The 72,089-nt window shown below is 41.9% G+C and overlaps 3 protein-coding genes, 1 long non-coding RNA gene and 1 other non-coding gene across 8 annotated transcripts; 2 read left to right on the forward strand and 3 right to left on the reverse strand.

The window, feature by feature from the left end:
- Window positions 1-26,789: 26,789 nt before the first annotated feature.
- Window positions 26,790-29,829, reverse strand: LOC139556563 (uncharacterized). Its single transcript, XR_011671144.1, has 2 exons — window positions 29,740-29,829; window positions 26,790-29,025 (listed from the first exon to the last, which is right to left on the reverse strand). It is a non-coding gene; the product is annotated as an uncharacterized lncRNA (long non-coding RNA).
- LOC139556761 (small Cajal body-specific RNA 13) lies at window positions 29,162-29,448 on the reverse strand. Its single transcript, XR_011671237.1, has one exon. It is a non-coding gene; the product is annotated as a small Cajal body-specific RNA 13 (non-coding RNA).
- Window positions 29,830-29,887: 58 nt separating the features above from the next.
- LOC139556562 (glutaredoxin-related protein 5, mitochondrial-like) lies at window positions 29,888-39,540 on the forward strand. Its single transcript, XM_071370660.1, has 2 exons — window positions 29,888-30,505; window positions 36,987-39,540. Exons 1-2 carry the CDS (start codon window positions 30,196-30,198, stop codon window positions 37,157-37,159), a joined length of 483 nt encoding a protein of 160 aa, XP_071226761.1. The 5' UTR covers window positions 29,888-30,195; the 3' UTR covers window positions 37,160-39,540.
- A 4,236-nt stretch (window positions 39,541-43,776) lies between these two features.
- ints9 (integrator complex subunit 9) lies at window positions 43,777-51,101 on the reverse strand. 4 transcript variants are annotated; one of them, XM_071370657.1, is made up of 16 exons: window positions 50,988-51,101; window positions 50,006-50,133; window positions 49,506-49,566; window positions 49,346-49,408; window positions 49,063-49,202; window positions 48,667-48,753; window positions 47,651-47,771; window positions 47,315-47,561; window positions 46,942-47,122; window positions 46,646-46,706; window positions 46,275-46,446; window positions 45,913-46,037; window positions 45,545-45,712; window positions 45,231-45,335; window positions 44,963-45,100; window positions 43,777-44,232 (listed from the first exon to the last, which is right to left on the reverse strand). In XM_071370657.1, exons 2-16 carry the CDS (start codon window positions 50,068-50,070, stop codon window positions 44,056-44,058), a joined length of 1,911 nt encoding a protein of 636 aa, XP_071226758.1. In that variant the 5' UTR covers window positions 50,071-50,133; window positions 50,988-51,101; the 3' UTR covers window positions 43,777-44,055. The 4 variants fall into 4 exon arrangements, with proteins under 4 accessions (XP_071226758.1, XP_071226759.1, XP_071226757.1 ...); XM_071370658.1 differs by having other exon boundaries at window positions 50,992-51,086; XM_071370656.1 differs by lacking the exon at window positions 50,988-51,101 and adding an exon at window positions 50,481-50,631 and having other exon boundaries at window positions 45,237-45,335.
- Window positions 51,102-51,483: 382 nt separating this feature from the next.
- LOC139556561 (platelet-activating factor acetylhydrolase-like) lies at window positions 51,484-60,442 on the forward strand. The gene is made up of 11 exons (XM_071370659.1): window positions 51,484-51,632; window positions 51,814-51,947; window positions 52,498-52,648; window positions 52,857-52,950; window positions 53,970-54,038; window positions 54,551-54,731; window positions 54,962-55,075; window positions 55,527-55,618; window positions 57,705-57,884; window positions 58,385-58,533; window positions 59,291-60,442. The coding sequence occupies exons 1-11, from the start codon at window positions 51,509-51,511 to the stop codon at window positions 59,380-59,382; spliced, it is 1,380 nt and encodes a 459-aa protein (XP_071226760.1). The 5' UTR covers window positions 51,484-51,508; the 3' UTR covers window positions 59,383-60,442.
- Window positions 60,443-72,089: the final 11,647 nt, after the last annotated feature.

The following is a 72,089-nucleotide window of genomic DNA, read 5'->3' on the forward strand; positions in this document are numbered from 1 at the left end:
GTGTACTGTTGATTGTAGATATAGGACCAGGCCCAGCATGCACAAATTCCTCAGTAAGTAATCAATGCTTTGTGACAGTAGCCTATCCGGAAACACACTTGATGTCGATTTGGCAACATAGTGATCTGCAGAGGATTCATCTCATTAGTAGGAGACATAATAGATGATGCATTGATCCACTCTCTGAAGACACAGCAGAGTCTTCCTCCGTAGTCTTAGTGTGGGGCCCAAGCATTCATCTTGATTATGGTCCACTCTAACCCACAGGAACAAGCTAGGTAATCCCATTTGTCATGTCATAGTCTTTGTATGTCATACTTGTATGTCATACCTGCTTTAGTTGGTCCCAAGTATGCCTGTCGTCTTCATCTTCTGTATACTGTATCTAATAATGTTAAAATGGGATTTTGAATCAAACAATTGATTCACTTATTCACTCATGTCCAATAACCAGATTCAGCACTGGGATGCCTGTTGTTATGTTTTAATATTGTTACACACAACACCTAGCGACCGCGTCAAGAGGTTGGGATCAAAGTTGCGGGTTGACAGTTGCTGGACTTGTAAATGTATGGTAACTGTTTTTTCTTTAATGTTACTGTAGATATGTCCAGAGGTCTTACCAGCACACAGCCCGGTGGTTACTCAACAGTGATAGATGATAGATTATCAAACTGTCACAAACCGTAGACCGAGGTGCAAGAAATCAAGTGTACAGTATATTGGAAATTGTGGTTCGTAGTTTGACTTTTCGGGGCATATGACACGTTCCTGACCTGTTTTCTTTTGTCTGGTATTTATTTTAGTTGGTCAGGGCGTGAGTTGGGTGGGTTTGTCTATGGTTGATTTTCTATGTTGGGATTTTTGTGTTCGGCCTGGTATGATTCTCAATCAGAGGCAGCTGTCAATCGTTGTCCCTGATTGAGAATCATACTTAGGCAGCCTGGGTTTCACGTGTGTTTTGTGGGTGTTTGTTTCCGTGTTTGTATTCGTGCCACACGGGACTGTTGTCGGTTGTATTCATTTTGTTATTTTGTTTCATGTTAGTGTTCAGTTTTGATTTAATAAATTATCATGAGCACTACCCACTCTGCGTATTGGTCCGATCCGTCTCGCCTCTCCTCGTCCGAGGAGGAGGAAGATTATGACGATAGCCGTTACAGCATATGAATTGATGGGAGAAATATGATGACGCACGCCATCACTGTCTTATAGGAAGAGGAACTAGGAACCTGGGACAAATCATTTTTGTATGTTTCCAAGGGAGTGAGGCAGTCTATTCTGTAACACAATGGTGTGTCTGTCCAAACAGATTATGTCTAATCCCTTTTGTCAACAGCAGCATCGACAGCAAACAGATTTATTTTGGGGTCATAGCATCGCCTCAACCTGATTAACAACACATCTACACGGAGATGCTTCTTAGAATAACATCCGCAGATTTACTCTTCCTCATATTAGTTATGGACTCCAGCTATGCAAATACAAAATTATTGTGTAACAACATTGCTACTAGAGTAATTAGACTAGCTGCAATGTTACTACACAGGTAGAATGAATAGCATGTCGCTGAGTAGAATAGGGAGGCAAATCCGGGACCCCGACTGGGACTCGAACCCAGGTCCCAGCGTCTGTCAACCCAACACTTTAGTCGTTATGCCAAGAGATCTCAACCTGTTGACGTCAATAGGTTAATGAGAGGTGGCAGGTAACCTAGTGGTTAAGAGTGTTGGACCAGTAACCGAAAGGTCACTGGTTCAAATCCTCAAGCTGACTAGATGGAAAATCCGTCTGTGCCCTTGAGCAAGGCACTTAATCCTAATTGATCCTGTAAGTCGCTCTGGATAAGAGTGTCTGCTAAATGACTGACATGTAAACGAGGGCATGACTTGAAGCAACATAGCGCCTCTAGTAACAGATTTAGAGTGTTACATTTCTAAAAGGAAGGAGGTGAAGGTCATTTGGAATATGACATCACTGTGACAGTGCTGGATGCCATGACAATAATAGACCCCTGTCATTCTTCCTCCGGTGTTGTACTTGTCGCCCACAGCAGTGTACCACCAGCGCCAAATCAAATAACATCCTATTGATACTTTCCCATTCAGAGGATGCTAAGCTACGTACTACTCTACATAGCCAGAAGGAGAACGACTACCCTGGGGCAAACGGTATGTCACAGCACACACAGTGCCAAGAGGGATATCAAGAATGTGACACACTGTTGTGTTTTGACATTTGCTGCCTGCTGAGCCTTGTTTAGCATGAAAGGGTTTTTGATATGTTCATGTGAGCATTGCGCTTCAGTTATGTAGTTCGTTTTTCATATTCTTGGTTTCTCTTTCAGTCAGTCACTTACGTTGTGTTTTCCGCTTTGTTGCCCTTTATTACATACCAACGCAGTTCATCCACGCTGTAACTACATACTGTATACCTATATAATTATATATGATACATAGATAGCTGCGTATATGATTTCTACCATCTACTCCACAAATATCTGATTTATCCTGACCATGCACAGCGCTCAGCACAGGTAATCAGAAACCATTCTGTTTAATTTAAATATTCCACATCCCTCTTCAGGGCTCAAGGGCCAATGGACCTGATTGCAATGCCAATACCACTGAAGAGGATAGTTATTTAGCAGTAGCTTTCTAGCTTTCTCCAGAGAAGACTTTCTAATGTGTTTTTCCTGACTGGGTGGTGAAAGTGACACAATAGTAGATGATGAGAAAGAACAATTCCATGACCTTTCACACGTTCAACTAATTCAAGACTTACATGTTTAAAATAGCTAGCCTGATAAATTAGGTGGATGGGGCTTCATTTGGCTCTATATTGTCAACTCACATGCATAGAGATTTACAGTAACTGAACACACCACACGCTGTGGTGCAGTCTGAGTCAACAGAAGACACAACACTGCCATCTGGATGAGGAACAGCGACATGACTGTGTGTGTGTGTGTGTGCGTGCGTGCGTGCGTGCGTGCGTGCGTGCGTGCGTGCGTGCGTGCGTGCGTGCGAAAGAAAGAAAGAAAGAAAGAAAGAAAGAAAGAAAGAAAGAAAGAAAGAAAGAAAGAAAGAAAGAAAGAAAGAAAGAAAGAAAGAAAGAAAGAAAGAAAGTGTGAACCCAGTAGAAACTCTTGTTTACAACTGTTGGACTAAAGATTACACCTTAGATCAGTTAGATGCAGGTAAGAGTGTCCAATGCGGTATTGAATGTGTCACTGTCTGTCACCTTGATTACTCAAATTTGTCTGTAGACCTGTGCACCTACTTCGTAAAATTTAATTCATAGACTAGGTTGTAGCAATGATTGGTATAGGCAAAATTCGAGTATCATGTAGTAGCCTAAATCTATCAATGTTACATTGAACTGGGTGAATGGAATATGAATGCCAGTCATCCAATATGCTGTAATAGAAATAAGCCAATGCTAATTTTCTTGTAAACGCCGTCCTCCCTCATCTCAAACGGCTCAGGCCGCCACTGAGGCCGACATAGACTAAAATCACTTCTAATGCCTTGTAACTATCCCATTCACTTCAACAACATCTACAGAAAGGCTTGAATTATGTTTCCAGAAATGACTCATTTGAAGAACAATCTCATCACACCTAGTCATCATGATGTGGCAGACAAATCTGTGAATCTGTTCTGTTTTTCATAACATCTCCTAATCAGGCCCATTAAATGCAGAACATGTCTACCATTTAAAACAGGGATGGGCAACTCCAGTCCTCGCGGGCCTGATTGGTGTCACATTTTTCTCCCATCCCAAGCAAACACAGCTGATTAAACCAATTGCATTCTAAACTGAATACCATGATTAGTTGATTATTGGAGTCAGGTGTGTTAGCTGGAGCTGGGGCAAAAGTGCTACACCACTCAGGCCCCCGAGGACTGGAGTTGCCCATCCCTGATTTAAAACATTTAACATGATTTAAGCATAATTTAAAACATTGCTCTCTGGGAACTCTGACATGGACTGCTTTCTAAAACGCATGAAAAAACATTGCATTTGATCCTGACTCGGAATGTCTGTGTAATTTAGCCCCCCCAAAATATTTTGTTTTTGTGGTTCACACCTGAAATACCATCTGTGAGGACTTGGCTTTCTCAGGCTTCTGCTATTCTACCACTAGAAAAATGAACTTTTGACTTACACCAGAGGACTGGAAAGTTCTGGAAAATATGTAGAAAGCCTCTCACAAATGCTCCATATACAGTGCCTTCAGAAAGTATTCATACCCCTTGACTTATTCCACATTTTGTTGTGTTACAGCCTGAATTCAAAATGGATTAAATAAAAATAATAATATCACCCATCTACACACAATACTCCATAATGATAAAGTGAAAACATGTTTTCAGAAATGTTTGCAAATGTATTGAAAATGAAATACAGAAATATTTCATTTACATAAGTATTCACACCCCTGAGTCAATACTTTGTAGAAGCACCTTTGGCAGTGAATACAGCTGTGAGTCTTTCTGGTTAAGTCTCTAAGAGCTTTCCACACCTGGATTGTGCAACATATGCCAATTATAATTTTCAAAATTCTTACATTTCTGTCAAATTGTTGTTGATCATTGTTAGACAACCATTTTGAGGTCTTGTCATAGATTTTTAACAAAATGTAAGCCAAAACTGTAACTCAGCCACTCAGGAACATTCACTGTCTTCTTGGTAAGCAACTCCAGTATAGATTTGGCCTTGTGTTTTAGGTTGTTGTCCTGCTGAAAGGTGAATTCATCTTCCAGTGTCTGGTGGAAAGCAGACTGAACCAGGTTTTCCTCTAGGATTTTGCCTGTGCTTAGCTCCATTCCATGTATTTTTTATCCTTAAAAACTCCCCAGTCTTTAACGATTACAAGCATACCCATAACATGATGCTGTCACCACTATGCTTGAAAATATGGAAAGTGGTACTCAGTAATATGGTGTACTGGATTTGCCACAAACACAACACTTTGTATTCAGGACAAAAAGTGAATTGCTTTGCCACATTTTTTGCAGTATTACATTAGTTTCTTGTTGCAAACAGGATTCATGTTTAGAATATTTTTTCTTTTCCCTCTGTCAATTAGGTTAATATTGTGCAGTGGTGTAAAGTACCTAAGTAAAAATAATTTAAAGTACAACTTAAGTCATTTTGGGAGGTATCTGTACTTTGCTATTTATGTTTTGACAACTTTTACTTGTACTCCACTGCATTTCTAAATAAAATAATTAACTTTTTACTCCATACATTTTCCCTGACAACCAAAAGTACTCGTTACATTTTGAATGCTTAGCAGGACAGGAAAATGGTCCAATTCACGTACTGATCAAGAGAACATCCTTGGTCATCCCTACTGCTCTCTGATATGTGAAACTCACGAAACACAAATGCTTCATTTGTAAATTATGTCTGAGTGTTGGAGTGTTGGCTATTCGTAAATAAAATAAAAACAAGAAAATCATGCTGTCTGATTTGCTTAATATAAGGAATTTGAAATTATTTATACTTTTACTTTTGATACTTAAGTATATTTTAGCAATTACATTTACTTTTGATACTTAAGTATATCTAAAACCAAATACTTTTAGACTTTTAGTAATATTCTTTTTTTAGTATCTTGACTTTAACTCAAGTATGACATTTGGGTACTTTTTCCACCATTGTTATTGTGGAGTAACTACAATGTTGTTGAGCCATTCTCAGTTTTCTCCTATCACAGCCATTAAACTTGGTAACTGTTTTAAAGTCACCATTGGCATCATGGTGAAATTGCTGAGTGGTTTCTTTCCTCTCGGGCAACTGAGTTGGGAAGGACGACTGTATCTTTGTAGTGGCCGGGAGAATTGATACCCCATCCAAAGTCTAATTAATAACTTTACCATGCTCAAAGTGTCACGATCGTCGTAATGAGGTAGAGTGGACCAAGGCGCAGCGTGATACAAATACATCTTCTTTAATTATAACGAAGATGAAACAAACACTCTTACAAACTAATACAAAACAACCGTGAAGCTACAAACCTACATGCACACATGCAACATAGACATAGACAATTACCCACAAAAGCCTACTGCCTATGGCTGCCTTAAATATGGCTCCCAATCAGAGACAATGAATGACAGCTGTCTCTGATTGAGAACCATTCAGGCAACCATAGACTTACCTAGACACCTACACTCAACACAAACCCATACACTCTACCAAAACCCCCTATACCATACAACCACCCCAGACGAGACAACTATACACAAACATCACCCCTGTCACACCCTGACCTAACCAAAATATTACAGAAAACAAAGATAACTAAGGCCAGGGCGTGACACAAAGGGATATTTGTATTTTTTACCCCTCTACCAATAGGTGCCCTTCTTTGTAAGGCATTGGAAAACCTCCCTGGTCTTTGTGGTTGAATCTGTGTTTGAAATTCACTGTTCGACTGAGGGACCTTACAGATAATTGTACGTGTGGGGTACAGAGATGAGGTAGTCATTAAAAAATCATGTTAAACACTATTACTGCACACAGAGTGAGTCCATGCAACGTATTATGTTTATTTTAATTTTTATTTAACCTTTATTTAACCAGGTAGGCAAATTGAGAACACGTTCTCATTTACAATTGCGACCTGGCCAAGATAAAGCAAAGCAGTTCGACACATACAACAACACATAGTTACACATGGAGTAAAACAAACATATAGTCAATGATACAGTGAAAAAAAATAAGTCTATATACAATGTGAGCAAGTGAGGTGAGATAAGGGAGGTGAAGGCAAACAAATATATGTATAAATAAATAAAAATATAAAAAGGCCATGGTGGCGAAGTAAATACAACACAGCAAGTAAAATAAAAACTAAAAACACTGGAATGGTTGGTTTGCAGTGGAAGAAAGCGCAAAGTAGAGACAGAAATAATGGGGTGCAAAGGAGCAAAATAAATAAATAAATACAGTAGGTAAAGAGGTAGTTGTTTGGGCTAAATTATAGATGGGCTATGTACAGGTGCAGTAATCTATGAGCTGCTCTGACAGCTGGTGCTTAAAGCTAGTGAGGGAGATAAGTGTTTCCAGTTTCAGAGATTTTTGTAGTTCGTTCCAGTCATTGGCAGCAGAGAACTGGAAGGAGAGGCGGCCAAAGGAAGAATTGGTTTTGGGGGTGACCAGAGAGATAAACCTGCTGGAGCGCGTGCTACAGGTAGGTGTTGCTATGGTGACCAGCGAGCTGAGATAAGGGGGGACTTTACCTAGCAGGGTCTTGTAGATGACCTGGAACCAGTGGGTTTGGCGACGAGTATGAAGCGAGGGCCAGCCAACGAGAGTGTACAGGTCGCAGTGGTGGGTAGTATATGGGGCTTTGGTGACAAAACGGATGGCACTGTGATAGACTGCATCCAATTTATTGAGTAGGGTTTTGGAGGCTATTTTGTAAATGACATCACCGAAGTCGAGGATTGGTAGGATGGTCAGTTTTACAAGGGTATGTTTGGCAGCATGAGTGAAGGATGCTTTGTTGCGGAATAGGAAGCCAATTCTAGATTTAACTTTGGATTGTTATGTGACTTGTTTCGCAATTTTGCTAGAACAGCAGGCAGTCTCAGGGTCAGAGCAGGCAGATGTAAATAATCCTGTATGGTGTGGCAAGATACAGAACGGCAGGCAGGCTCAGGGTCAGGGCAGGTAGAATGGTCAAAACTGGGAGAAACTAGAAAACAGGAACTAGAACAGACAGGAGCAAGGGGAAAACCGCTCGTAGGTTTCGAACTGGCAACAGACAAACAGAGAACACAGGTATAACTACACTGGGGATAATGAGGAAAATTGGCGACACCTGGAGGGGGGTGGAGACAAGCACAAAGACAGGTGAAACAGATCAGGGTGTGACAATTTAAGCTTGACATTCAGCTTTTCATTTTTAATACATTTTGAAACATTTTGAAACATTTTGAAAAGCATAATTCCACCTTGACATTATGGGGTATTGTGTGTATGCCAGTGACACAAAATATTAATGTAACCCATTATAAATTCAGGCTGTAACACAACAAAATGTGGAAAAAGTCAAGGGGTGTGAATACTTTCTGAAGGCACTGTAACCTATACTGCTGTCCTTTTATTTAATGACTGCTCCTTTGTCATATTTTTTACTGTATTTTTACTTAATTCCCTGTACGCTGTCTGTATGATGCACTTTGTTTTGTTGTCTGTGTAAACGTTGATAAAGAAAAAAAAGCACATTTGACTAAAAAGATCATTACAAAAATAAAACGGATTAAAATGCTGCGTAAAAAGAGGTTAGAGACATAATGGTAGGACGGTAAAACTTCAAAGCATAGTTTTAGTGATATGGTCAACAGCTGAGCTGATCTGTGATACACTAACTGAAGAAAACATCAAACAAAAAGCTCAGGCAGAAAATAATTGATGGAATAAAAGCACCATAATAGGCTTATATTGAACAAACTTTCAGGTAGACTAGAGCGAGTCATCATTCATTCAATGTGGGCCCCCACCATAATATCTCTATCTTCTAGACGTTCAAATGACTGCTGCGGCCTTCAAGAAGAAGACGGTACACGGAGAACAAAGTTCTCTTCAGTCAACTTTCTTCTTTACCTTTTTTTCCCCTCTCTCTCTCTTCACAATTCTGCCCTGAATGATCTGTTTCTGTTTCTCCAGTCTCTCTGATCCAGCGGTAATACGAGGTAGGTCTTACGCAACCATGCATGAGCCGCAGATTAAAACTACAGGCTTGATGTGATGAGCTCCTGTCCTTACTATGCATTATAGATGGCCATTTCACACAATCCATCTCCTTGCCTGACTTTGTGCATATCATGCTCTTTGATCTCTTTAAGATTCAATATATGGAGGAGCAGATAAGAGATGACTGGGGTTGGGGTTGAGAAGAAGAGGGGGTTTGAAGAAGCTAATGAACAAAGCCGTTTTTTTTGTGGTCAAAATGTTATGTTTCACCACTAGCATGAGAGACAAAGACCTTCCTTCAATCTCCTCAGATGTTCCTCCCACTCATTATCTCTCCCTCCATCCCTCTCCGTCTTTCACTCGGCTGTGGGGTTGGTGATCTTGTCCATGAAGATGATGCTCTTGGTAGTTCTCCAGGATGAAGAGCAGCAAGGGCCTGTTGAGTATGATGGTGTCTGAGAGGGACATGGGCATGATCTCTATCGTAGTGACAGTGGCCGCCTCAGTCCCTTTCTCATCTAGACTCAGCACAGTCTTGTGGGTCACCTGGGGTGGGAACAGGAATGGGTTCATTTGATGTCAGACACCATTGTCCTCTAAGTGGCCAGAATATAATATAATAAAATAGAATGGAATAGAGCCTTAATATTCCATCAGAGACTCTTCTTATACTTTGCTCCCAATTCCCTCAGGCAAACAAGAGAAAAGAGACCTGAGATGGATGGTACCTATCATCAGAACCTAATCAAATCAAATTATATTTGTTACATGCGCCGAATGCAACAGGTGTAGTCCTTACAGTGAAATGCTTGCTTACAAGCCCTTAACCAATAATGCAGTTAAGAAGTTTTTTTTTAAATAAATAAAAAATAGAAAAAAGTAACAAATAATTAAACAGCAGCAGTAAAATAACAATAGCGAGTCTATATACAGGGGGTAACGGTACAGAGTCAATGTGCGGGGGCACTGGTTAGTCGAGGTAATATGTACATGTAGGTAGAGTTAAAGTGACTATGCATAGATAATAAACAGAGAGTAGCAGCAGCGTAAAAGAGGGGTCTGGGTAGCCCTTTGATTAGCCTTTCCGGAGTCTTATGGCTTGGGGGTAGAAGCAGTTAAGCCTTTTGGACCTAGACTTGGCGCTCCTGTACCACTTGCTGTGAGGTAGCAGAGACAACAGTCCATGACTAGGGTGGCTGGAGTCTTTGACAATTTTTAGGGCCTTCCTCTGACATTGGCAAAACTTGATGATAGTGTTGGAGTCGTGCCTGGCCACGCAGTCATGAGTGAACAGGGAGTACAGGAAGGGACTGAGCACACACCCCTGAGGGGCCCCAGTGTTGAGGATCAGCATGTCGGATGTGTTGTTACCTACCCTTACCACCTGGGGGCGGTCCGTCAGGATGTCCAGGATCTAGTTGCAGAGGGTGGTGTTTAGTCCCAGAGTCCTTAGCTTAGGAAACCACACCTTCAGTTTGGTTTCCTCGGAGATGGCAGAAAAGTCCGCTTTGTTATCGAAGGCACTGACCATACCTATCTCTTTCAGATAGTATCCCAGGGAGATCTCTATATATGATGCAATCAAATGTTCATTACAATCTTTAATTGTCAGCTCATACACAAACCACCCTGACCATACGTTAAGAATAGATCATGTTATAATGAAAAGGTGCCCTATCCTCTCACCTCCTGAAGAGGCTTTAGTTCCAAGTGCTACACAGACCACATGCCATGAACGAATAGAGAATGTTAAACTACAAAAGTGTCTATAAAATCAAGTGTTCTCACCTGAACAGGTTCTCGTGCACATGCTTCAGGTATTCCTTGTTAATGAAGGCCTCCACATGCGCTATCGTGCTCTTGTCGGGCAGGACTACCATCATGGAGGAGTTTCCTTTGTAAGGCAGCATGACCACAGTGGTGAAGTTATGCTGGTACAACTCATAAAGACCCATCCTCTTCATGTCCACATTGACCTTGGGGGTCTGCTTGGCATCAAAGGGCTTATCCCAGTTCCTTGGAGAAGTAGAGGAAATTGCTACTAAGGGGTAATAAACACGGGGAAGCCGAAATAGACTAAATGTTACAAGCCTAAATAGTTTTTTGTTCTGCGCATACGTTTTCTTTTCATTATTAATTGACACATTAATTTCCACGTGTGGAAACAAACAATAAGTCAGTCAGTCAAGTGTATTCTATCATTGTTCTAAAAGCAAACAATAAGTGCACGCCCGTTCTGTCCTACTACAGTGTCCTCCTACATCTGAAGAAGACGTAGTTGATGAGCACCATGGCCGTATCAGGGTCCAGATCCTTCACCAGGTCTGTGATCTTGTCCTGGGTTGTCATGGCGATGAACTTGTTGATCTCGGCGACAGACTCTGCGGGGTTCTTGAAGTCAATGGTGAAGCCCTCGCTGGCGTAGAAGTGCTTGGCATCCTCCAGGAACTTGGCCAGGGGCTTGATGCCATCCCTCAGTGCCACGACGCTGCTCATGTCCAGCTGCATGGCCTCCCCAGTGTGGCCCAACATGTGGTTCAGGTGCTCGTAGGCCTCGTTCACCTGCTCCGGTGTAAAGGTGTAAAGGCACCATAGCCTAGAGCAGAGTGCAGGTGGCTGTGGGTGTCTCCCTTAGCACCAAGGGACAGCATAGCCAGGCTACAGATCCCAGGCGATGCTGTCGACAAAATCCAACTCAAACATGTATACCGTTTAGGACAGAGATATGAGCGCCGAATCTTTGCCATATTTGCATTTTGGAAAGACAAAATAATGGGTAAAAGCCTGGGTGAAAGACTGGCTGGCACAAAAATAGGCTTGAAATTATCAGTTCCAGAAGGAAATTGCAGAACTGCGCAAAGTTCTGTACCCACTCTTCAAGGAGAATAGGTTAAAGGGGAAACTTAGCTCTCGTAGTCGATTATCTCTATATTGATAACCAGATGTTCCGAGACACCAAGACTACTCCATGGCTGTTCTAAATATTACAAAGTTCCCATAGAGGAGTCGAATAATGGAACACCCAATACTATCCATGGTAGGGATTGTAATAACAAAATATATAGGAAAACAATAAAATACAACAATTGAGAAATAAACTACAATTACACTATAGCACTCAAGATAGGTAATGTTGTAAAATAATTGGTATTCGACTTTCTATTTATGGTATTTATTAAATAGATAATACAGCATTAGAAGAAAGGATAACTGGACCACAAAAGTACTCAGAATCAACATGGTAGGGATAAAAACACAGCGAACAGCGAACAGAGGACATGAAGGCGTGGTATGTGGGTATGTGCGGGTGTATTGTGATGGAAGGTGGGGTGTGTGTTTTTGTGTTTGGAAAAGTGTGCAGTTAAGCGACTGAAAAAGGAAAATGGTTGCAAATCCCAGAGCCCATGTGTGTCTGTTCGCAGGACTTGTGAGATAGAGCTTTCAATTTTGTGCAGATATGGGATATACATTTTAAAATATATTATAAATATAGTTAATTGATTGTCCTATCATGATGGAACAGTCTCCAACCCTATACCCTAGACACCCACCTGAGCGACCCATACACTAAGGAGAAGTCCTTATCTGTTTTATGGGCCTACTGTAAGTAGCCTATACACAGCCAAAACAGGAAGATAAATGCAGTCAGAGACCTTCTAGAGCAGCACCACCCCCTCAAGATTCTGAGCCTGCATGGCAGGGTCGGTCCTACAAAGCCAAAGCCCCCTGATGTGTGAGCATAATATACAAGGACTTTCTCAAAGCTGCTAATGAGAACCTTGACGACCTCGTACCTAGCCAGTGGGGATTCTGGTGGGGTGCCCCCACGCAGGTAGTGGCAGTGCTGGCAACACTAGCTGCAGTAACCTATGGGGAGGGGGTCACACTAGGACAATCAGAGAGAGGGGCAAATTATTGTGGCCCTGGTGGCACAAAATAATCAAAGGTCTGACTTCACAGAGATGCTTGGGGGAAAAAGGAGGACCAGCGTGAGTATGTGTGTGTGTTTCAGAGGAAGAGGGTGTATCTGATCTCCATCAGCAAGGACTTGACATTTGTTAATTAAATCTCCCAATTTTTGCACATTTTTGCTCAATTTTGCATGCCTTCTAAAACAGCTGCAACTTTACATGCATTCGCACATCAAGTCCTTTCTTGAGTTGGGCTCAGGGATGGAACAACTGTTGAACATCTGAGCTTGTGGTTGTTTGTGGGCGAAAGGGGTCGAGTGTGTATGAGTATGTATATCCCATATCTGTTGGATGGTTTAATGATGTTAGGGACAATATAAGATGAATCACAATAATTGTTTACTAAAATAATAACTGCTTGCCCAAAATGTAGTTTTTGCAATGGCAATCCTGGTTATAGGTAACAATCCTTCGCATGAACTGCCTACATTATTATGCATTTTATTAGTGAATTGTGGAAATTAAGATACGTAAGATTTTTTATTTTTAAGTAACTACAGTGCATTCTGAAAGTATTCAGACCCCTTGACTTTTTCCACATTTTGTTACTTTACAGCCTTATACTAAAATTGATTAAATTGTTTCCTCATCAATCTACACACAATGCCCAACATAATGACAAAAACAGGTTTTTATACATTTTAGCAAATTTCCAAAAGATACAAAACTGAAATATCACATTTACATAAGTATTCAGACCCTTTACTCAGTACTTTGTTGAAGCACCTTTGGCAGCAAGTACAGCCTCGAGTCTTCTTGGTTATGATACTACAAGCTTGGCACACCTGTATTTGGGGAGTTTCTCCCATTCTTCTCTGCAGATCCTCTCAGTCTCTGTCAGGTTGGATGGGAAGCATCACTGCACAGCAATTTTCTGGTCTCTCCAGAGATGTTAGATCAGGTTCAAGTCCGGCCTCTGGCTGGGCCACTCAAGGACATTCAGAGACTTGTCCCAAAGCCACTCCTGCGTTGTCTTGGCTGTGTGCATAGGGTCGTTGTCTAGTTGGAAGGTGAACCTTCATCTTTCATCTTTCCCTCGATCCTGACCAGTCTCCCAGTCCCTGCCGCTGAAAAACAACCCCACAACAGGATGCTAACACCACCATGCTTCACCGTAGAGATGGTGCCAGGTTTCCTCCAGACGTGACGCTTTGCATTCAGGCCAATCTTGGTCAAATAAAATCCAATAATATTGGTCACATACACATGGTTAGCAGATGTTAAGGACAACAAAGTCAAGGTATTGGAGTGGCCATCGCAAAGCCCTGACCTCAATCCTATAGAAAATTTGTGGGCAGAACTGAAAAAGCGTGTGCGAGCAAGGAGGCCTACAAACCTAACTCAGTTACACCAGCTTTGTCAGGAGGAATGGGCCAAAATTCACCCAACTTATTGTGGGAAGCTTGTGGAAGGCTACCCGAAACGTTAAACAATTTAAAGGCAATGCTACCAAATACTAATTGAGTGTATGTAAACTTCTGACCCACTGGGAATGTGATGAAAGAAATAAAAGCTGAAATAAATCATTCTCTCTACCATTATGCTGAAATGTCACATTCTTAAAATAAAGTGGTGATCCTAACTGACCTAAAACAGGGCATTTTTACTTGGATTAAATGTCAGGAATTGTGAAAAACTGAGTTTAAATGTATTTTGCTAAGGTGTATGTAAACTTCCGACTTCAACTGTATATACACAGGATAGATCATACATCGATTACTAATCATGTCAAGGAAAGCACCTAGTGGACTAACTCGATATCATGGCTGGTTACACAAAGGAAGGGAGTTGGGTTTGAATGAAATAGCGGGAAGACTGAGGGACAAAGGAATTGGGCCTCTATCAGACCTTGAGAAGCTATGCTACTGTAAATACATAATCTTATGCATTCTAATAACCCATTCAGCCCATTCAGAAAAGGAAAATGCAAGATATATTATTACTCTGAGCTGCCCTTCAATTGATGGATCGAAGATGGAAGACTGGTTTGCCCAGCAGAGATCACCTTTGAAGAATCTTTCTGGTCGTAATGTTGTAGAACGGTTACGTTGAAGTACCCTGCCGTTCTTAGGAGATTGTATGTCCTTTCCAAGACCACGTACGTTTACAGTTGCAGCTGATAACTCGACGTCTAGGATGTATCACTTCTTCTTTAGTGAATAATAGTTCAAAGTTCATACCAAGTTGTCATAATCAGCTCGTGCTGTATTCTGGCTGGTCTAGTCAAAATCCACCATTCCAACATGGTGATCGTCACCTCCACGTTCAAATTCGCCCTTCTAAACGGTTGGACAGCAGTCCTCACATTTCTGGAACTAAGGTTGACATCCGTAAACAGGCTTTTGTACTGTGGGAGAGAAGAGCGTGTTTCATATTTCTCAACCAATGTCTGTTCACTTGGGTGTGGCCACTGACTGGGTCTAAGTTTTACTATGAAACAATTCTCTTATTTAGGAGGCTAAAGTTACATTTAATCTTTTCACAAATAGTTTCATATTTAAACATTTAAATTGCACAACAATTCCATGTGAATCTGATAACTAGAATGTGTAGACTTTCCAAAATACAATTTGTCGTCCTATCATCAGATATAATGTCCCAGACAACAACTGATCTGACATCATATTCTTTAAGTACCAACGGACACTTTCAACTGGTTGAGAAAGGGAAATATTGTTCCATTCCCCAGCCTTTTGATGTTACCATACTTTCTCTGTGGTGACAAAGGGCTTTCCAAGAGTCCATTCTGCAGAGTGGAGAGAGAAGGGGGAAAGGTATTTATGGGGAGGGGGTCATAAACCTCACTCAATAGGGCAACGTCATGACAACACAGTGACCTTCTAGACGATTCTGTGCTTCCAACTTTGTTGCAACAGTTTGGGGAAAGCCCTTTCCTGTTTCAGCATGACAATGCCCCGTTCACAAAGCAAGGTCCATACAGAAAAGGTTTGTTGTGATCGGTGTGGAAGAACTTGACTGGCCTGCACAGAGCCCTGACCTCAACCCCATCGAACACCTTTGGGATGTATTGGAACACCAACTGCGAGCCAGGCCTTATCGCCCGACCTCACCAATGCTCTTATGGCGGAATGGAAGCAAGTCCCCGCAGCAAACATCTAGTGGAAATCCTTCCCAGAAGAGTGGAGGCTGTTATAACAGCAAAGGGAGGACCAACTCCATATTAATGACCATGATTTTGGAATGAGATGTTCGATGAGCAGGTGTCCACATACTTTTGGTCATGTAATGTACTTTAAAGGGCAATTCTGCCACTACTTAATCCTATATTCATTATCTCTAGCACCATCTTTCTACATATGTGAAAACGGTGCGTTTCTATTAAAGGTCCTAAAAATGCTTCTGTGACATCACAGGGTAGGATTAAAGGATTAAAAAACGGATTTTCAAAAACCTGCAACGAGGGATGTTATTTTCTTGGTCCCCACATCACCACGAATCTCAGTGTTTGAAGATCACTGTTTTTAAAATGTTTCAACTTTTGATGATGTCATTGGGTAAAACTTTGTAACTTTACATTTTTTCTACTAAACTTGGAAATGCGCTGATTTCACATATATGAACACTGGTATTACGCTGGAGGTAATGAGGTTGAAAAGGGGCGTCATTGCCCTTTGAGTAAAGCGTTACCATACTCTAGTACCTGTCCAGAAATAATTCAAATACATAAAATATACAATGTGTACATTTTGGGTATTTTATCATCTCAGTCATTTTGAAACCCTGTTTAACAACTAACAAACCTCATGGCATGGCTAAAAGAGTGAAGGAACTCAGCACTGATAAGATATACATATGTTCATTTTAGCCTAACATAGGAACATTTCCTGGGCATAGAATTAGATACACTTGTATTACCATTTCACCTTGCAAACACCTACTCATTCTCACAGATTTAGCAGTGAATGCCTATTATAACTAGGTACTGCTAACTATCATAACTAAACTATGATATAATCAAACACTTTCAAAACGTTAAAAAAAATGCAGTGACAAAAACAGTGCTTACCTTCAATGTCCTCTTTGCCAGAGACAGTTTGGCAGCAACTCTGTCAATTTATGGTCCTGAGAGGATCAGCCGATCACATTTAATAAATTATTTACCAGACCCACTCACTGACCTGGCTGAACAGGAGATTCATCTGGCCAGGCTGACTAGCTTACATCATGATGCAACATGGCTCAGCACTCTTGAGAAAAGCACTGCAGGGTTATAAGGACGTTCCAGTATTCTTGGTGCCTTCAAAATAACTCAAAACAATTGAAGAGGTGCAACATCAAGAAGTCTGTCATTCTTTCCCCGCATCACACAAAAAAATCTGACTTACTTAATTATTCTAGGTCGTTCTTAGTTTGTAGAAGTCCTGTCATTTCAGAAAGCAGAACTACCATAAATACTTTCCAATCTCCACAATGTTTTATGACATTCCACCCCTGTAGACCTGTAGCTGTACAACTAAACTCCATATTGGAACCACCGATTGGCTTATGATGGTGATCTGTCACTGTTGAAAGCTGGGAACAGATTATTGAGCCAACATATTCCTGCCACTCATGAGGGATCTGCTGTCTAATTCATCTCGCTCTATTCTATTCATCATTTTCATCTCCCCGAGTTTGAAATATCACAATGTAATCTGTGGGACTTCAGCATGGAAAAATTGAATCTCATTCTAACTCAGAGCTTTGTCTCAGTGTGTCTTCGTGAAATGTTTGATTCTAAAACTGACCTCCATCTTGTAATGTACACTCTTTGAAAAAAGGGTTCCAAAAGGGTTCTTCGCCTGTCCCCATAGGAAAACCCTATTTTGTTCCAGGTAGAATCATTTTTGGTTTGAGCTAGAACCATTTTGGGTTCTGTAGAACCCTCTGTAGAAAGGGTTCTACATGGAACCAATCAAGGTTCTTCAAACGGTTCTCCTACAGGGACAACAGAAGAACACTTTTAGGGTATACAATCGGGGCCAAAAGCTTTGAGAATGACACAAATATAAATTTTCACAAAGTCCGCTGCCTCAGTTTGTATGATGGCAATTTGCATATACTCCAGAATGTTATGAAGAGTGGTCAGATGAATTGCAATTAATTGCAAAGTCCCTCTTTGCCATGCAAATGAACTGAATCCCCCCCAAAAAAATTCCACTGCATTTCAGCCGTGCTACAAAAGGACCAGCTGACACCATGTCAGTGATTCTCTCGTGTGAGTGTTGACGAGGACAAGGCTGGAGATCACTCTGTCATGCTGACTGAGTTCGAATAACAGACTGGAAGCTTCAAAAGGAGGGTGGAGCTTGGAATTATTGTTCTTCCTCTGCCAACCATGGTTACCTGCAAGGAAACACGTGCCGTCATCATTGCTTTGCACAAAAAGGGCTTCACAGGCAAGGATATTGCTGCCAGTAAGATTGCACCTAAATCAACCATTTATCGGATCATCAAGAACTTCAAGGAGAGCGGTTCAATTGTTGTGAAGAAGGCTGCAGGGTGCCCAAGAAAGTCCAGCAAGCGCCAGGACCGTCTCCTAAAGTTAATTCAGCTGCGGGATCGGGGCACCATCAATACAGAGCTTGCTCAGGAATGGCAGCAGGCAGGTGTGAGTGCATCTGCACACACAGTGAGGTGAAGACTTTTGGAGGATGGCCTGGTGTCGAGGATGGCCTGGTGTCAAGAAGGGCAGCAAAAAATCCACTTCTCTCCAGGAAAAACATCAGGGACAGACTGATATTCTGCAAAAGGTACAGGGATTGGACTGCTGAGGACTGGAGTAAAGTCATTTTCTCTGATGAATCCCCTTTCTGATTGTTTGGGGCATCCGGAAAAAAAGCTTGTCCGGAGAAGACAAGGTGAGCGCTACCATCAGTCCTGTGTCATGCCAACAGTAAAGCATCCTGAGACCATTCATGTGTGGGGTTGCTTCTCAGCCAAGGGAGTGGGCTCACTCACAATTTTGCCTAAGAACACAGCCATGAATAAAGAATGGTACCAACACATCTTCCGAGAGCAACTTCTCCCAACCATCCAGGAACAGTTTGGTGACGAACAATGCCTTTTCCAGCATGATGGAGCACCTTGCCATAAGGCAAAATTGATAACTAAGTGGCTCGGGGAACAAAGCATCGATATTTTGGGTCCATGGCCAGGAAATGCCCCAGACCTTAATCCCATTGAGAACTTGTGGTCAATCCTCAAGAGGCGGGTGGACAAACAAAAAGCCACAAATTCTGACAAACTCCAAGCATTGATTATGCAAGAATGGGCTGCCATCAGTCAGGATGTGGCCCATAAGTTAATTGACAGCGTGCCAGTGCGGATTGAAGAGGTCTTGAAAAAGAAGGGTCAACACTGCAAATATTGCCTCTTTGCATCAACTTCATGTAATTGTCAATAAAAGCCTTTGACACTTATGAAATGCTTGTAATTATACTTCAGTATTCCATAGTAACATCTGACAAAAATATCTAAAGATGCTGAAGCAGCAAACTTTGTGGAAATTAATATTTGTGTCACTCTCAAAACGTTTGGCCACGACTGTACACTGAGCATGCAAAACATTAGGAACAACTTCCATGAATGATTTTCACTGTTCCCCCATCCTCAGCACTGCCTCAGTTCGTCGCGGCACGGACTCTACAAGCTGTCGAAAGCGTTCCACAGAGATGCTGACCCTGAGGTGGATTTAACAAGTGACGTCAGTAAGGGATCAGAGCTTTCACCCGGATTCACCTGGTCAGTCTGTCATGGAAAGAGCAGGTGTTCTTAATGTTTTGTGCACTGTGAACATAACACCTTTATATTCTAAACGCGTTGCCTAAGGACAGGATGACGTTCAATGCTATGCCATCAATATCTCTGTCATTGAAATGATTCTCAATCAATGAAATGATTGAATCTGATATTGACTGATGATTTAGTTTGTATAGTGTTCTTTCATCCTAATTGTAAAACAATTTAATTGTGAAATTGTAACGTAATAAAAGTCAACCCTAACCTGTATATAACATGAAACTATTTTATTAACAGAAGTGTTTTATCTAAAATATTAAAGTAAAACCAAAACTAGAGCAGAACAAGTACATTCTTAGCAGTTTTCTTTAACAAATGCCCTTTCATCCCATCATTATGGAAATCTACAAAACGCAAACAAGCAGGTGGTTTCTGAATCTGGTTTTAATGATCAAAACATGCACTTCAAAGTATCCATTTCAAAGGCACAGACAATCCACAAATACAGTTTCCGATGCAACATTTCCCAAGTTTATATCACAGGGTACATATTAAAAAGCAAAAAGACAATTTTCCATTATCTGAAAACAATTCTTCATCTTATGATCACCAAAGGGACACAAACAGTGGTATGAGTGACAAAACAAAAAAAAGTCTGAGGATGTTATATTTCTGTCGGGTCCATGATTGTCCCTATGAGCAGGATGAGGCCTGTGAGCTCATCATACACTATAAGCATAAATGGTCTGTCGAAAGTAATCCTGGAAGGGACAGAGAAGTCCAGGGCGATGTCCAAACTCCCCCCTCCCCCTCTGACTCAGTCTCATCCACCTCTAGAGCCCACAGAGAGAGGGGGGGGGGGAGAGAGATGTGTTGAGAAGATTTGGTGCAAGAGGTCAACACATAGGCACAGGTTCCCAACCAGGTACCTAGTAACGGATGTGAAATGGCTAGCTAGTTAGCGGGTACGCGCTACTAGCGTTTCAATCAGTTACGTCACTTGCTCTGAAACCTAGAAGTAGTGTTGCCCCTTGCTCTGCAAGGGCCGCGGCCTTTGTGGCACGATGCTTCGTGGGTGACCGTTGTTGATGTGTGCAGAAGGTCCCTGGTTCGCGCCCGTGTCGGGGCGAGGGGACGGTTTAAAGTTATACTGTTACACAAGCAATGCAGGTGTAGAAGCACCTGCATTGCAATCTTGTATTAAGTAGCACTTTGTTGGTTGTAAGAATTCCTTATCCTGATTAAATAGCAAATAAGCTATGGTTTTTCCAACTATAACAATCTTTATGTATTGTCACGTCAAAGCTTTCCAGTTATCCTCCTAGCTGAATGAGTTTCAGGGTATTCTTTAAAGAAACCCCAGAGAAGTCGGCTGATACCCCAGACGCTTTCAGTAGACTTCACAAACTGCAGCATTTCTTCATGAGGAACTTTGGGAAGCGGATTTATGACTGCCTGTGTAGAAATACCAATCAATGTGTTAATGGATTGTGTTTAGAAAGCTGTCTTGTTATTGCATGAGCCCATGTGGTAGGCGACTTGACGCTTACTGAAGCAGAAATAAGTCATTATTGCTGACTCGGGATCAGCTCAGCACAATTCATCATTCTGCTAAACAACACGCACCTCGTGACACGAGTGGGTCTGTAGAAAAGGTCCCTCAACACAGCACACCATCAATCAATATACACCCACCCACCAACAAACACACACCCACAATTCAAACCCACGCATTCACGTATGCACGTGCACATTCACACACAGAAACACATCCACCAATCCATCCACCTGCCCACACAAACACAGACACCCATTCACCCACACACTCGAACAAACATACACCCACTTGCTCCCTCCTTTGAGTAGAGTCGAGGCCAGTGTACCCAGGATTCAGGTTGGAGCCAAAAGTCCATCCTGGCTGCAGAGACACTCCTCCAGGAGCTGAACCTCTTCCTTGGGCAGCAGGAGGGAGGCCAGCCTGGGGGAGGGGATCAGGGGAGGAAGGAGGAGTAGGGTAGCCACAGCACTGTGGTGGAACAGTTAGTATCATACAGCTTCCTCAGCTCTGTAGACTTCACGGAACATCATGGGAGCTTCCACACTCGACGACCCGTTCACGTTGATGGTGTGACGTCTACAGACGGTGTGACGCCTGTCGAATGGATGCTCCCACTTACCTGTAAGGGTTTGCAAATATCAAATGCACTATAGATGACACTTTCCTACCCTGTCATTCAATTACAAACATAGTACTTTCATAATATAATGATAGGTTTATGTTGTATACTGTAGGCCACACCAGTGGTTCCCAACCAGGGGTACTAGGACCCCTGGGGGTACATGGGCCTATCCACAGTGGATACTTGTCCATAAGGTTACTGGTAAAATGCACAAGAGGGTATTTCAGGGAAACTCTGGGCAGAGCAAAATTCAGTTGGTGGTACGGTAACCAAAAAAGGTTGGGAACCACTGGTCTACACTAAAGATAAAGATTACATGATATACTGTGCTCAGAACTAATTTGACAAAGAGAATAATTAACTACTGAGTTAAACAACTATATTCCTTTAATTTGCATCAGAGAACTAGTAATTATATATTTTTCTAAAAAGAGAACATTGTACCTTTAAAATGTATAAGGTTCATCAGAATGAGTTTGTCCGAGCCACCGTGACTGAGCTTCAGGTCTCTGACCAGTGTCTCCAGTGCTGTGTTGTTGTTTACGCTGGCCATGGCCTTCTGGGGTTGGGCAATAAGATTCTTGAGTAACTTCTGGTAGTCTGGCTTTGGCTTCCCGTCCACGTGCAGGCCACTCCACACCGTCAGCTGAGACCCACCCCACCCACCTTCCTCCAGCGGTGTGAGGGAAGACAGCATAGCCTCTCCCCGCTCGCATGCCCCAACCCCAAGGTTGTGAGCAGCTCGGTCCAGGTGAAAGTGCCAGGGCCAGAGACCCTGGAGAGAAGACCCAGGGCCGAGACCAGGCCCAGGGGGGGAAATAGGAGGCCTGTGGCCCAGCCGGCTGCTGGCAAGGTCATGGTCGGGGCTGAAGGCCAGGGCAACATTGTGTCCAGCTGCTGCTGCTGGGGGCCCTGGCCCTCCTCTCCTCCCCTGGCGGTCCTCTGGGTGGGTTCTCTAGCAGTGCTGCCAAGGCACTGAATAGTATGCCTAAGAGCCCAGATAGCACTGTAAGCCATGTTATGCCGTTCATTATTAACACTTAACATTAACACATGGTGAGTGGGTAGCAGAGAGACACTCAGTCCCCAGATGGCCCCTGGCCCCTTCTCATCGCTGCCTGCTGTGTGTTTGCTGTTTACACTCAGAGATGAGCTGAGAAACTTTTTTTAAACTTTGTTTTATGTAACATTCCCTTCAGTGGTAGACCCTCTGCTGCACTGACTTCATACACAAACTCCCAGCCAAATAAATGTGTTTATCCAAAGTATGAACAACATCTGTCATTAACCATTTACTGTATTTTGACTGTGGACAATGGAGCACACACCCATTCTTTTTCAAATATATTTATATATATGCACACACATACACACATTCAAGGTATGCTTATGTCCACAGAAGATAAGAGTAATGTAATAATCAAAATTACACATCAAATATGATCAAAGTTTTCTTTTTAATTAACCCCTAATGTTCAGCTCATTATTTGAATGTGTTTGCAGCTTGTTAATACTTGTACGTCTGTTGAAATGTCAATGTGCTTATTAATCACTGCTTGCTTGAACTCACAATGAGACCCATGCTAATTAACTACCTGGCAGTCAGTTTGTTACCAGTCTTACAGCACTGGAACTAATCTGAGAGACACGACTTACCTGGCCTTATGTTGCCATCTTGTGGCTGAGAATACACTAGTGTAATTAACTTAGTTCGGTTGGACTGCGGTTGCTTTGTTGAACTCATTTTATTAAGAGGTCTAGATTAGAGAAAGACAACCCAGACATCCTGCATCCCTAAACGAGGTCCTGAACTGACAGCGCTCTCAATTTGTTGAGTTCATAGGCATGTACCTTAAACTGGTAACTTTGTCAAAATTATATTCACAAGTGTAACCATGATTTAATTGAGTCTGAGGTGTCTGTTGAACAGAAGTACAGATGGCGAGGATGAAGAGACAGTAAAGAATCCACAGAACCAGCAGCAGCTCCAGCTCTGACATCACACCACAAGGGGGCGCTACATTCCTAGAAATAACACCATCACTGAAAGACCAGAGAAACAGCCAACATAAATGATTGAAACCTGGTGACAACCAGAGCATTGAATTTACCTCGAGTTAACTGAAGGCAATTCCTTGAGACAATTGCAGTGTCGGTGTAATGTTCAGAGTAGAGAATATTCACTGTATGAATGAACATAAGGCACTGCATCTCAGTGCAAGAGGCTGTCCCTGGTCCCTGGTTCAAATCCAGGCTGAATGACATCCGGCCGTGATTTGGAGTCCCATAGGGCGGCCCAGCGTCGTCCGGGTTTAGCCGGGGTAGGCAGTCATTGTAAATAAGAATTTGTTCTTAACAGACTTGCCTGGTTCAATAAAAGTAAAATAATCTTCCTTCACAACCTCTCCTTTCTCCATCTATTCTCCAAAGCCATCCTCTGCATTCACATCTTCCTCCAACCTCTGCCATCTTATCTATGTCTAGCCATTTCTCCTCTGTCTTTTGTGACATCTAGCCTCTCCTGCTTAGGGACTGTGTGCTTTCCCTCCCGCTGCTCCTTGTTACTGCCCTGTCCAGCCTCCTCCCATTCCGATTCCAATCCCACCTCTTCAGAGCTCTTCTCTACCCCCTCTAAGTTCTTTATTTTCCTCCTCTTTTACACTCATTTCTTATTTTACACAGTCATGCAACTTGTCACTGTCCTGTACAATTTCTTCCCTGAGATAATCATCCTCTTCACTCCACTTCTTCTTTCTCCTCTTCACTGTTTTCGTGCTCCTCCTTTTCCTCGCCAAAGTCACCCTCCTCCCTCAAAGCTGTATCCTCTTCTTTCTCCTCCTTCAGCACTCACCTCTTCCTCCACAACCACTCTCCAACCTCTGCCATCGCTCTGTCGTCCATCTATTTCTCTGTCTCTTTCCTGTTGCTCAGGGACTGTGTTTCCTGCTGTTTGTCACCATCTTCTCCAATATCCTCCTCCTTCACAACATTCTCCTCCTCCTTTACCACCTCTTCAAAAGGTCTCTTCTCCACTCACTTCTTCCTTTAAATATTCCTGTTTGCCACTTCATTGTTAATGCTCTCCTGAATACAGCACAGTGTTCTGGTCTTTAGACTGGGCTCCCTCTCCTTTCTCAACAGCACCATTCCTCAGGGTGACTGACATCTCTATACGCTGTGGCTCACATTCAGCTTCACTGTCTATCACCTCTGTTACATTCAGATCTAATACCAACCGGGGGTTTGACTCCAAGCCACTCGCTGTCGGCTCTAACCCCGATATTACTCCATAGAGCTTCCTTGTTCAGGTCCAGAACATAGCTATTACGCGTCCTCGCCTGAGACAGTGTGTCGACACCTTTCTCTGGGAGAAGTTGTCCTCGTCCACACAGAGCTCGCTGTACGTCTGCTCCTCAGCGGTCTTCTCCATCCAGATCCACACGTCCTTGTCAGCAGAGTGTAGATTGAGATTGAGCAAGCCATTTGACTCAGTGTCACTCACAGAGCTCCAAGTATCTTTACTCGGACCCAATGGGGCATTTGACCCCCTGGGAATCATAGTACTCCTGATACACTGATTCCAATCTCCCCTATGGTGCTTTGAGGGCCATGTTGTGAGAGAGTCATAATGGATACTGGATTGGGCAGACAAAATGTGTTCAGCCAGGGGAGAGGGGGTTATCTGGGTCTCCACTACAGGGCTGGAGGTCATCATCATCCATGGCAGTTGCTCCCTGGTCCTCTCCCAAACCAGAGACAGAATCCAGGTCTGGGCATCTGGTGGAATCAGAGGTCTGGTCAGGGTTGGGGACAGTGCTCTCTGCTGGGTTGAAGGTCTCTGGTGTTGGTTAGTATTGTCTCTGAACAGGATTAAGCTCATGTCAAAGTCAGATGCACTGTCCTATTGAAAAACAAATATAATAATTGAAAGAAGCCCTTATTATTGTATTTTATTAAGAGCCACTGTCTTGTCAAAGGCTTGTAAAGAATATTGCCCTATACATGTAAATGTTGGTGGTTGTTGGTAAAGCAACATTTGAAAGAATAGCGTAGTGTGGAACAATTAGACATGACATTCATCCAGTCCAGGGTTGTGTTCTAGGAACTGGGACAGGTTATGGACTGCTCATCTGGAGTAGTGTGTGTGACTACTCTATTAGCAAAAGGAAACAAGATATTACTAAGCAGATACTTGTGTCTACTGATGATATACAGTACATTGTTGTGCAGCAAGAGCCACTGGGTTCATCTAGATGCTTGGTTTCCATCGTGTATTAACAAGAAGGGAGTTCACTCTGTAGGGTGTCAGTCTTATCGTCAGGCTCCAGTAGTGGTGGGATCCCCCAGGCCATGCCGTGCTATCCTGAAGGCTTCCTCTACATTCTCCCTGGACAGTGTGTCTCTCATGTCCACTAGGCCTGGATCTATCGACTTAACCAGAGCCAGGAAGGACAGGCCACTGCACCACAATAAATAAGGGATAGACCATTTGTTTACTGTGGGGAATGCACAACAACATAGGCTACTGTAACAACAAAACAATGTACAGTAGGCCTATATCAGAACACCTCCAGTGAAACATGGCCAATATTAGACCACCAACACAGTAGGGCTGATGGATCCTTACCAGTTTACACCCTGTCAGTTCCTCCAGTAAAGCCATGAGGACCCTGAATGTCTGTGAACAGGTCCTCCATTTCCAGATAAAGGGCACACCGGGAGAAAAAATATATATAAATGTTTTTTTGATCCACGTCTGATATCAATTTTTTCCCACTACAGTGGTCCTGAGTGACACACTCCTCAGCTCATCAATGTCAAATATAAAATGTCAGGACTACAACTGAAGAGGACTAGACAGTTGGTTAGTGTAGTTTCAGAGGGTGTGCCTCAACTTCAACCCTGTCCAAGTGCATATTTAGCTGCCTGGTGAAAGTCTTCTGGATAGCTTCCCCGTCACCTGAGAGATATGTTTGATGATGTGCCATTCTGCTGGCATTATCGCAGAGAAAGTTCACACTGAAATAAAAACGTGCATTGTTTTCATATGTGATGTTTTGAACACGACCGTGCCGTAAAGGGTGCAGAGTAGGAAAGGACAGGCAAGCCCCACAGGTGATGGTGCAACACAGAAAAATATGAAATAAGGACAAATGTGAATGCATATCCATAACACAGTATATTAAAATACAATCTCAATTGAGAAAGTTAGATTTTATTGAATGCGATTGTTTCTCTTTCAACAGCATCTGATAAAAAAAATATCTGATAGATTTCATCAAGCCAAGGACTGATAGGAAACTGATTGTTTGAGGAAAAAGATTTGGGAATCAACAAGGAGAGGTCTATTAAATTATTCAAATTAGCTTGAAGCACATTCAGTCGTGGATCACTTATTTCTCCAATAGATTCTTTGGTTTCAAAGAGATGTGCATTCGTCTGCCTTGCCATCAGGACGCTTGGAGATGTCAGACCCTAACGTGAAGAATATCCACATTTTACATTGCCATTATATATGTTCAGGCTGGACAGAACTAACAATGTCTAACAAAGTGGTGAAATAACGTGTTATTTAGTTCCACACCAGTTAAAAAAAACAAGTTGTGTCGTGTCAAACAGAGAATCTAACCTGAACACACTAGAACTCCTCTACGTTATAACCCCTCCTAGGGCGTAATCACAATTAACCTGAACCTGGTAATGTAGGCCTGTCATATACAATATCTATCTACACACACAAAAGTATGTGGACACCCATTCAAATTTGTGGATACGGCTATTTCAGCCACACCCATTGCTGTCAGGTATATAAAAAAAATTAATTATAAGAATCGAGCACACAGCCAGGCAATCTCCGTAGACAAATATTGGCAATAGAATAGCCTCACTGAAGAGCTCAGTTACTTTCAACGTGGCACCGTCATAGGATGCCACTTATCCAACAAGTCAGTTCATAAAATGTCTGCCCTGCAAGAGCTGCCCCAGTCAACTGTAAGTGCTGTTATTGTGAAGTGGAAATGTCTAGGAGCAACAACAGCTCAAGCGCGTAAAATGATATAGTCTGTCTTCGGTTGCAACACTCACTACCAAACTGCCTATGGACACATCTGCAGAAGAACTGTTAGTCGGGAGCTTCATGAAATGGGTTTCCATGGCCGAGCAGCCGCACACAAGCCCAAGATCACCATGCACAATGCCAAGCGTCGGCTGGAGTGGTGTAAAGCTCGCCACCATTGGACTCTGGAGCAGGGGAAACGCGTTTTCTGGAGTGCTGATTCACGCTTCACCATGTCAGTCCAACAGACAAACCTGCATTTGGCGGATGCCGGGAAAACACCACATGCCCCAATGCGCAATGCCAACGTAAAAATTGGCGGAGGAGGAATAATGGTTTGCGGTTGTTTTACATGTTTGGGCTAGACCCGTTAGTTCTAGTGAAGGGAAATCGTAACGCTACTGCATACAATGTTGACATTCTAGACGATTCTGTGTTTCCAACTTTCTGGTAAGTAAGGCCTTTTCCTATTTCAGAATGACAATGCCCCTGTGCACAAGGCGAGGTCCATACAGAAATTGTTTGTCAAGATCGGTGTGGAAGAACTTGACTGGCCTCCACAGAGCCCTTACCGTAACCCCGTCGAACACCTTTGGTATGAATTGGAACGCTGACGGCAAGCCAGGCCTAATCGCCCAACAGAGCCTGACCTCACGAATGCTCGTGGCTAAATGGAAGCAAGTCCCTGTAGAAATGTTTCTACATCTAGTGGAAAGCCTTCCTAGAAGAGTGGAGGCTGTTAAAGCAGCGAGGGGACTAATAAGCTGTTTGACGAGCATGTGTCCACATACTTTTGGTCATGCATTCAAACTTGTAGTAGACTATGTCTATACAAGAAACAAATGGTGGAGTTTACATGCAGATATATAGACCCTGCCTCTTGTTTGTTGAAAATCTCAAAAATGTTAATCAGAAACACAATGCAGAAGGCTGAAGGGAAATTAGCAAATGTTTATCTGAACAGAAACAGTTCTGATCTGGATTAACAGCTGAGGAACCTAAAACCACAGTATGTGGCTGCACAAATTATGCATATAAAATTAGACACTTGACGATTTCAGATGGCCTCAGAAAATGTACACAAAAAAAGTAAACTGAAGTCAATTCTGGAGGTAACTATTGAAAAATAAAAGGTTCCACGCCTACAGAGACATAGTCTGGTAGCAGCTTCAGAGGGTGGTTTGGGTCTTTATCCAGATTACAGAAGTATGGGAAAACTTTTCCATAGATGTGTGAACGTGTTCTCTGTTGACTGGGTAGGAGAAAGAGACTTCCACAGTCCAGCTGTACTCTGATCCTCATGCTTCACTGTGAGGGATCCCTAAAGGAGGACAGGAGAAATCGCTCTGAAACCCACCATGATCTACACACACAGAGAAAAAGAGAGAGCAGGGTTTTTAAAAAGTAGGACAAAGAAGGTAATTGAATTCCAAAGCTGGGTCAGCCAACAGCTGGTGAGGGCCAAAGACTGGATCCCAACTTCACAGATACTAGTGATAGGATGTGGCAACTCGACAGTGCATGACAGGAAAATCTTCCCCTTGCATACAATGTCTGGTTACCGCACATGGCTTTTTCTTCCTGCTTCAAGAAAGGTGAGGGTACATGTGGTTCCGTCACCGCCGTGGAAAGCAGGGTTCTCCGTAGAGAATCTGTCCAAGGAACATCGCACGTGAAACTCCTGAACCTCCAGAAGTCACGCCTTAGCTTCCTTATTTTACTTTATGCAACCTTGTTTCGCCACAAGCAATTGTCCTTGCAAGAGTATATCACAAGGTTGCAAATGGCTGTGCATCTTTAGCATGTTACACGACCAGCAAGACACAGCCACAGGCCCTGGGGTAAGTATTAGTCCTAACTAATATTCAGGTAGGTAGTTCGCTCCCCGTTCCGTTTACTTCGGATTATGACATTTTATGCAACAGAATCGGCGCCCCAATACTTACATATAACTAGTTACCTACTCACACACAAACAAACCCCAACATTTCCCATCAACTTGTGTTGTGAAAATATATAAAACACCGTTTTCATAGCAATACAATTAGTATAGCGCTACTCATACAATTGTACAAACCTGTGTCGAATGTATGCATGGTTTCCCTCTACAATCTTCGTTTAAACTATTCTGTTCTTACCGGAAGCGGAAGCCACTAATGACGTCGTATAACCGGAAGCTTATTTTCACATATTACGTTAAAACCTTTAAGAATTACAAATTGTCAGACGATCCTGTTAAATATATATATTATCTAGAACTATAATTATTATTAAATAAAATGTTTTCGTAAGTTATTTCTTCACCCACGCTTGTGTAACGATTGTTATTGCCGTTTACGTGAACCAATGGCAAACGTGCCGGAATTTATGCTGTCCAATCAACCTTCAGATGTAGTTGCTTCCATCTTGACATTTCGAGGTTGATATTTGCGTCTGAACTGAACTAAAAAAAACAGACTTTGTACTGTCTTTGGCTAAACTGTGTTGCTGTCTGTATTTTAACACAATATTTTGCTAAAGTCTTACGAAAACCATGAACAACCTAATTCGGTCAACTGTTCGCTGTTTTCGGTTGAGTTCTTCGGTCTATCCACCGAGGCAAGTTTATGGACAAAATGTGTTGTTGCCAACATTGAAGTCTTCGGCCCGGCTCATGTGTTCGGCGCCCTTACAGAAAGATCTTGGCGATATGGTGAAAAAAGACAAGGTGGTGGTGTTTATGAAAGGGACGCCTGCCCAGCCGTTGTGTGGCTTCAGTAATGCCGTGGTTCAGATCTTGAGGATGCATGGTGTGAATGAATATGCTGCATATAACGTGTTGGATGACCAGGATCTCAGACAAGGTCAGTATAGCTAGCTACCGTTACAGCTATAACGTAAGCTATAGCTACTGTCACTTTTTACTTCCTATACTAGAGTATTAGCCTACTTTTTTTTTTTTTTATCTCGCCTTGATATATTTGACATTTTTAATAGAAATGGTTTCAGTAAAATTACTAATCTCAATGTGGCTGGCTGTATGTATGGTACATCAATCACCCTGTCCAAAAGTAGTTGTGCGCCTTTTAAAATGGTATAGTAGGTTCAAAGTTTTATCTGTGTTCTGCAGCAGGACAAAGAGGGCGTGGTTCATGTCAACGTTAAGACTACTTATGCGCTGACATTTATTAGGCTTGTATTAGCCTTTTCTGTGACTAGGTAGTATCCTTCATTTTTACCATGGCTGTTGCTATGCAATGGGCCTAGGAGAGACATTGTGTAGCAGCCTGAACATAGGGAAATGCCTACTTCCAACATAAGTGTGTCAGTTGTGGTAGATTCATCTTGCAACACCCGGCACACTGCTGAAATTGGGACATAATACTAATAGGCTGACCACACTGCTCGCGTTGCAAAATAAATGTAGAAATCTATGTTATTCTATTATTGCACCCACACTGCATGCGCGTCAACGAGTGTCTGCGTTGCCAAGTGCTAAAATAGAAGTCCTTTCTATTTCTGACGCAGATCGCACTGCAAGTCCTGCCTCTCCCATCTCCTCATTGGTTTATAGAAGCAGGTACCCATGTGCCATCTCCTCATTGGTTATACCCACGTGGGTGATTGAAAGACGAACTCTGTTGCTGGTCGGTGTAGTAATACTATGAAAGTTTAGATGCCAATTACCATATAAGTTCAAAGATGAAAAAGCATGGAAGGAGGAGAGATGACTGGAAACGATTCGGTTGACCGTTTTTATGTGTGGATTAATTGTCGGAGTAGAGGACCTTGTGCATTTCAGGTAAAATAACAACTCAATGTTTATATCCCAGGACAAATTAGCTAGCAACAGCAAGCTAGCTAAATAGAACAAATTAGCTAGCAAGTGCAAGCTAACTAGCTAAATTGCCATAAATGTTTAATGCTTTTCAACCTGTTCCCAAATTAATGTAATTGGTTCAGAGTTTGTTTTGATATTTTAACCTGCATGTTGTGATTGCGTTTGGTGTAGGGGGACAAAATAAATGAATGCACGATGGCGCACACGCGCAGCCGGTTTGGGTTCCGTGTTAAGATGGTGCCGTACTGTAAAGCAGCCGTTTTGCGAGCTCCGACCCAACTTTGCTATTTTGTGATTATTTTGCCATTTATTGATACTTTATTTTCACGCAATGTATCTGCTATCATTTCTTATAACCGACAATAACTTTTGAACATCAGATCGGCTGTTACTTAACTCAAGTCTTACTTCGACTCTTTCTGTAATTCCGACCCAATTTTCAGGGTATCCAAGAGGAAACGCCGGGGTTAGAGGCAAGAGAGGAGGAGTCCCTTCGAGGTTAAGGCAAAACCGGCCACCTCCTCCCTCCATTTTATTGGCCAATCACTTGATAATAAGATGGATGACCTCCGATCGCGGATTTGCCACCAAAAGGACTCTCGTAACTGCAATATTCTCTGCTTTTCTGAAACAACATAACCCCCTTGGGGAAGGGTTTGCCGTTTCATCAACAACAAATGGTGTGTTGACTCGAGAGCAGTGTAAGTCTTGACCCATTGTTCACCCATCTTGGTGTACCTGATGGTCAAATGCCGACCCTTCTACCTACCGAGGGAGTTTTCAGCTGTTATCATGACAGTTATATACATTCCACCTCAGGACATGACAAATAACAAGCTGGGACAAAACTTACAAGGCTAATAATAAGTAGCAAAACTTGCACCCGGAGGCTAACTACTTTCTTTAAACTTTTATGCCAGACTACACCTATTGGTGTATTGCCTCCACCTATTGTATGGGATATTGAAACAACAAAAAATAATATACTCCATTGCGGGAAGGGGGGTTGAATACAAAAATCTAACAACCACCCCACTCCTTCAGTCACATTCAAATCACATCCTTACTCAAGCTGCCTGTGAGGACCGAGCATTCATCGACAGGATTCCTTGTAATGCCTCTGCAGCAAAGTCCCTGAGTCCCAAAAAACGCTCAGCCGCACTCACAATGATGTCTATTTTCTCTGTTTCCCCCTCCGTTTGCGCTGTGCAGTTGATAACCAAAGTAATAAACGCAAACAAAGTCCACTGTAACATGCAGCATGTCAGGAACCATCTTGTTTCTATTCTTACTACCATTGCTTCTTCAACTTCACGCCTTTCTTCTACTCTTCTCAATGCCTCCGGATAGGAGACATTCTGGACAGACCTTATTCTTGTCTCCTTCACCCTAACAGGACACTTCAGAAATGCAGGTGCATGTTCACCACCACAATTGCAGCATTTAGGCTCAGCTGGCATATAATTTTCCTCCTGTCTACATACACATGACCAAATAATTTACATTTGTCACTGCATGGGTTTGGGCACGAAGGCACTCAAAGGGAATCTCATATAACCCAAATACACATAAGGAAGAAACAATGGAATGGATGGAGTGGGCTTCCGCACTCCGTCTACCATGTGGGTCAGTCATTGTGCACCAACCACTTGATCCCACTCTTCACGTATATACTTTGCATTTACTTCTAGCGCCACCCCAGACATAACACCTTTGATAGGCGCCCTGATTCGAAGAGCCACACAGGATACATTCCAATCCGACGTCTTCTTGATGCACAAAGCGCGCTCCTTCTGTTCCATTGAAATGCAAAAAAAAGTAAATAAGCCCACTTCTTGTTATTCTCATCGAGGCCACCTTATCCAACACATCTACAATTTTAATAGTGACTTCAAATGGATCTCCCATGTAACAATATCAATCAAAAACCCTTATTCCAACCAAAAAGACTTAGAACTAGGTTTGGATTTACTAGTTTCCACTACCATCTCCTTTTGCATTCACCACTGTAATCCAATTCTTCTCACTGTCATCTACGCTCGACACGTCATCTAATTCAAACAGAACATCCACTTCCGCCAGGCTGCCTTCCTTGTTGCTAGTAATTTTAATTATGCATCATTAAGACGCTTGATTCCCAATTTCCATTAACAGGTCTCCTTTGCCAATAGGGTCGATAAAGTCCACTGTTACTCTAGCCACAAGTAAGCATACAAGGTCCTCCATATCGGCAAATCAGATCATGACTCTGTACTCCTGCTTCCTTTTTTACAAGCAGACCCTCAAACAGGAAGTACCCGTGATTCGCTTTGTCGAGAAATGGTCATCAGAATTAGACATTACGCTAGCGCTGATTGGAATATGTTCAGAGACTCTGCCGATAACATCGACGAACTAACCACCTTGTCCCTAGCTTTGTTAGGAAATGCATCCGCGACGTCCCCACAGTGAAGGTTCGCTGCTTCCCCAATCAAAAGCCCTGGATTAACACAGGTTGTCGCTAAGATAAAGGACAGAGCTACCACACACAGGACTATCGCAGACAACGTCCCGCTAGACGTCCCGCTATGACCTCCGCAGAGTCATCAAACAAGGTAAAGGACAATCTAGGAATAAAGGCTCTGATACCTGACGCATGTGGCAGATCTACAGTCTATTACGGATTACAAAGAAAGACCCAGCTGTGATCTGCCCAGCGATACCTCTACCAGACGAACTGAATGCATTTTATTCATGCTTCGACAATAACACCGTGAAGTGCGTGAAGGCCACCACCAACCTAGAGGCTGATCTCACTCTGAGGCCGTCGTGAGTAGGGTCTTAAATCATGTCAACACTCAAGGCCGTGGGGCCGGACGGTATTCCAGGGTGTGTTTTCAGAGCATGTGCAGAATAGCTGGCAGGCATATTTCCGGTCATTTTCAACCTCTCCTTATCTCTGTAATCCCCACGTCTTAAGCTGACCACAATCATTCCTGTTCCCAAGAACACTAAGGCTTCATGCCACAATGACTACCACCCTATAGCACGGACATCTGTAATCATTAAGTACTTTAAAAGGCTGATTATGGCACACGTCAACCACAACCTCTCCCTCAATGTCAGTAAGACCAAGGAGTCCATACACGTGCACAGTCATGAATAAGGCATGAAAGGTTTGGCATGGGCCCTCAAATCCTCAAAGTTCTGCAGCTGCACCATTGAGAGCATCTTGACTGGCTGCATCACAGCTTCGCATGGCAACAGCACCACTCTCGATCGCATGGCCCTACAAAGGGTGGTGTGGACAGCCCAGTACATCACTGGGGCCAATCCCCCTGCCATCCAGAACCTCTAAATCAGGCGGTGTCAAAGGAAAGCCCGGGAAATCGTTAGACTCCAGCCACCCAATAGACAATTCTCTGCTTCCGCACAGCAAGAGGTACCGGTACATCAAGTCTGACATCAATTGGCTCCTGAACAGCTTCTATTCCCAAGTCACAAGACTGCTAAATAGCTATCAAAATGGCTACACAGACTCTCAGTTGACACTTTTTTTGCACTGTCTCTATGCATACACAGAACTCTACACACTCGCGCACACTGACACAACGACACACACACTCCATTTGCTCAAACACAACATGCACACACATTTATACTTACTCTACACACGCTCACACACACACTCACATACAATCATCATATATGCGGCTGCTACTCTGTTTATCTCATATCCTGATGCCTAGTCACCTTACCCCTATAAATATCTACCTCCATTGCTCCAGTATCCCTGCACATTGTAAATATTGTATTAGAACTGACCCTGTATATAGCTTACTTGGTTCTTGTGTTCTTATTTTTATTTCTCGTGTGTTCTTGTTCTACCTTTTTTTTATGTTATTTTTAGTATTATTGATTATGGCATTGTTGGGTTTAGAAAGAAAGGGATTTCGGTGTACTTGTGCACGTGACATTTAAAACTTTAAACTAGAGGTTGACCGATTCTGATTTTTCAGAGCCGATACCGATTATTGGAGGACCAAAAAAAGCCGATACCGATTAATCGGACAAATTTTTATTTTTTAATATATATGTATTTGTAATAATGACAATTACAACAATACTGAATGAACACTTTTATTTTAACTTAATATAATACATAAATAAAAATGTATTTAGTCTCAAATAAATAATGAAACATGTTCAATTTGGTTTAAATATTGCAAAAACACAGTGTTGGAGAAGAAAGTAGAAGTGCAATATGTGCCATGTAAAAAAGCATGAGAACATATGAAAGCTGGTGGTTCCTTTTAACATGACTCTTCCATATTCCCAGTTAAGAAGTTTTAGGTTGTAGTTATTATAGGACTATTTCTCTTTATACCATTTGTATTAAATATACCTTTGACTATTGGATGTTCTTATAGGCACTATAGTATTGCCAGCCTAATCTCGGGAGTTGATAGGCATGAAGTCATAAACAGCGCTGTGCTTAAAACATTGCGAAGAGCTGCTGGCAAACGCAGGAAAGTGCTGTTTGAATGAATGCTTACGACCCTGCTGCTGCTTACCCTGCTCAGTCAGACTGCTCTATCAAATATCTAATCATAGACTTAATTATAATATAATAAACACACATATGAGCCTTAGTTTCCAGATTTTACCATATTAATGACCTATCATTTCGAAAACAAAACATTTATTCTTTCAGTGAAATACGGAACTGTTCCGTATTTTATCGAACGGGTGGCATCCATAAGTCTAAATATTGCTGTTACATTGCACAACTTTCAATGTTATGTCATAATTATGTAAAATTCTGGCAAATTAATTACGGTCTTTGTCATGAAGAAATGGTCTTCACACAGTTCGCAACGAGCTGCCAAACTGCTGCATATACCCTGACTCTGCTTGCACAGAACGCAAAAGTGACACAATTTCCATAGTTAATATTGCCTGCTAACATGAATTTCTTTTAACTAAATATGCAGGTTTAAAAGAATATACTTGTGTATTGATTTTAAGAAAGGCATTGATGTTTATGGTTAGGTACATTGGTCCAAAGACGGTGATTTTTTGCACGTGTTAAATCATCACCCGTTTGGCGAAGTAGGCTGTGATTCGATAATAAATTAACAGGCACCGCATTGATAATTGCAACGCAGGACAAGCTAGTTAAACTAGTAATATCATCAACCATGTGTAGTTAACTAGTGATTATGTTAAGATTGATTGTTTTGAATAAGATACGTTTAATGCTAGCTAGCAACTTACCTTGGCTCCTTGCTGCACTCGTGTAACAGGTGGTCAGCCTGCCACGCAGTCTCCTCGTGGAGTGCAATGTAATCGGCCATAATTGGTGTCCAAAAATACCGATTTGTTCTGAAAACTTGAAATCGGCCCTAATTAATAGGCCATGCCGATTTAATCGGTCGACCTCTACTTTAAACATAATGGAAGTGTTGGATGGATATTGGTAATAGTTACACATGTGAACTCTGTTTTATGTGTCTTTCTTACAGGAGTGAAGGACTTCTCCAACTGGCCCACAATCCCGCAGATCTTCTTAAACGGCGAGTTTGTGGGCGGCTGTGACATCTTCCTACAGATGCACCAGAACGGAGACCTGGTAGAGGAGCTCCAGAAGCTGGGGATCCGCTCTGCACTGCTGGATGCCGAAAAGGAATCCAAGTAGACAAACCCGTCGGTCGGTGTCGAGTCCAGAGAAAGCTAGAGGTTGACTGTATTCGTTTAGGCCCGTTAACCCTGCACTTGTGTAGATCTGAGAAAATTGGTTAGATATACTTGTAAGCCATATAGGGGACGCTCCACCTTGTAAGTTCTCCAAAGACACTGGCAAGGTGGAGCTACTAGAATGTTGTTACATACATTTGAGTCATTTAGCAGACACTCTTATCCACAGCGACTTACAGGAGAAAATAGAGTGAAGTGCCTTGCTCAAAGGCATATTGACAGATTTTTCACCTAGTTGAATCGGGGATTCAAACAAGCGGCCTTTCGGTTACTGGCCCAACGCTCTTAAACGCTAAGCTACATGTCCAGTAATTTCAGATCTACACAAGAGCCTAGGGGGATAGGGGCTAAGGGTTGATTTGGGATCTGGCATTTGAAGTGGTGGCTGAGCCACAGTGTCCCTTCCACAAGCCCTATAAGAAGGTGTGTGTGATACTATAGAACCTGCTGAAGACCAAACTGCACTCAGGTGACTAGGATATAAGATGCCAAACCAACACCCATATGATATCTCCAAAACCCACTGCCTGTACAGTGCCTTCAGAAAGTATCCACACCCCTTGACTTTTTCTACATTTTGTTGTTACAGCCTGAATTTTAAATTGATTAAATTGAGATTTTGTGTCACTGGATTACACACCATACCCCATAATGTCAGTGGAATTATGTTTTTAGACATTTTTACAAAATAATTAAAGCTGAAATGTCTTGAGTCAAGTATTCAACCCCTTTGTTATGGTAAGCCTAAATACATTCAGGAGTAAAACATTTCTTCAGTTGCATTGACTCACTGTGTGTAATAATAGTGTTTAACATGATCTTTGAATGACTACCTCATCTCTGTACTTCTAACACACAATTATCTGTAAGGTCTCTCAGTCCAGCAGTGAATTTCAAACACAGATTCAACCACAATGGCCAGGAAGGTTTTCCAATGCCTTGCAAAGAATGGTACCTATGATGGGTAAACAAATGTCAACACAGACATTGAATATTCCTTTGAGTATGGTGAAGTTATTAATTACACGTTGGATGGTATATCAATACACCCAGTCACTACAAAGATACAGGGTCCTTCTTCTTCAGCTACTGAGGATGGATCAACAACATTGTCGTTACTCCACAATACTAACCTAAATGCCATGGTGAAAAGGAAGCCTGTACAGAACACAAATATTCCAAAACATGCATCCTGTTTGCAATTAGGCACTAAAGTAAAACTGCAAAAACTGGCCAGGAAATATCCTGAATACAAAATGTTGTGTTTCGGGCACGCACAACAAATCACTGAGTACCACTCTTCATATTTTCAAGCATGGTGGTCTCTGCATCATGTTATGGGTATGCTTGTCATCATCAAGGACTAGGGAGTTTTAAGGTAACAAATAAACAGAGTAGAGCTAAGCACATGCAAAATTCGAGAGTAAAATCTGGTTTAGTCTGCTTTCCAACAGACACTAGGAGGCAAATTCACCTTTCAGCAGGACAGTAACCTAAAACACGAGGCCAAATATACACTGGATTTGCTTACCAAGACCACATTGAATGTTCCTGTGTAGCCTATTTACAGTTTTGACTTAAATCGGCTTGAAAATCTATGGCAAGACTTGAAAATGGCTGTCTAGTAATGATCAACAACCAACTTGACAGAGCTGGAAGAATTTTAAAAAGATTAATGTGCAATTATTGACCAATCCAGGTGTGCAAAGATGATACTAAGATGTAGTGATTCAGGGGTGTGAATACTTGTGTAAATGAGATTTCTGTATTTCATATTCAATGCATTTGCAATTTCTAAAAACATGTTTTCACTTTGTCATTATGGGGTATTGTGTGTAGATGGTTAAGGGGGAAAAAACAAATACATTTTTAATTCGGGCTGTAACAAAATTTGGAATATGTCGAGGTATGAATTCTTTCTGAAGGCACTGTATACGTTTCGTTTTCAAATGCAGTATTTCACACTTATTTTCACTGAAGCATTTGTAGGTCCGCTCAAACGCAATAATCCACTTCCTCTTTTCTTTCTTCCTCAAGATGTTCACTTACCGGTATCCAGTTTAATTAGATAAGGGGAAAGTAATGTGATGGGTACCTTGCTTTTGTCTTGTTTAATTTGTCAACTCAGTAGTCATGTCAAAGAAGTAAGGGAGGTTACACTTTAAAGTATTCGAACAGGGTCCTACTTCCTGACAATCAATACATTTCCACCTGCTGCTTACATACATGTATTATCTAATGCTCATGTAGTACACTGTATATTTAATATATTTTACATTTAAAGGATATGTATTTGATCAATTAAATATTTTACAACACAAATGGGCAGTGTCCTGGAAATTCCTGATTTGGATTATGTTGCACTCTCGGATGCCTTTAAGGCTATGGGTAAAGTATTTTGTAGTTGGTTTACATCAGTCTACTGTTCTTGTAACAATTGCTTATCATTTTGTTGCCAGAGGAGCTGGTTGTTGCTTTAGGGATCTCTGCCCTGCCTGTAACATGATCTAGCCTAAGGGAAATACTTGAGACTATATGGCCTATCCCTCCACCTGCTCTCTCAGTATACAGTTGAAGTCAGAAGTTTACATACACTTAGGTTGGAGTCATTACAACTCATTTTTCAACCACTCCACAAATTTCTTGTCAACAAACTATAGTTTTGGCAAGTCGGTTAGGACATCTACTTTGTAAAATGACAAGTCATTTTTCCAACACTTGTTTACAGACAGATTATTTCACTTATAATTCACTGTATCACAATCCCAGTGGGTCAGAAGTTTACATACACTAAGTTGACTGACTTTAAACAGCTTGAAAATTCCAGAAAATTATGTCATGGCTTTAGAAGCTTCTGATAGGCTAATTGACATCATTTGAGTCAATTGGAGGTTTACCTGTGGATGTATTTCAAGACCTACCTTCAAACTCAGTGCCTCATTGCTTGACATCATGGGAAAATCAAAACAAATCAGCCAAGACCTCAGAATTTTTTTTTATAGACCTCCAGAAGTCTGGTTCATCCTTGGGAGCAATTTCCAAACTCCTGAAGGTACCACGTTCATCTGTACAAACAATAGTACGCAAGTATAAACACCATGGGAAAACGCAGCCGTCATACCGCTCAGGAATGAGACGCGTTCTGTCTCCTAGAGATGAACGTACTTTGGTCCAAAAAGTGCAAATCAATCCCAGAACAACAGCAAAGGACCTTGTGAAGATGCTGGAGGAAACAGGTACAAAAGTATATCCACAGTAAAACGAGTCCCATATTGACATACCCTGAAAGGCCGCTCAGCAAGGAAGAAACCACTGCTCCAAAACCGCCATTAAAAAAGCCAGACTATTTGGTTTGGAACTGCACATGGGAACAAAGATCGTACTTTTTGGAGAAATGTCCTCTGGTCTGATGAAACAAAAATATAACTGTTTGGCCATAATCACCATCGTTATGTTTGGAGGAAAAAGGGGGAGGCTTGCAAGCCGAAGAACACCATCCCAACCATGAAGCACGGGGGTGGCAGCATCATGTGGGGGTGCTTTGTTGCAAGAGGGACTGGTGCACTTCACAAAATAGATGGCATCATGAGGCAGGAAAATTGTGGATATATTGAAGCAACATCTCAAGACATCAGTCAGGAAGTTAAAGCTTGGTCGCAAATGGGTCTTCCAAATGGACAATGACCCCAAGCATACTTCCAAAGTTGTGGCAAAATGGCTTAAGGACAACAAAGTCAAGGTATTGGAGTGGCCATCAAAGCCCTGACCTCAATCCCATAGAAAATTTGTGGGCAAAACTGAAAAAGCGTGTACAAGCAAGGAGGCCTAACAATCCTGACTCAGTTACACCAGCTCTGTCAGTAGGAATGGGCCAAAATTCACCCAACTTATTGTGGGAAGCTTGTGGAAGGCTACCTGAAGTTAATGACCCAAGTTAAACAATTTAAAGGCAATGCTACCAAATACTAATTGAGTGTATGTAAACTTCTGACCCACTGGGAATGTGATGAAAGAAATAAAAGCTGAAATGAATCAAATCAAATTTTATTTGTCACATACACATGGTTAGCAGATGTTAATGCGAGTGTAGCGAAATGCTTGTGCTTCTAGTTCCGACAATGCAGTAATAACCAACAAGTAATCTAACAATTCCACAACTACTACCTTATACACACAAGTGTAAAGGGATAAAGACTATGTACATAAAGATATATGAATGAGTGATGGTACAGAACGGCATAGGCAAGATGCAGTAGATGGTATAGAGTACAGTATATACATATGAGATGAGTAATGTAGGGTATATAAACATAAAGTGGCATAGTTTAAAGTGGCTAGTAATACATGTATTACATAAAGATGGCAAGATGCAGTAGATGATATAGAGTACAGTATATACATATACATATGAGATGAGTAATGTAGGGTATGTAAACATATTAAGTGTCATTGTTTAAAGTGGCTAGTGATACATTTTTACACATATTTCCATCAATTCCCATTATTAAAGTGGCTGGAGTTATGTTGGCAGCGGCCACTAAATGTTAGTGGTGGCTGTTTAACAGTCTGATGGCCTTGAGATAGAAGCTGTTTTTCAGTCTCTCGGTCCCTGCTTTGATGCACCTGTACTGACCTCGCCTTCTGGATGATAGCGGGGTGAACAGGCAGTGGCTCGGGTGGTTGTTGTCCTTGATGATCTTTATGGCCTTCCTGTGACATCGGGTGGTGTAGGTGTCCTGGAGGGCAGGTAGTTTGCCCCCAGTGATGCATTGTGCAGACCTCACTACCCTCTGGAGAGCCTTACGGTTGTGGGCGGAGCAGTTGCCGTACCAGGCGGTGATACAGCCCGACAGGATGCTCTCGATTGTGCATCTGTAGAAGTTTGTGAGTGCTTTTGGTGACAAGCCAAATTTCTTCAGCCTCCTGAGGTTGAAGAGGCGCTGCTGCGCCTTCTTCACAACGCTGTCTGTGTGGGTGGACCAATTCAGTTTGTCCGTGATGTGTACACCGAGGAACTTTCCACCTTCTCCACTACTGTCCCGTCGATGTGGATAGGGGGGGTGCTCCCTCTGCTGTTTCCTGAAGTCCACAATCATCTCCTTTGTTTTGTTTATTTTCCTGACACCACACTCCGAGGGCCCTCACCCTCCTCCCTGTAGGCCGTCTCGTCGTTGTTGGTAATCAAGCCTACCACTGTAGTGTCGTCCGCAAACTTGATGATTGAGTTGGAGGCGTGCATGGCCACGCAGTCGTGGGTGAACAGGGAGTACAGGAGAGGGCTCAGAATGCACCCTTGTGGGGCCCCAGTGTTGAGGATGAGCGGGGTGGAGATGTTGTTACCTACCCTCACCACCTGGGGGCGGCCCGTCAGGAAGTCCAGGACCCAGTTGCACTGGGCGGGGTCGAGACCCAGGGTCTCGAGCTTGATGACGAGTTTGGAGGGTACTATGGTGTTAAATGCTGAGCTGTAGTCGATGAACAGCATTCTCACATAGGTATTCCTCTTGTCCAGATGGGTTAGGGCAGTGTGCAGTGTGGTTGCGTCGTCTGTGGACCTATTGGGTCGGTAAGCAAATTGGAGTGGGTCTAGGGTGTCAGGTAGGGTGGAGGTGATATGGTCCTTAACTAGTCTCTCAAAGCACTTCATGATGACGGAAGTGAGTGCTACGGGGCGGTAGTCGTTTAGCTCAGTTACCTTAGCTTTCTTGGGAACAGGAACAATGGTGGCCCTCTTGAAGCATGTCACAAATAAATCACTATTATTCTGACATTTCACATTAAAATAAAGTGGTGATCCTAACTGACCTAAAACAGGGAATTTGTACTAGGATTAAATGTCAGGAATTGTGAAAAACTGAGTTTAAATGTATTTGGCTAAGGTGTATGTAAACGTCTGACTTCAACTGTATTTTGTAACCTAAAAGCTGGTTCTATAGTTTGTTTCCACACTGAGGTTTATCAGCTCAGTCCTGTTAGGGGAACATCAAAATCCTGACAACTAAAATAAACAAACTCTTCTTTTCTAATTGGCCTTACTCCAGTCCCGAGCCAAAACCTGACTACAGATCTCTTCACTGAAAAAATGTGGACTTGGTCATGTCACGAGAGTTTAAGCTATAACAATTATTTTCCCTGTAAATTGTGAAATCTAATCATGCATAATGGAGGGTTGAGCTGTCCTGTCTTAAAGTATTTGGCAGTGATGTACTTTGACTAAATGGAGCCTATCTTAGTATTGTACTCTATCAGCATGATCAACCTGTTTTTCATGACCTCCAAGTGACAGTATTGAGGAATTGCAGTTTATGAAATAAGGAATTCTACCAAATGGCGTCTGTAAAGCACTGTCACACCCTCCTGTGGAATCTGGAGGAATTTTCACTTCCTCCTTGGTGGAGAGAGGACAATTGACTTCTCACTGTTTGTTACTTTACCCTGAAAAGACTTAAATTAAAATGTATTTGCTAGTGAAAACAGGACCCTTCAGAACTGATTCTAATATTGGTCCTGGACATTTGTGTGTGGGATGATTATTTTGAATCAATAAAAGTTACTAACTTTATCCTTAATGTATTTTATAAAAGTACACCCTGCTTACATACAAAACAAACAACAATGACATCACCAGCTGAACAGAGGAGACAAGCCGAGAAAGCGCATGTTTGAGATTGACTACATAGCAGTTGGTGACTAGACGGACTGATCTACCAATTATAATAAGTAGCCATTTAGAATGCCAGATTTGTAGAACAGTCCGTCTGCAGCTGCCAACTGCAATGTAACACTCAAACGCGCACATTGAGGAAAATCGGTGAGGTTGAAGTTAGGGGGTAAAGGTCAGAGTTTCATGAGGAAGCGCAGCACCAGGTCCCTGAGAGCGGTGCGGAGTGGCTCGTTGTCGTCACACACAATGTGTGTCCCGTCCTCCTCCAGCTGGATCAGGGTGTCCTCGGCCTGCAGGTGCAGAATGTGGCCGTCTGCTGTCTCCTCTACCTTGACCTCTGTGATACCGTGCTGGGAAGGAAGAGAAAGGAAGAAGACCGCTGAGCCTAAATGGGTGCATATATGAAGACACCGAAGTGTAAGGCAGAAGCTCTCCTGAGCTAATTGGTAGCTTGGAGGGAGAGCTATCACCATACTGTTTACATGAACCCTGTCTCTTAAGATATGCCGATGCCAAAGGAATAGGGGAAAAGCCATACACATATGTAATCAGTGTCCAACGCTTTGAAGGTGTCCCTCTCACCCAATGAGAGATAAATATATATATATAAATAAATGGACACATCCACTGATCACGTGACATTATTTATTCTTATGTTTAGACTCAATAGCGCATTGGAGCCAAATTAAGTCGGTTAAGATGGCATCTCATGGCAGAAATAATATGCGCAGTTTGCGCTATTCCAGGAAGTGATGTTGCAGGCTAGCTCAGAGCTGCCCCCTCTCATTGAGTAACTCAAGTTGAAGTCCGACCAGGTTACTGCAGGCTGCCATTAGCAACTAAATTATCCTTATAACCTCTGTGTTCGATTCTAAAATAGTCAGTTCAACGACATACATCTGGTGTATTAGAAGCAACTACTGGTACCGTGATTGTCTTTATTTACATGAAGATTGCCATTTTTCCATTCACTATAATGGGGGGGCCCTGTTTTCTGCAACCAATGACTGCAGTACTGCGGTCGGCCTTTAACCTCCATGGCTTCAATAAGAGGGGGCAGTCGTTCTCCCCTGTTCTCACCTTGTGTAGCATGGCTAAGAAGGCTTCCAGGGGTACAGCTCCACTGAGCAGGGGTTTGGGGGCCAGCACTTCTGGGGGTTCCTCTACTACACGCTTCCTCTTCTTACTGGGGGGCAGCGGAGGGGGCTTGGGGACTGGCTGGTAGCACACAGACAAGATAGTTAGTGGTGTAAACATCATAGCTTTGCTGCTGACACTAATGAATTTTCCTTTCTGGGCAATTTACTTATTCAACACATAATTACGCACACACAAAACCTACACTCACACTGACCTGCAGCGTATGCTTGTTATCCTTGGACTGCAGAACTGCGGACACAGTTGCTACAGAGATGCCAGGTTTGATCTCAGAGGGCACTAGGGATTTGGCCAGCTACAGAGGGACGAGAGGTAGGGGTTTAGAGACTGTTAGGGAAAAAAACTAAACGACACCCTAATGTTCCATTTAGTGCACACTACTTTTGGCCAGAAGGGGTTTATATATTGCTAGCCCCGATTTCCAGGCTTCTTCAAAACAGCAGAGTGATGAACGAGACTTAGGAGTATAGAAACGCCAGACAAGTGTGTTGCAACAGGCCCTACCTCTGGCAGCAGCTGGATGCGTTCCCAGCGGCGTCTGAAGGGCAGGCCCAGCACAGAGCAGCGGCGATAGGGCATGGGAGGGGGCTGCAGCTCCAGCATCAAGTCTGAGCGGTGGGACTGGGCTGGTGGGGGCTGGGTGTACTGCTCTGGACACACCACATGGAGAGGCTGGGAGGAGAGGTTATGTGCAAAAAGGTAGAGGAAGAACGTGTCCAAGGTGAAAAAAAGGAACATTGCATTACATTATACATGTATAATTGTGGTTGATTTGAACAAACTCAGTATCTCCTCACTTTCATTTTGAACTCAACATAGATTCATTCACTTAAAAAAAAAAAAGAGTTCCAGATATTGGGTGAATTGAGTACCTGGACCTCCTTGAGCAGCTTGGAGACCTGGTGGAAGTTGAGGCGAGTGTCAATGGGACAGTACACACACTTCATGGCTAGGGGCTGATACGGGGCTAACGCATCCAGGTAGGAGAAGTCTGGTTCTATGGGAGTAAGAGAACCATTTCAACAGTTAATTTATTAGACCACATATTTTAGGCACCTTGGGACCACGGAATCTGGCGTTTTTGTTTTATATAGTCTACTAATTATATTTCTTATGGACCACAAAGCTTTAGGGGCAGGTCAAGTCTCTTGTGACAGACTAGCTAGCTAGCACAGGATTAGGGACATGGTACCATGGCTGGCAACTTGCCATGTTCTGGTACAGTTGTACTCACCAGTGAAGATTATAGTGTTGAGGCTGGATTTGCCCCACAGTTCCATGAAGTGTACCACGTCCCCGAAGCGAAGAGACGGGTGTCCGGTGAACACCACACACGGTTGCCGGAACTCACTGCTGAAGTCGCCATGGATACTGGGGTAGTGCTTCAACTTGTTCGTCTGAATCAGCTGAAACATATATAGACACAAGTGTCAGAGATAGGCCAACATATAGCTATAGCTAAATTGTAAAGAACATTTTGGTTCAAATGTATAAAGTTATGATAGATTGAGTAAGTCAAAGATGCAAATGAAATGCATGGTGCAATGTAATTTCATATGGCAGCAACTCTCTTTAAAACGAATGAATTTAAAGACAGAGCCTTACCTCAGCGTGAGGGAAAGGAGGTTCTGGAAGGTAGACCTTGGACTGCTTATTGTGACAAAGCCTGTTGGATGTGTAGGGAGAGGGGAAAATACTTATCTCCAGGGGCAAGTTTGCTACCAACAGTCATTTTCTATTTAACCCAGGTTAACCTGTTTTACAGGTTTGTCTTATTGAGATTTATTTTTTTATTTTTTATTACAAGAAAGAAATGGCAAAGTGAAATCTACAGACAGCTCAAAAAGCACTGGTCATAGAATGTGCTAGAAAAATTTGAATTCTATGGCTCTGGAACTCACCACTCTGCGAAGATCTGTGAGAACTCCAGAGAGCTGTTGGCGACGGGAGAGATGAAGTAGAAGGGGGTGGAGCCAAGATTGGCATTCTCTATGAACTGGTAAAGACACTCCAGGAGATCATAGATCACCCCCGAGGAATAGCATGGCACCAGCACGTTGCCACCCGCACGGATCGTCATGGCTACAAGCACAACAGACAGTTTGGTCCGACACAACGTCATAGGTCAACCTGTAGCTAGCTTTCTGTGTACCTGTCTAAAATCAAAGATTAGCTAATTGTACTGTTGATGGAGCAATGGGCACTGATGAAAGCCAATGACCATAGGAGTTGGCAAGACAGTACAAACAGACCTGGGAACAGGACACCACATACCTAGGTTACTGCAGAAGTCCCCTAGCATGCCATCTGGGTTGGCGGTTGGCATCTGTGTGAGGCCCGTCAGAATCAGAACGTCACTGTTCTTTAGGGAGCTCTGATCCATGGGCTGTGGATGTGTGGTGAGGAGGGAGGAGCCAGAGACGTATGAAACCTTCTCATAATGTGATTGGATGATCCAGTTAGAGCTACCCAATGAGTAACCAGAGCTCAGGGGAGTGACCTGCACGGCGCCAAACAGCTCCTGGAGAGAGAAATTATAAAAGTTAGCTTAAGTTATTACGTGAATTAGTGTGTGTGTTTGAATTATAGTGCACAAGACGGATCTCTTACCACTTTCTGCGAGTAGCCCACGAGCTGCACCTTGCTGAGAGCAGAGTTGACATCCTGCATACTGTAGCATCTCTTCCAAGTCGACACTTCAACAGCATCCTTCAGCGGGCCAGGGAGCAGCCTAAACAGACATTCAGTCTCTATATCAAGGGTCTTTAATCTTTTCTTGCCCAGGGACCCCCATCATCTTAGCAAATAAGGGCAAGTAATCAACATTTTAAAATGAATAGATTTGGTAGATAGTTTCATTATTTTGACCTCCCCACATTATAATTAGAAGAAATGTAAACTCTAACATACCTTTCTAGCTAACAGGCTAACTCCAAACTAGAGAAGTACATTTCCTGAAGAAAATTTGTTTTTGCTAGGTTTTTAAAAAAGTATTTATGATATTGAAATAAGTTGTGTAGTGGTAGTGACTGCTTAAGTAATGGTAGGGACTGGTTATTCCTGGAAAAGTTGTTAGATGGAGAAATGTATTGACTGACTGACTGGCTAATTGATTGGATAGGATAGCCTGAACATGTGAAAGCTGGTTTGGTGTCTCTAGCTTGAACGGTTTAAAATGTAATGGCTAAACTCGTCAAATGTGAGCATGTCATTTATTTTAGAATGCATTGTTTTGAATTATAATGATAATGACAACACTGGCGCGTTGTCCGCTTTGACACCTCGCTCATTTAGAACGCTTCTCTATTTTTGCGTTCTATCGATGGCGCTGTATCACACAAAACAAAAAAGGTCATTATTCACCCCTTTCAAGCTCATTTGAATTGGAAGAGGTAGCTATGGGTTGAGGCTTTACCATGCATGCTAAATTAGACCAATTCATCCACTTAAGGAAACACAACATTGCTATCAGCAAAGATGATTGAAGAATTGGCCTATCCTGCTAGTGTAACCGGTGTCATGAAAAGAGTGTGCTCTCAGTTTATGAATTACATGTATATCATAAATTGACATATCCTAAACTAATACATGGAGGGCATTGGTCAGGCCTGTCACCAAGCCCATACCTTTGTATTTCCTTATACTTCCAGCAGGTAGCAGACTGGGCCTTGGGAACTCTCTCCATGAAGTTTACCAGCTCCTCCATCAGAAGTCTGAGGGCAGATAGGTAGAATCAGCTGGTGATATCCAAGATCCCCTTGACATTTTTTCTGGAATGTTGCCATTCTAATGATTCTAGAATGTGATTCTAAAAAGTGAATTGCTAGAATCACATTCTAGAATCACTCAATTTTTCTGCAATGTTGCCAACAAGTCTTTACATTCCCTGTGTTGCCAATCCTAGTGATTCTAGAATGTGATTCTAGAATGTGATTTGCCATTTTTCTGAAATTGTTGCCAATTCTAGAATGTGATTCTAGAATGTGACAGATGAATCTAGTCACGGCAGTCACCCTCCCTACCTGCCGATCTGCAGCGTTGGTTCTGTGGCGTACACAGTCCCAGTGAAGCCTGTGTGCTCGGTGATGTAAGGCAGGGCCATCATACAGTGGTAGTTGGAGATCAGGATGACATCTATGGTGGACAGGTCCAACAGCTCTTTCTGAGTGAGGGAGATGGACAAAGACACGATAAGTAAGACTACCACATTAACATGGGATGATGTTACCCACAGTGAATTATGAAGTGCCCAGGATAATTTTATTTACAGGTTGAAGGTCTGAATTATATCCAGGTTTACATTACCTCAGGGAGACAGAACTCTGGCTGTGAGTCTACAAAGACACGACCTGCACACTCTTTCAGCTCCTGAAGGTAAACATGTGTGGAGAAATGTTGGTCAACTCAAATTATGAATAAATCCATAGTAGATGAAATAGGCATGAAACAAAATGTGACCTCATACCTTCTCAAGGTTTATTGTGCCATCTTTAGACACCCATCCAGGGAGCTTGGAAAGCCTTGGGCTGGAAAAGAGAGAGGGTACTCTATCATCACGGCATGGCAGATGTAGGGGCAAATATGGCTTAATGGTAAATGTCCTTGTAATGTTAACCTAAGGGATTATTTTGGAGGGGAAGATGTAGCCTCGTTGAGAACCAGGCTTCCATAAATGGGAGTCGTGACAACAACGTGGTTTTCGAGGTATGCAACGCAAGACCACCCCAATGCTAACTGCTTTGTGGCCGATGTACAGCAGCACTGTTGTGAACCGCAGGCGGCTGCTGAGAGGACGGTTCATAATAATGTCCGGAACGTAGAGAATAGACATGAACATAAACCATATGTTTGATGTATGTATTTGATACCATTCCACTAACTCCGCTCCAGCTATTAGCACAAGCCCATTCTCCCAAATGAAGGTGCCACCAGCCTCCTGTGTTGTGAACATCACTTTAGTCTCACCTGTGCACCAGAGGCAGTGGTAGAAACTGCAGGACAGAGGTAGTGTCCAGCCCACAGTCCAACATGATGGTGGTGGATTTGAATTTGAGGACATTGCAAGGCAGGGTGGGGTGACCTGACAGACAGTACTGAAAGAAAGAGATGCTACGCACATGTTATCTCTGAACAGGCATGATAGCTAAGTTAGCTAGAACAACAACAATAGCAACTTGCATAGCAAATGCAAAATAAAAACGGTCTTGTCAATAATTGGTTGCTGGCTTGTCAGTGTTCAAAAACGTGCAAATGTGTGATAACTAATTGCAGAACGTTAACTGTTAGCAAGGTAACGTTAACATGCTAGTCATGGCAAACAAAAAGAGCTACCGGTAATTGGCTAACCAGCTAGCCTAGCCAAGTAGCCATATCAACTGCATTAGCATACAAAATATAGTGCATGTTAATGGTAAATTCTCCTCATGTTGGATCAACTCACCAACTTCATCTTTATCGATTATAATATAGACAAATGAAGTCTATCTAAAGCATTGTGGACAATTCTTACTTTTGGACTACCGCTTTGTTGAAAACACAAATTGTTGAATTTACCACCCCCTACAGTTGTGGAGTACCAAGTGTCCTTGCATGAAAGAGTTCCTCATTGACCTGTACACTATTTGGAGATAGTGGCTATGCATATTCATGCCATGAGGCTAGTAGCGTAGCATCTCTCTCCATTGAATACAGACGATTGACGTCTACAACCCTCATTCAATATTCAAAAATTGATTACAATAATGAGATGTATCCACCAATCCAAAGAAATAACAGGCGGAAGCTAAACAGCCCGCCGTGCCGCTTTGTAGTCAATGACTCCCATTGTTAGGGGAGAGACATGTATTTTGACAGTATATCCATAATCTTTGGATAAACGCGAAATTAGTTAGCTAACGTTACATTAATTCCATGATGGAACGCAAATAATCTCAAACAGATTGCCTACCTACACACACATATTACTACATAGAAGCCATGCAGAGAGAGACGCCAAGACCGTGCCCTGTAGCTGTCAGTCTGTAGATAGCAAATGCTAACACTAAACAACTATCTACGTCAGTCGGTGGACCACTTTTAATAACAGATAGAACAAAGAGACAGATATTTCGCTGGATGTAAAATGTGAAGCATCCGCTTGGCGTTTCCACTCACTACTAAATATGGTAGGGTAATGGCGTGCAGTTGGAAAATATGGAACGAGATGTATTTTGACCGAAATTCGGCAAATTTTCTCATCGATGAAACATTTGATCTCAATACAGTTTTCTGTTTCCAAAACTAAAATCTGTTACGAAAAGAATGGACTAGGATTTGTAGACTTTAGCCTTTGCAAAAAGAAAATTGTAATCGCGTTACCGAGTTATTGCGCACGCGCACTTCAGAGTAGGCGTTACCTAACGGACATATGCAGATCTTTGCTAGAAACGCCAATAGGATCTCGCAGGCTCGTGCTTGGCTCTGCCCACTATGACTCATTTGTTCACATTGGAAACGACACGCGGTGGCCTGTCTTGGTTTACTTATAAAATATTTGACTTCATTGTCCCAACCAATGTTCCCGATTTGTTCCCAACGAAAAACTGCTGCAACGGTAGCTATATCTAACTAACTTTATCAGCTACTAGCCAACCTAGCAACTGAGGTCGATTTAGCTAATGATGGACTCTTATAGCTTCGATGCAACCAATAGTTTTTACATTGTACTAACTCTCTTGGTTGCAACAAAGCTAACTGACTCGGTGACATTCTAATGTGTTTACTTCCTTTGACAGATCTGAGGTGCAAGTTGAGTCTATTCGCAGGAATGGGAAATTCAAACTCCTGTAGTAACAACCTAGGGATCCCCCCAGCAAAAGGGCCCAATGCCGTGGGATGTTCAGATTTCATGATGGATCACTCTGTAAAGGTAATCAGTGTTGTTTTCATTTTCCTAAATGCAAAACTAACTGGTAACAACAACTGAAGCTGTCAGTCTGGTCTCATAGACTAGACGTAACATAGTAAACGTAAATCCGTGAGACTGAAATTAGTATGACCTGTTCACTTTGGTATGGTTACATAAGATACAAGGTTACTTAATAAGGCATTAAGGTAAAAACGAAAGGGGGGTGGATGGTTTCTTGTTTGATTCTTATCATGGACAACTTTAGCATTTTAGCTAATTAGCAACTTTTCTACTTTTTTGGGGAATTGGAATTCGTAACATATCATACGTTTGTACAGTCGTAACTTATTGTACATTTTGGAAATTCCTAACATTGTATTAATTTAATTTGGAACTTTGTACAAATTGCAATTCATAACATATACGAAATGGATGATGGAAATCTACAAATTAATACAGACTATATGAAACATCATACCAAATGAGTGATCATACTAAATGGAGTGTCTCGGATTCACCTACAGAATAATAGGAAATGTTCTGAGACCATGCTGAAACTGTCTGTCACTAGGGTACCTTCTTGCGGCTATACTATCCATGTGTAGCACACGAGGATGCTGAAAAACCAGACTGGATCCCAAGCAAAGAATATTTCTATGGGCTTGCAGACTTCATGAATATCAACAGAGGCCTGAGTGAACTGATTTTTAATTACTTCTTTGGTAAATATATTTACCAAAATATATGATAAATTACCATTTAGTTTATTTTAGCTATAGTGATCCTGGAACATATCGTACAACTCATGTAGGCTAGATGTACCATGTTTTATGCAGTACCATGTTTTATGCAGTGTAAAGTATGTTATTCGATCACTCACAAACTGTATTTGAGTTGTTATAACATGTTTGTTTTTTGTTTTTTGTAAAGGATCTTTTAAGATACCTGCTGCCATGAATGCCCCATATAAACAGAATGGGAAGTGTCCAGTAGTTGTCTTCTCTCATGGACTTGGAGCTTTCAGGTACAGAGAGAAGTTACCATTTAATTGTTCACATTACATGTACAGTGCCTTCAGAAAGTATTCTCACCCCTTGACTGTATCCACATTTTATTGTGTTACACAGTGGTGTAAAGTACTGAAGTAAAAATACTTTAAGGTACTACTTCAGTAGTTTTTTGGGGTATCTGTACTTTACTATATATATTTTTGACAACTTTTACTTACACTTCCTAAAGAAAATATTGTACTTTTTACTCCATACATTTTCCCTGACAACCCAAAGTACTTGTTTATATTTTGAATGCTTAGCAGGACAGGGAAATTGCGATATTGACACACTATTCAAGAGAACACGTGGTCATCCCCACTGCCTCTGATCTGGCAGACTCACTAAACACAAATGCATATTTTGTAAATAATGTCTGAGTGGTGGAGTGTGCCCCTGGCTATCTGTACATTTTAAAAACAAGAAAATGGTGCCGTCTGCTTTGCTTAATATAAGGAATTTGAAATTATTTATACTTGTATTTCTACTTTTGATACTTAATTATATTTTAGCAATTACATTTAATTTTGATACTTAATATTGCCGAAATAGTATATTTTAAACCAAATACTTTTAGACTTTTACTCAAGTACTATTTTACTGTGTGACCTTCACTTTTACTTGAGTAACTTTTTATTAGGGTATCTATACTTTTACTCGAGTATAACAATTGGGTATTTTTCCCACCACTGGTGTTACAGCCTGAATTTAAAATTGATTTAAATTGAGATTGTGTCACTGGTCTACACACAATACTCCATAATGTCAAAGTGGACTTGTGTTTTTTGACACTTTTAAAAATGAAAAGCTGAAATGTCTTGAGTCAGTAAGTATTGCCCCCTTTTGTTACCGACTTGTCCAGTTTAATGCCACTCTGTAACACAACAAAATGTGGAAAAAGTCAAGGGGTGTGAATACTTTCTATAGGCACTGTACATTCTCCACATTATCTTATAAGGACATTATTTTATGCCTTATGTCTTTTCCCCCCCAGAACTTTATATTCAGCCATATGCGCAGAACTGGCCTCACAGGGCTTCATAGTAGCAGCAGTGGAACACAGGTAATCCACATGCTCTTTACACACACTCTCTCCCATTCTCTACACACGCTGTACACAGTCTGTCCACTTCATTCATGAAAAGAGACTTTGAAAAGCGCTCCCGAATCCAATGGACAGAGGAAGGGATGCTCCAGTCTATATTACATTTACTTAAGCTAACAATGACAGAGGACTCTCCATAAATACACAGACCGTCTCCCCCACATAGGCTACAGGCGTGAGCGGCCTGGCTGTTTATCTCAGGGTGGGAGTGGGAAGGATATGCAGACAATGGTACAAATTAGGTCATCACATTTCTATCCGTATGGACTGCTGGGACTATATGGATAACATAATGGCTGTTCTATGGCCTAACCCCGTCTGTCATGGGGTTATGGCCTAAAGCCCACCACACTATACAGGTTAAGCTTTCTGCTGTGAACTTCAGTGTCATTTTTCACATGCCAGCGTTTTTTTAACATGTCAGTATTTGTGCCGCTGAAAGATATTTCTTATTCGTTGTTTTACTCTAGGGATGAATCTGCCGCTGCCACATTCTTCTACCATGGAAAGACTGAAGAGCCCGAGGAGAAACAAGAGGAGTCTCCGCCACTTAAACCCAACCCTGAGGCCCCAGAGAACCTGGTAGAGGAATGGATGTACTACAGATCTCTGAAACCAGGCGAGAGTGAATTCCCCCTCAGGAATAAACAGGTACACATAGTAATATACAGAAATGAATATGTCACACACAATGTAATGTGTAGATTTCGTTATCATCTTGTTTGATCCATTCCTCAGTACCCTACATTTTGAGTGATACATTTGACTTACGAATGTAATACCACTACTTCCGTAACATTGAGGAATATTGTATTTCTCCACATTTGCATTGCCTTCTGTTAGGAAGACAAATGACATTTTGAAATTGACTGTCTTTCTAGGTGAAACAGAGAGCCGATGAATGCATAAAGGCTTTGGATATACTCATCCAAATCAACTCGGGCAAGAAGGTGGAGAACGTGCTCGGGACAGACTTTGACTGGATGACTTTGGCGGTGACTATTTTATGTCTGAAATGGAACAATCAGCGACCAGCAACTCTTTAACCTTTTGTGTTCTCTGCTGTTGTGAATGGCTAAATACACTGCCTTTAGATAACGCTCAGCTTCTTCACGACACACCAAGTTAAACTCTTTATAACCCCTTTTTCTTTTGTAGAAGAAACAAAATAAGCAAGGCCACCTGTTTTCATCAGTTAAATTATAGATTTGAAAGGGATATTCTTCCACCTAACAGTTTTTGATAGCTGTTTTGACATTCCTCCACATTGGATAATAAACGGGCCTTAAGAGTTGTGCATGAACTATCGATTAGTATTCAGGTAACTTGTGTAAAAACTTGTAGTACGATTACTTGTCTTCTGTTTGAATCATACCCTGGCATTTCAATCATATCCTATGACGCTGGTAATGAATGACATCACCCTGTATCTTCCCTTTTTCCCAGAACTCTATGGACTTGTGCCGGATAGCAGTGATGGGCCATTCTTTCGGTGGAGCAACAGTGATCGAAGCACTCAGTAAAGAGATCAACTTCAAGTAAGAGCTATCCTTCTCAATTTAGTCACATTTAAACAGTCGTTTCAGTTTTCAAATGTAGATTACGTTTCTCTCTCGACAAAAGTCAAATAAAAATTAATCAAGTGGCACATTTAAGATCTGGTTTCGATGGTTGGCTGGAACATGGTGCTTTAACACCAGAGTTGTGAGTTTGATTCCCCCATGGTTCCATATTGTAAACTGAAAATATACAGTGTCACTTTGGATAGACATGCCTACTAAATCAGTGTTTCTCAGTGTGATGTTGCAGACCAGTCCTTTAGATGGTTGGCTTATACCAATAAGTCTGTTTTTCAAGTGCTGTGTGTTTTAAATATATTTCTGCACTATGAGGTTGGAATGATACTGTGAACTTGTGAAAATGATGCTCTTTTAGTGTTGAGCTGTTTGAAAAGACTACCTGAAATATCAGCCTGTTTTGATGGGATGGAGTTTTGGCCTGCTGACATCACCAGGCGGTATATTAGTTAAATGACCAATAAGAAAGAAAGGGTTCCAACCTTTTCTGCCAATAACATCCAGTTTTCAGTTTCCCACTCAGTCCTAGTTAAATTCTTGCTTGAGAAATTGGTCTTTGCTGAGAAGCAATTTGTTTCTTTTTTACCATTTTCTTTATTTTAAACAATCAAAGCAAGGTACTTAATTGTTACCCAGAAATGATTTGGTATTGAGATTAAAACAGCTGCATTGGACCGTTACCCTAACACCTAGCGACCTTGTCAAGAGGTTCGGATCTCTTGGCTACCCCCCAAACTCACAATAATATTATTTGTACACTGAAAAAAAATAAACGCAACATGCAACAATTTCAAAGATTTTACTGAGTTACAGTTCAATTAAAATAAATTCATTAGGCCCTAATCTGGATTTCACATGACTGGGAATACAACTTTGCATCTGTTGGTCACAGATCCCTTTAAAAAAAAAAAATGCAGCGTGACACATATCCTTCGCATAAAGTTGTTGATTGTGGCCTGTGGAATGTTGTCCCACTCCTCTTCCATGCCTGTGCGAATTTGCTGGATATTGGCGGGAACTGGAACACGCTGTTGTATACATCGATCCAGAGCATCCCAAACATGCTCAATGGGTAACATGTCTGGTGAGTATGCAGGCCATGGAAGAACTGGGACATTTTCAGCTTCCAATAATTGGGTGTAGATCCTTGCGACATGGAGCCGCCGTACATTATCATGCTGAAACATGCGGTGATGGCGGCGGATGAAAGGCATAACAGTCGGCTTAAATCTCAACATGGTATCTCTGTGCATTCAAAATTGCCATGGATAAAATGCAATTGTGTTTGTTGTCCGTAGCTTATGCCGGCCCATACCATAACCCCACCGCCACCATGGGGCACTCTGTTCACAAGTTGACATCGGCAAACCGTTCGCCCACAGAAGATGAGCATTTGCCCACAGAAGTTTGTTACGACGCCAAACTGCAATCAGGTCAAGACCCTGGTTAGGACGACAAGCATGCAGATGAGCTTCCCTGATATGGTTTCTGACAGTTAGTGCAGAAATTCTTTGGTTGTGCAAACCTACAGTTTCATCAGCTGTCCGGGTGGCTGGTCTCAGACGATCCCGCAGTTGAAGAAGCCGGATGTGGAGGTTCTGGGCTGGCGTGGTTGCACGTTGTCTGCGGTTCTCAAAAATTAGGTTGGAGATGGCTTGTGGTAGAGAAATTAACATTCAATTTTCTAGGAACAGCTCTGGTGGACATTCCTAGTCTACATGCCAATTGCACGCTCTCTCAAAACTTGTTGCGTTGTGTAATAAAACTGCACATTTTAGAGTGGAGTTGTCTCCAGCACAAGGTGCACCTGTGTAATTATCATGCTGTTTTATCAGCTTCTTGATAATCCATCCACTTGACAGGCGTGACATATCTTGGCAAAGCAGAAATGCTCACTAACGGGTATGTAAACAAATTTTATGGGGAAAAAATTTAGAGAAAGTGTTTTGTGCGTATGTTACATTTCTGGGATCTTTTATTTTAGCTCATGAAAACAACACTTTACGTTCATATTTTTGTACAATGTAAATGCTATTGATCTCCTCAGGTGTGGCATTGCCCTGGACGCGTGGATGTTACCCCTGGACGAGGAGATCTACGTCAGGGTAAAGCAGCCCATCTTCTTCATCAACTCTGAGAAGTTCCAGTGGGCCGAGAACATCATGCAAATGAGGAAACTGGTCCCACCTGGCTCCTCCTCCACACAGAGGAAAATGGTCACCATTAAGTACGGAAAGAGTATACATTCATTGTGTCTGAGATGACAATGTGAACGATTCGTTTTGTTTTCCACACCGATTTGGTTTAGCTGATCTGTGCACAAAAGACCAAACAAAACAAACGCCATCTCTGAATCAACTCTGGTCTGCTGTCATTTATCTCGTGTCTGGCACTTACAAAACCACTTCCTTAATTGAAACCAGCCTATCAGTGCAAAAAAAAACTCTGAGTTGTATATCCTCCTCAAAGGAGGAACTTCTTTTCACAGTCCAACTTCACAGTTCACAATCCAAGAACACACAATTGCCTCTGTGAGAAGCACCTCGATGACATTTGTGTTGTCCTTTTTGCTTCTGTGTCTGACCCTGGCTTTGGACTCTGCAGGGTCTGTGTGTGTGTGCGTGCATTTGTTTTTCAGGGAGTTGGGTTAATCGAAAATACATTTCTGTGATCTGAAAATAATAATGGCCACTCAAGTATTCTTCTTCTTCTATTCTCCCACCACAGGGGAACGGTTCACCAGAGCTTCCCAGACTTCACCTTCCTGACAGGCAATTGGATCGGGAAGATCCTGAAGCTGAAAGGAGAAATCAACCCTCAGGTTGCCATCGATCTCTGTAATAAAGCATCGCTAGCATTCCTGCAGCGACATCTAGGTAAGGATCTGTATGGTGTTCATTTGATTTGTAAAGGAGGGTTGCTTCAACAGGTGCCTGGAAACCAGATGTTGAATTGCATTCTCCGTTGGGCAGAAATTAGCGTTTGAAGCAGGAAAGTTTCCTCTCACGACCTCTACAAGCTAGACTGTTTAATGAAATGGTATTTTAACGTACTTTACCGCTTGGTCCATTTGGTGGTATGAATGTGAGGCAATATATCCAAAGTATAATTACATCAATTTTCAAACCGCTGGTAGTGCTTTCAGATTTCTATCGCCTGACGCATGCGCACAATATAAAATACATACACGACACACATATATGAACTTGCCGAGTTCGTGCACGTGTTTACATGGTTCTCGCATGATTCAGGTGATGGAATTCTGAAAGCACAACCATCGCTTTGAAAAGTTGACGCAATTATAATTTCCTGTGGATGTCTCGCATTCCTACTGCCAAAAGGACCAACCGCACAGACAACTGGTAAAGTACGTTAAAATATAATTGTATTCAAAATTCTGGCTTGTAGAGGTCGTGAGAGGAAACTTTCCTGATTCAAACTCTCATTTTTGCCCGACAGAAATCAATTTCAGGTTTCCAGGCCGCTTCAACAGGTGCATCAGACATGTTCAAATGTCATTCTGTGTACGGGAGATCCTTTCCTTCTGAAAGTTTTTCCATTTAATAAAACAGGAAGCAAAGTCATATCTTTGTGTGGGTAATGTGTCAATTGTGTTTTGTCTTTGTTTTGCAGGTATGGATAAAGACTTCAATCAATGGGACCATCTAATAGAGGGCAAGGACAACAACCTCATTCCAGGCACCAATGTCAAAGAACTACCTTAGTCCAATTCCATCTAAACTATGCACTTTACACAGAGGGATGTTTGATTTCCAGACAATACCACTAGCTGAACTCAAGGAGCCAGTATTTGTTGCACTGAGCTTTGAAATTGTTTAATCATAGACAAAATGTAAAATAGATGCAAAGCAATTTCTACTACAGGCTATCTTTACCAGTACCTAATTATGATCGCTTGGCGAGGGTGCATTTCTCCAACTATTGAGAAACTGCTTTTTTGGTTTCATAGTATCTATATAGAGCAGCTAAGAACACAATCTGCTGTACTCAGTATATTTTACATGAACAAAGTTATGGTTGCAGTGTGCTATGTGATTATACACCTGTATGGGATATTATTCAAGAGTACGGTTTAGAAATTGTTTGGGATCAAGGAGCCTTAATATAGTTTCAAGATTCCATTTTATAACCCCTAGATGGTTAATGTGATTTCGACTTTGATTTATTATTTGGTGTTTATTTAGCATGATTGCACAGAGTACAGATTGAGATCATGTAGCGTACATACAACAAGAATCGACTAAATTGATTACACTTAGCTCACAAAGGATGAGACGTTTCTTGATTCCTTTGAATCAGATCCATAAATGTGTCGTGTGCCTTAACCTACAGCAGCCTACCTGTGTCCTTCCACCTGGGTTGTATTTGTTAGTCGCCAAACGGAAAACTCACTAATACAACCTGAACTTGCCAATGAGAAACGCTCCTTTTCCGTTTTCTGTTGCAAAACTTTCAGTAGTGTGCCCTAATGCAGTTTCTCAACTCCTCGGGTTACCCCCAACAGCACATATTATTGTTGTAGCCCCAGACAAACTGATTCTACTCAGAGGGCTTGATGATTAGTTGACAAGTTGAATCACGTGTGCTTGTCTGGGCCTCAACAATGTGTGCTGTTTGGGGTATTGGAGGACTGGAGTTGGGATGTAACAGGAACACTCAAATGTAACAGCTTATTTTCTATCCTTCATTTCCATGCTTTTCATTTTTACACTACTGTAATCCAATGCATCTAATTTGTATGCAACTATAAATGGATACTGTGAACATCGAGTATTTGTGTCCTTGATCAGTGACAATTGTGGCGATAAATATGATCATAAGGTCCTATGTGAAGATTATGAACCATCACTTTCCTGTAATGTTCTGGAATGTCATAGAATGCAAGCTACATCTACACTAGATTGTGGAGGACAATGTAGATGTGGTGGTATGAGAAGATCATGGCAGCTGCTGTAAAGACAAAGGAAGTGCAAGATTGTGTAAACAAAACAAAAACATTCTCATCTCACTGCACATTCCCACTTTTTTTTTTTTACAGGAACAACTATTTTGTGACTTTGTTGAATTTAATTCTAAGGCTTTCACATTGAAATGTCTGATTTTTCTAACTTCAACAATAATGGAATATGTAAATCTAGTGCTTTATTTTTGAAACACTGACAAAATTACAGAAACATTTTTAACATATCAATCTTGCGGTGTTCCATAAATGCACTAGACTGGTACAAAAGCCCTGGATGAAAGAGTTCTGTTTAGAACTACTGAAACAACTGTCAACAACCATCCTAAAATCGTGTTGATATTTTACCGAATGTCCATAGCACCAAATAGTTGCGGAAAAATTGACAAGCCCCAAGGCATTTCTGATCAGCAGCCGAATAGCTAACTTGAGCCAAATGAGGTGAAGTCTGATTGTCATGATCACATACCGAAACAATCTTTAGTACAGAGTAGACCCTCTTATAATGGAATAGAACATTATTAGTGTCATTCAAAGTTTGATTCTTGTAAAAATAAAGATATGTAAGATGCAACTCTACTAGTCGAAGAGTTCTGTTACCTTGTCCTGTGTGGAAGCACTGGATGTAACCTCCACATTGGTTACCTCTTGAGTCTCAGCTCCCTGTTCTCTGGACACTGCAACATTTACATTGTCATCAATACGTACACAGAAATAGAACAGCCTGAAATCTACCCAAAGGTTTCATATTCTCACTAGATGTATATGCAGACATTCTATGAATCCGTAAGATGTCATCATATACCTAAACAGTCTTCATTAGGACGAGATGTTGATTCCCCAGGTAGATCATCCTATAAATGAACAGAACATCACAAGTGTTCCAGTCAATGAGCATATCTAGATTACTACTTCAAATGTCCTTACCTTGTCCTGTGGGACTTGATACAACCTCTGCATAGGTAGCTTTCTTAATCTCAGCCCATGGTCTGTAGACACAACTGTAAAAGGGTATTTACAACGATCATTGAAATCAACAAACAATATGAGTGCATTTGTCCCTGTATGGATTTGGCTGACACCAGTCCAATCAGCTGTGATTACATAACTATACAGTCTTGGATGAGACGTATAGTCACTCCAAGACATGAGGTGTCTTCCTCAAGCACGGCATCATCCTAAAATGGAACAGAGCATTTTGAGAATTCATAGTTGAGTTTGATGAAGACAAAGTGAATGGCACTCGTTACAACCAAACTCTTACCTTGTCTGTGTGGGAGCACTTGACACAACCTCCGCATCAGTGCTGGTTGGATATCAACTAGCTGTTCTGTGAGCACGTCTGGAAGGGCATTGATCATTTACATAAACAGAGTGCATTTTGTTGTTGTTTGCATTTGACTAAACGTGTCAAATTAACCCTCGCAAGGTGTAGATGAATAGCTCCAGACTGCAACCCTTTAGTCGCATTTTGCAACCCCTTGACTTGGCTGTGCGAGTAAAATAAATATATTGGTCGCACTGGTGCGAGCTGGACGTTCTACCTGGCCCCCTCAATCAAAACATCCTATTTATTGGGAGGATAAAACCATGAATTTGTTCAAAAGTAAAGTAATAAAAGAGTATGCCCGTCAGCTGTGCTTGCCTTGCTGAGACAGGCTGCTGTAATGAGCGAGCCTTTCACACTCACTCTCCCCCCTTGTGATCGTATAACATTTCAATATGCAATTGCAGAAAAACAACATCTTTGGAAGCAACTAGTTGTCCGTATCAAAGAGGAGAGATTATCAGCTTTTAGTAGGTATAATTGTTATTTCTCAACGATCCTTATTGAACTCAAAACACAATGTTTTACGATCAACATACACTACATGACCAGAAGTATGTGGACATCTGCTCGTCGAACATCTCATTCCGAAATCATGAGCATTAATATGGAGTTGGTCCCCAATTTGTTGCTATAACAGCTTCCACTCTTCTGGCAAGGCTTTCCACTAGATGTTTGAACATTGTTGCGGGGACTTGCTTCCATTCAGCCACAAGAGCATTAGTGCTCTGATGTTGGGCGATTAGGCCTGGCTCACAGTCAGCGTTCCAATTCATTCCAAAAGTGTTTTATGGGGTTGAGGTCAGAGCTCTGTGCAGGCCAGTCAAGTTCCTCCACACCGATCTCGATTAACCATTTCTGTATGGTCTTCACTTTGTGCACGGGGGCATTGTCATGCTGAAACAGGAAAGGGCCTTCCCCAAACTGTTGCCACAAAGTTGGAAGCACAGAATCCTCTAGAATGTCATTGTGTGCTGTAGCATTAAGATTTCCCTTCACTGGATCTAAGGGGCCAAGCCCGAACCATGAAAAACATCCCAGACCATTATTCCTCCTACACCAAACTTTACAGTTAATACTATGCAATCGGGCAGGTAGCGTTCTCCTGGTATCCGCCAAACCCAGATTCGTCCATCAAACTGCCAGATTGTAAAGCGTGATTCATCATTCCAGAGAACGCGTTTCCACTGCTCCAGAGTCCAATGGCGGCGATTGTTATACCACTCCAGCCGACGCTTGGCATTGCGCATGGTGATCTTAGGCTTGTGTGCGGCTGCTCAGCCATGGAAACACATTTCATGAAGCTCCCGACGAACAGTTCTTGTGCTGACATTTGAACATATTGGTACATATGCAGAAACACACATGAAATGGGATGTCATGCAAAAACAGGTAAAAATATATCATCTGCCTGAATATATCATCAAAGGTGTATCATCAAAAGTTGTACACAACAAATAGGCAAAACACCAAATCAATAGATAAGCATATCAAATGCCTTTAGTGATGGAGAATGTCATTTGCCTAGTTTGAGAGCTCTTGCCAAGAATGATATTTGGTGTCTGGTAGTGTGGTTTGTTGCTTTCAACTCCTGAGAGCATGCTGTTGCTGTGTACGCAATTGGTGCAGAGCACTTGTGTGATCGTGCAGGAGCACAAGTTGTAGGAAGTGCCAATGATGTGGCAGCAGCGTCTCTGAATGCCGTCCAAGTCCCTGGAGAGACAAGAGACTTGATTCCACTCACTGATATGTTCTGTTGACATGTAGACTATGTCACTTGATTTATTTCTGTCCTGTACACTACTTAAAGAAAAGTAAAATGTACACAGAAATAGAGGAAGGAAGGAATACCATTTCTGATTAACTAATCAAATTAATTTGACCATAGTAGCCTTTCCTGCAGTCAAATGACTACTGGCCTCATGGTTGTAATGTTATCAATATTTTTCATAATTAATTTATATAAAGTCTAATATTAGCATGCAAACTCATAATTTAATACATTTCAACTTTATATCTGACATGGTACAGGTGTTTTCTTTTTTTCAGCACATAACCATTTGTGTAAGGAGTATACTTTGAAACATCAAGGCTAGTGCATAGCTCACTGAGGTGTGAAATAATGGGCAGTGGTGTGAAGTACTTAAGTAAAAAATACTTTAAAGTACTACTTAAGTCGTTTTTGGGGGTATTTTTACTTTACTATTTATATGTTTTACTACTTTTACTTTTACATCACGACATTCCAAAAGAAAATTATTTACTTTTTATACGATACATTTTCCCTGACACCCAAAAGTACTTGTTAGATTTTGAATGCTTAGCAGGACTGAAAACTGGTCCAATTCACACACCTATCAAGAGAACTTCCCTGGCCATCTCTACTGCCTCTGATCTGGTGGACTCACTAAACACACACACTTAGTTTGTAAGTGATGTGTTTGTGTGTGTGTTGAAGTGTGCCCGAGGCTATCTGTAAATACATTTACATCTGGTTTGCTTAATATAAGGAATTTGAAATGCTGTGTACTTTTAATTTTGATACTGAAGTATATTTGAGCAATTACATTTACTTTTGATACTTAAGTATATTTAAAACCAAATACTTTAAGAATTTTGCTCAAGTAGTATTTTACTGGGTGACTTTCACTTTAACTTCAGTCATTTTCTATGAAGATATCTTTACTTTTACTCAAGTATGACAATCGGATACTTTTTCCACCACTGATAATGGGTCACCTGTGTGACATGAGCCACAATAATGATTAGCCACAAAAGTGGAATTTGCTGATCACCTTCAGAATAAACGTTCCTTATTAAAAGTAATTCAAACGTATACAAATTGTGGAATCAAGCCATATATTTGGGCTAATTGAAGCTGAACAACGTTGGAATGTTGTTACGTAATTTAAAATGAAATACAATAATGAATTTGACAATTAACAGAAAAACTGTTGAAATCCCACTGTGGATGCGATGGACTGCATAATTGCATTGGGGGCATGCTTGCATGCACTGTACAGCCTTACCTATGGATTGTGAACCCATGAAATGGAATATCAGTCTCCTCAGTAACACCCACAGAACACAATTCTCAAGAGTTTACACAAATATTAGCATCTTAGCTGTAATTGCAGGATTTTGACTGTGGGAAATCACCTCACTATTCAGCCTGTTGTTGGGTATTGGACATTCATATGAGACATATTGGACTTTCATAGCGCTTATTACAGGACTCTGAAACCACTGTGAAGTGAGACACATTAGCTCACCAGTCAACCTACTATGTGTATTGGACATTCATATTGTATTGTACAGTGACACCCGCAGAACACAACTATGTAGAAATTTGTGTAAACTCTACATAGTTGTGTTCTGTGTGTATCACTGAGGTTGCTGCACAATCCATAGGTAAGTCTGTAGAGTAGAATATGAATATTAAAAATGCACAATAGGCTGACTGGGAAGGTGATTTCCCACAGTCAAAGTCCTGCAATAAGAGATAAGATGCTACTATTTGTATAAACTTTACATGGTTGTGTTCTGTCCCACTGGGAAACAAACGTCAAATCAACGTCTTTCCCATGTTGGTTCAATGTAATTGCATTGAAATTACATGGAAACAACGTTGATTCAACCAGTGTGTGCCCAGTGGGGCGGCGGTCACTGAGTAGGCTGATACCCCATTTCATGTGTGCACAATCCATAGTTAAGGCTGTACAGTGCACACAACTATGCCCAAACCAACTCTGCAGTCTAATATATCCACAGTGGTATTTCAATTGTTTTGTGTTTATTGTCAAATTAATTAATTATTGTATTACATTTCTAATTATATAACAACATTCCAACCTTGTATAGCTTTATCTAGTCCAAACATATGGCATGATTCCCCTATTTGTATTCGTTTGCATCACTTTCAAAGGGGGACTTCTAATTTGAAGGTGAACAGCAAATTCCACTGATGTGCCAAATAGTTATTGTGGCTCATTTCACACAGGTAAAGGAACCTATGCGAACTGTAGATGGTGGTGGGAGAGCTGGCCTCTGTTTCATGCTAAGCATAGCGCTAGCTCTCACTACTCTCTCAATGCATTATGTTACCGGTATTCACAAATGTCGCCAGGAGTCAGTATAATTCTCAATCATCAGAAGATATCAGAACTTGAATTGTTTTTGGTAACCTGCAAAAAAAGGTGTCGAGGCAATTCGCTAAACATAAAAAAAAAAAAATAGATTAGGTTTCGATGTCTTGCCAAGGCTGCACTACAGCATCTACTCACAGACGTTATCCCACTACTGGACGGCACGGGGGATTTGACCTGCTTCGTTTCCGACCTGGGCCGGTTCACCCCTCCTTAGACAACCTGGTGGTCCCGGGCTCCCCCAGGAACACCATATCGATACCGAACTTAGCATGGACACCCGTTCGACGTAGCATGCTGCAGCCCAGAGCTTCTCAGCTCACTCGATCCACCAACCTCAGCCTCCCAGTGACTTGGATTACAGGCACATGCCACCATGCCCGGCGAGAAACTCAGCTGCAGGTTAAGGTGATAGAGGTAGGAGTCTAGGACGTAAATACGAAGGACGGCTGTAGGCTATAGTCCTTTGCATGGGAAAAACTAAGAAGTGCTGCTGACTAGGTTGTAAGAAATAAAATAAAGTTTATGCTTTACCATACATTGTGCAAGTAAAAAAAATAGTAAAAAAATAAACACACAATGGGTCTGACATTATGTTTTTTATACATTTATTTAAAAACAGTTTCAGAAATTAAATTTTTTTAAAGAAAAAAAATCATTGTGCTCATTTAGAAATCTGTTTAGGCAAATAAAAAATTGTGATAAACAAACCCCCCCAAAATCTCTATGCTGACTTCATTTACAATGTACAGGAAAGAAAAACGTACATAATAGATTATGCTATAAAACAAGAAGACTTGTGTATCAATACATCTTCCAGCACCCTATGGGGTATTATCAACATTGTAAAACATTTATAATCCTCTCTTACTCAAACAGTAAAGCTACAGACAATTCAACGTCTTGGTCCAGCACAGGGAAAATTAGAGAGGAACAAGGGGTGATTTCTCCAGGACCTGAAGCTCAATACCAGAGCCATCTTCTTCTATACAGAGAACAAAACAACAACATACACATCAGACGTGTCAGACCATTCATTCTACAGCAGACCGTAAAGATGGTATAGTTAATATGGGTTTAGAAGGACAACATGGTTATGTCAAAGGACTATTTATGACTTCATTCCATTTAAATTTATAGATCTGAAGAATAGAATATGTGAGAGCAATTAGTTGTATGCTCCAACTGGCCTATGGATTGTGGAACCGTCTGTAATGTTTAGGTCTATTCAGTACTTTGGTATCTGTGAACAATGAATGTGTGGTTCCTGGGGAGCTTGGAACCTAAATCGAACTGAGGTGCATTCAGTTCGATAAAATGTTTGCTACGTTGTGTGACGGTTTGTACTGAATGACACGTTTCCCCAAATCGTTCTTCAACGTTCTTGGACAGATCTTAAGTTACGTTTGCTGTCTCGTTGTTGTTGGTAATCAAGCCCACTACTGTTGTGTCGTCTCAAACTTGATTGAGTTGGAGGCGTGCATGGCCACTCAGTCATGGTTGAACAGGGAGTACAGGAGGGGGCTGAGCACGCACCCTTGGTGGGGCCCAGTGTTGAGAATCAGCTAAATGGAGATGTTGATTCCTACCTTCACCACCTGGGGGCTGCCCGTAAGACAATCCAGTAGCCAATTGCACAGGGCGGGGTTGAGACCCAGGGCATCAAGCTTGATGATGACCTTGGAGGGTACTATGGTGTTGAATGCTGAGCTGTAGTCAATGAACAGGTATTCCTCTTGTCCAGATGGGATAGGGCAGTATGATGGCAATTGCATCGTCCGTGGACCTGTTGGGGCGGTATGCAAACTGAAGTGTGTCTAGGGTGGCAGGTAAGGTGGAGGTGATATGATCCTTGACTAGTCTCTCAAAGCACTTCATGATGACAGAGGTGAGTGCTATGGGGTGATAGTCATTTACATGTAATCTTTATTTAAATAGGCAAGTCAGTTAAGAACAAATTCTGATTTACAATGACTGCCTACCGGGAAACTGCCTTGATCAGGGGAAGAAGACAGATTTTATTTTTTTACTTGTCAGCTCAGGGATTTGACCAGCAACCTTCCGGTTACTGGCCCAACACTCGAACCACTAGGCTACCTGCCGCTACCTGCCATTATCTTTGCCTTCTTGGGTACAGGAACAATGGGGGCCATATTGAAGAATGTGGGGACAGCAGACTGGGATAGGGAGCGATTGAATATGTCCGTAAACACTCCGTAAAAATGAAAGTTTACACCTATGCAGTACCTTTAGTAATAATAATAATAAACCTCTACTTTAGTAAAGAAAACAATTATGACAGTGGGTTGTAATAAAAAAGAGTGGTGTTCACTGATTAAATGCAGCCTTTCTGCATTGTGAAGAGGGAAAACCCAGATATTCACAAAGTTTTGATGAATGACAGGTTGTTTTATCATGCAAAATAGATTTGGGTTTTAAAATTCAATTAAGCTGCTTTATTTTAGGGGTTTAGTGAAGACGGGTCATTTTTGACCCTTAGGACAAGGGGAGTATACAGAATGTTAAGACTACACAAGGGTTAAGGATCAAAAGTAGAATAGAAGTATAACTCATTTCAAATTCCTTATATTAAGCAAAGCAGATAGCACCGTTTTCTTGTTTTTAAAATTCACGGATAGCCAGGGGCACACTCCAACACTCAGACATTATTTACAAAAGATGCATTTGTGTTAAGTGAGTCTGCCAGACCAGAGGCAGTAGGGATGACCATGTGTTCTCTTGATAAGTGCATGAATTTCACAATTTTCCTGTACTGCTAAACATAACAAAATGTACCAGGTACTTTGCGTTGTCAGGGAAAATGCATGGAGTAAAAAGTACAACATTTTCCTTAGGAATGTAGTGAAATAAAAGTAAAAGTGGTCAAAAATATAAATAGTAAAGTGAAGTACAGATACCCCAAAAAAACTACTTAAGTAGTACTTTAAAGTATGTTTACTTCAGTACTATACATCACTGTCTCTCATTGACCTCGTAGAAAAACTCCTTGCTTGGTTGGAGAAAAAAATAAAAACGCCATCTGCTGGAGGGAGGTAGATGTTCCGCCGAGTTGGGCCTCTCTCTTCCTCTTCCTCTCTGTCTGTATTGATGGTGCGTTCAAGACAACAACAAAAAAAAGAAATGTAGTGAAGTAAAAGTCAAAGTAGTCAAAAATATAAGTAGTAAAGTAAAGAAACAAATACTTAAGTAGTACTTTTACACCACTGCTGATTAGCATCCTCTTTTAATTTGACATTTTGTTTATTTAACAAGGCAAGTCAGTTAAGAACAAATTCTTATTTACAATGACGGCCTACACCGGCCAAACCCGGACGATGCTGGGCCAATTGTGCGCCGCCCTATGGGACTCCCAATCACGGCCGGTTATAATGCAGCCTGGATTCAAACCAGGGTGTCTGTAGTGATGCCTCAAACACTTAGCTGCAGTGCCTTAGACCGCTGCGCCACTCAGGAGGCCCAAAAGTAAGTCAACAGTGTGCTTACTTTACTGCGGGAAAACATTGATATGTTTGCTGTAAAGCTCTGGACAGCAGATCATTAGTATAGCTGGTAGGCAAAGTTATGTTACCTTATTTAGTCCTACCTGCTACGGTGGGATTTAAATGAATTGTTATTCACACATTTGTTTTTGAGGTAGAATTACTGTCATGTTAATGATGCCAAATAGCTAACCTTATTTGCACCTTCTCTATTCCAGAACCAATGGGTGTCCGCGAGTCTTATCACCTCTCAATTAGGTAAGCTGTTTCAACCTGGAACACTATTATTCTGCTTTGGTCTGTTTCAGACATTGGAGGAAGTCCTGAAGAGCAGGAGTTTTGTCCCAGGCCAACTCTAACACCTGACTTAAATAATGAACATACTGAATCACGGCGATATAGGGGTGTATTTATATACACTGCTCAAAAAAATAAAGGGAACACTTAAACAACACAATGTAACTCCAAGTCAATCACACTTCTGTGAAATCAAACTGTCCACTTAGGAAGCAACAAATTAATTTAAATAAATACATTTCACATGCTGTTGTGCAAATGGAATAGACAAAAGGTGGAAATTATAGGCAATTAGCAAGACACCCCCAATAAAGGAGTGGTTCTGCAGGTGGTGACCACAGACCACTTCTCAGTTCCTATGCTTCCTGGCTGATGTTTTGGTCACTTTTGAATGCTGGCGGTGCTTTCACTCTAGTGGTAGCATGAGACGGAGTCTACAACCCACACAAGTGGCTCAGGTAGTGCAGCTCATCCAGGATGGCACATCAATGCGAGCTGTGGCAAGAAGGTTTGCTGTGTCTGTCAGCGTAGTGTCCAGAGCATGGAGGCGCTACCAGGAGACAGGCCAGTACATCAGGAGACGTGGAGGAGGCCGTAGGAGGGCAACAACCCAGCAGCAGGACCGCTACCTCCGCCTTTGTGCAAGGAGGAGCACTGCCAGAGCCCTGCAAAATGACCTCCAACAGGCCACAAATGTGCATGTCTCTGCTCAAACGATCAGAAACAGACTCCATGAGGGTGGTATGAGGGCCCGACGTCCACAGGTGGGGGTTGTGCTTACAGCCCAACACCGTGCAGGACGTTTGGCATTTGCCAGAGAACACCAAGATTGGCAAATTCGCCACTGGCGCCCTGTGCTCTTCACAGATGAAAGCAGGTTCCCACTAAGCACATGAGCACATGTGACAGACGTGACAGAGTCTGAAGACGCCGTGGAGAACGTTCTGCTGCCTGCAACATCCTCCAGCATGACCGGTTTGTCGGTGGGTTAGTCATGGTGTGGGGTGGCATTTCTTTGTGGGGCCGCACAGCCCTCCATGTGCTCGCCAGAGGTAGCCTGACTGCCATTAGGTACCGAGATGAGATCCTCAGACCCCTTGTGAGACCATATGCTGACACATGCACATTTGTGGCCTGCTGGAGGTCATTTTGCAGGGCTCTGGCAGTGCTCCTCCTTGCACAAAGGCGGAGGTAGCGGTCCTGCTGCTGGGTTGTTGCCCTTCTACGGCCTCCTCCACGTCTCCTGATGTACTGGCCTGTCTCTTGGTAGCGCCTCCATGCTCTGGACACTACGCTGACAGACACAGCAAACCTTCTTGCCACAGCTCGCATTGATGTGCCATCCTGGATGAGCTGCACTACCTGAGCCACTTGTGTGGGTTGTAGACTCCGTCTCATGCTACCACTAGAGTGAAAGCACCGCCAGCATTCAAAAGTGACCAAAACATCAGCCAGGAAGCATAGGAACTGAGAAAAGGTCTGTGGTCACCACCTGCAGAACCACTCCTTTATTGGGGGTGTCTTGCTAATTGCCTATAATTTCCACCTTTTGTCTATTCCATTTGCACAACAGCATGTGCAATTTATTGTCAATCAGTGTTGCTTCCTAAGTGGACAGTTTGATTTCACAGAAGTGTGATTGACTTGGAGTTACATTGTGTTGTTTAAGTGTTCCCTTTATTTTTTTGAGCAGTGTATAATGCAAGCTCCACTCTCAAATTGAAGTTGAACTTGTTGATATAAAATAAAATAAAACAACTTTTCTGTTAAAAATAAATAAATAAATGAAACAGATCTGATACCTACACAGGCTCAAGGGGAACCTGGGATGGCGGGTCTTCCAGCACCAGTACCCCTTTCAAGTCTTCAGATGTAAAATTCTTGAGTCCCAAAAAACTTTTCTGCCGCAGCCACAGTAATGTCCAGTTTCTTCGACTTTTTTGAGACTTGTGCTGTATAGTTTATAACTGTGGCAATGAATCCACCTTTTTAACACACATGGTATCTTTTGTCTGACAGCAAACATTTACTACAGTCTGTGGTGTATCCACTACCATCTCTTCACGGGCATCACTAGTGTTCTCAATTCTTTTAATCACCTCCGCATAGGAGATTCGATTGACCACTCTAACTGTTGCCACCTCAATCTCCTTCACCCTTACCGGGCACTCCAGGAACTCAG

Source organism: Salvelinus alpinus, chromosome 27 (assembly GCF_045679555.1).
Source record: "Salvelinus alpinus chromosome 27, SLU_Salpinus.1, whole genome shotgun sequence".
Classification (NCBI taxonomy): domain Eukaryota; kingdom Metazoa; phylum Chordata; class Actinopteri; order Salmoniformes; family Salmonidae; genus Salvelinus; species Salvelinus alpinus.

Coding starts and splice junctions, on each gene's coding strand:
- LOC139556561 (XM_071370659.1), top strand. CDS start 51,509: ATGACTCATTTGTTCACATTGGAAACGACACGCGGTGGCCTGTCTTGG. Junction 52,649..52,856: donor GATTTTTAATTACTTCTTTG/GTAAATATATTT, acceptor TTTTTTGTAAAG/GATCTTTTAAGATACCTGCT. Junction 57,885..58,384: donor AGGAAAATGGTCACCATTAA/GTACGGAAAGAG, acceptor CTCCCACCACAG/GGGAACGGTTCACCAGAGCT.
- ints9 (XM_071370655.1), bottom strand. Junction 49,203..49,345: donor CAGAGTTCTGTCTCCCTGAG/GTAATGTAAACC, acceptor TCCCTCACTCAG/AAAGAGCTGTTGGACCTGTC. Junction 47,562..47,650: donor TGGGCTACTCGCAGAAAGTG/GTAAGAGATCCG, acceptor TTCTCTCTCCAG/GAGCTGTTTGGCGCCGTGCA.
- LOC139556562 (XM_071370660.1), top strand. CDS start 30,196: ATGAACAACCTAATTCGGTCAACTGTTCGCTGTTTTCGGTTGAGTTCT. Junction 30,506..36,986: donor TGACCAGGATCTCAGACAAG/GTCAGTATAGCT, acceptor TCTTTCTTACAG/GAGTGAAGGACTTCTCCAAC.